The sequence below is a fragment of the Periophthalmus magnuspinnatus genome, chromosome 23 (assembly GCF_009829125.3).
Source record: "Periophthalmus magnuspinnatus isolate fPerMag1 chromosome 23, fPerMag1.2.pri, whole genome shotgun sequence".
Taxonomy (NCBI): domain Eukaryota; kingdom Metazoa; phylum Chordata; class Actinopteri; order Gobiiformes; family Gobiidae; genus Periophthalmus; species Periophthalmus magnuspinnatus.
Window position 1 is genome coordinate 18,874,572 of NC_047148.1, and position 72,089 is coordinate 18,946,660.

General features: G+C 41.0%; 1 protein-coding gene across 2 annotated transcripts; it reads left to right on the plus strand.

The window, feature by feature from the left end:
* The first annotated feature begins 34,459 nt into the window (after positions 1–34,459).
* olfm1b (olfactomedin 1b) lies at positions 34,460–51,848 on the plus strand. Of its 2 annotated transcripts, none has more exons than XM_033989945.2 (6): positions 34,460–34,897; positions 40,802–40,951; positions 41,620–41,775; positions 43,057–43,276; positions 47,924–48,030; positions 49,541–51,848. In XM_033989945.2, the coding sequence occupies exons 1-6, from the start codon at positions 34,832–34,834 to the stop codon at positions 50,213–50,215; spliced, it is 1,374 nt and encodes a 457-aa protein (XP_033845836.1). In that variant the 5' UTR covers positions 34,460–34,831; the 3' UTR covers positions 50,216–51,848. The 2 variants fall into 2 exon arrangements, with proteins under 2 accessions (XP_033845836.1, XP_033845835.1); XM_033989944.2 differs by lacking the exon at positions 34,460–34,897 and adding an exon at positions 39,316–39,748.
* Positions 51,849–72,089: the final 20,241 nt, after the last annotated feature.

The window sequence follows — 72,089 nt, forward strand, 5'->3', positions numbered from 1 at the left end:
CATTTTAGAATACTCAGAACTACAAGAATTTTAAAGGTGCTATATTACATTATATATTATGTGGTAATGCTGTTACCTCCTCAAAAACATACCTGGAGTTGTGTTTTTTTCATTCACACGTGTTTGAATAGTCCTTTATTATAAGTCTGTACATCTCCAATGCTCAAAACGCTCTGTTCCACCTTGTGATGTCATAGAGTGGTAGTTTTAGGTAGTTAACAGCTCATTTTTAGCTTTAGTTTAGTAGAGATGGGCAATTCAACGTCTGAAATCTGTGTGTTTGTGTGTAAAATATGCATGAATGAAGCAAAACACAACTCCAGGGCTGTTTGTGACAAGGAAACAACATTGTAACAGATCAGAAAATAGTGGAAAATAGGCCCTTTAAAGTCACTTTACTGTAGACACCTGTACATTTGTGGATTACCCTATGACCTGGATCAGGGGTGTCAAACTAAATTCACAGAAGGCCACATCAACAAAATGGTTAGAGATAAATGCAAACAAATGTAACCAAATGTACTGTAAAATAAATGCAACTACTTTTTAATCTCGTCAGTCAACCGTTTCTACATTTATTACTTATTCAAGTTACAAATATTGCATATGGTTTTGCATAGATATGAAAAATGGCTGTGTAACTGTGTATCTCCTGATAAACTGACATTTTAAGACAGTCATAACTTTTAATTTTCTTTATCGCGGGCCACATAAAATGACGTGGTGGGCCACATTTAGTCCACGGGCCTTGAGTTTGACACATGTGACCTGGATCATTTGGCTTAACAATAGTGGTAAAACTATATAATTACACCGAACAAACATTTTATTTCAGACTTAGTAACTTATACCGTAACTGTTTCATTAGGTGGTTATTAAGCTTGAATCATTCTTAATAAACAATTTGTTCATTATAACCTAATTCTAAGCAAATAAAGTTTCTGTTCACGCTTTATTTAGGCCAGTTAAGGTGCAGTTTTTCTTCACTTTATTCCGGACGTTGCCGTGGGCGCCACCATCGTCATTCGGGTTGTTTTATTTTGACAGAAAATAAGTTCTACGGGGACTACAGAGCCGTTTCAAAGCCTGCAGAGAGTCAGCGCAGTGTTGACTTGTTATTCACATAAACATAAAACATTTTACACAAATTAAACTACTTTATATCAGATTTTAGTGGCAAAACTTTTCTCACATCCTCCATTGAAATGAATGGGATTTCCGTTCCACCACAAAGAAAGTGCGGTTTAGTAGTATTTAGAGGCAAAAGTGGGCGGGGCTGAATAAGATGGAATACAATGGAAGTATAAAAGCTTATAAAAGATAAGCAAACAGTCGAATGCATGTGTCTTAATGCTTATTTGCAGCATTTATCCCAATATTGGCAGAGGGATGACGATGATGTCAGCACTGATACAGTCATTAGAGACACATTTTGTTTAAGATTACACGTTTTGTCACTGATTTCAGTGTAGAGTGAACATGTTCCATACACTAGCACTTTAATCTAGAGGGTAAAAGTGCTTTAATGAATAGACACCTTACAGTCCCTCTACATCTGCTATGATTCTGCACGACAATGTACAAAGTGTGAAGTGCAGACATGTCCTGTTGTGGTGCCATATTGAAAGGGAATTCAGCGGCGTCCTGGGTTTATAAAGGATTATTTGATGACTCATTCAGTGTCTGAGGCAGAAAACCTTTGTAACAGCCCCGTACCTGCAGTGGAGGTTACAGGGTTAGGCGCAAAAATATGGACTCAAGGACACAACTGCAGGTGCCCTTGGTAGTTCAGTTCATTTCCCTGTTCCCTGCCGCCATGGAATTTAGTCGTCAAAGATTAGCCAAATAAATATAGTTCATAGCTTATCGTTGCTGTTTTAACATGTAATTTGTTGACTTATTATGAATTACTGTTTGGGGGAAAGTACTAGTGCTACTATTTCAATGTCTTTGTCTATTTCTGGGTATTGCGATCTAGATTTGGCCACACATTGATGGGTTAATATTTGATGATGAAAATAGAATGTTCTGGTAAATAATGAACAGATGGTATATGGTTGTCAACAAAGCCTTGAGGCTGTGTGGTGCCCCTATTACATACATTTACACAGTACAGTGTGTGCAAACTGCGGCATGAGAAGAATACCAAGTAAAGTCGCACAATGCCACGGGCGAAGCTCACCACCGCTTGAACATCGGGATATTTTACAACACACCTCAAACGGAAAGGTCAACTTAAGCGAGCGCCAAAGTGCTGAGTAAAAAAACAGAAAACGATCCGCAGAAATGAGTTACAGGTTTAGGTAAAGTAGTGGATTTAACATGTTTTGTTTTCCTAGATGTTCTTTCTGATGGTAAAAGCAAGACTGCAAAAATATCCACTGACGAAAACTAAATTAAGCAGCAACTATAATGAAATTTATGCTCGATACTGCTAATACCTACCATATTTTCTGCACTATAAGGGGCAGGGGGTGCGACTTATACTCAGATGCAATTTATATGTGAAATATTTGTGTTTTTTTCTTCATTATTATGCATTTTTCGGCTGGTGCGACTTATACTTCGGAAAATACGGTAAGTTGGAGCGAAGAATAAGTCTTTTTGCTAACAACACATGACTACATATAAGGAGAAAAACAATAACAATGCATTTCTTGGACACAACTGAGAGTTTGATTTGTGACCAAAATGGCAAATGTTCTCACGAGCGGCAGATGGACACAGAATTCAACCCCTTTCATCCTTTTTCATCCAAATTTCATCGATATTTTCAAGTCTGAATGACATAAACAACCAAAAGCCCACATGTGCTCTTTTTTTGCACGTGTTATAGAGGATATTTCTGACTTCCTCTTCCTATTCTATGAGCAAGAGCGTGCACCTGTTGTTGCCGTAGCGGTGTTCCCCCATGTGGTTGATTAAAAGTGCTGACTTGACACTTGATCTTCTCCCGTACGAGCTCTGTTATTAGATGTTAGTGGAAATGACAGCTGCATTAGGAAGGAGCTGTGTGAGAGGAACAATAAAGACATTTCATCTTCAAATACGGGCACATCAAACGCCATGGCAACAGTATCTTTAAAGGCGCTGCAGCGGGCTTCGAGAAGCATTACGTACAGGAATCATATCCCACCCTGGCAGTTAGCATCAGTGTGTGGGCCACTTGTCATATTGGAAAGACAATTAAAATGTCAAATAATGATCAGACAGTATAGTTTTTTTTCATATTTTAGTCAATGAAAGCATGAGTTCTGTTTAATCTCTTCGCTTTTAAACGTTGTGTTAAATATTGTGCATTACAGACATTGAGATGAACTAATTTTAAGATGTCTCCACTGCAACCAGCTACTTCAGTTACTAGCAGCAGCTCTCCATGAAGCTGTGAAAAGTGTAAGTTATTTTCTAGCAGTGCAGCACTACTCCAAACTGGTATCTTGATGTACTCATGTGCCCAACTGTGGATATGGGCTGCATGGGGGATCACCAGGATGCTATGGAGATCAGGGGGGGTCTTGTGTGGACAAGAAGATATCGCCAATGTTCTGGTCTTGTGATTAAAGCCACTTCTTATCTGTAGCCCCCCTCACTAAGTAATGTGTGACCCCCAACTCTGAGAAGATCATAAAACCATCACCTAGTTCGATTTTGCCTAAAGTTTCTTAATGTGTAACACCGTGTTGATAAGAAGACCCTCCTCAGACCCTATAAAACCTGTCAACATGTACATCTCAGGCCTCTCTTTCATCGTTTCCGTAGAGTCTGTCGCTTCATTGTTAACTTTACCTCGTTAAACTCTTCTGACTTTATGTTTCAGTCTCTTCATCCTCTTTGACGCTTACACCAGAAACGAACTATTCTTACACAAGAGCAGCCGATCTTTTCAGTGACATATTCTGCCTTCCTGTAAACGGCTAAATGTGTATCCGTTTATGACCTTGTATGTATGTAAATTTCTATAAATCCACGTAGGACCAGCCTTCTATGGATAGTACCTTTCTCGGCGTGTAAGTAGAGGGAAGGCGCCGTAGTAATGTGACGCATGTTCTTACGCTCCATTCCTCGGGTAGAAAGGAAGTAACACGACCCTGGATATAAAAAGGTAAATAATAAACAGCTCTTTTAATAATGATGTAAATGAGAGTGTCACAATAGCTGTAAACCAGGAATCCCAAACTCGCGTCGCAATTGCGGCCCACGAGACGATATTTTGCGGCCCACAGGACAATATAAAAGTTTAATGTTAGTGTGGCGTTACCGTGTTGTGTTTAGAAGCTTCCTCCAAATCTGTAAACTCCAAATGCATGCGTGTGGTCGGCTGTTTGTACTCCCGTCACAAAAGATCCAACAAATAACAATGTATATCCATAAAATCCACAAGAATTGGCATGTTTCCTCATGTATGTTGTAAACAGCGATGACATTTGAGAAGATGCGGCCCAGCTTCACCCAGACTCTGCCTCCTGCGGCCCCCAGATAATTTGAGTTTGAGACCCCTGCTGTAAACTTAGAATTACACAGATAACAAAAAATAACCAAAAGAAAGCTGAGCGAGTTCAAAACTGGTGCAAGGTAAAACAGAACTAACTCAAAGTACTATAGTTTACACAATTTTACAAGCTTGAAGTTCAGCAGTGTCTAAATCACAAGCGGCATGAGGTTCGGTCTGAAATCGAGCATCCAGGAGCGGCAGGGGGAGGGTTCTTTTAAAGTGTGGCGGTCACAGATGGAAAGCCAAGATTTTCCAGGCTCTGGGACGTCGCTCCACTCACACGTAGGTCCCAGGACTCAATCACATGCCAGCTTGAGGAGCAAGGCAATTGCAGGAGACGTCCGTGGCCTCAGAGCTTGCATATGCGTAGGGATCAGCAGCAGAACAACACACACATGACAGCAGGAGGAGCTGGAGGACTTTACCTTCACTCTTCTGATATCAGATACAAACTTCTTTCAGCTCTCAGCCTGGTTTCGAATCGCTTCCTTCACAATTACAATCAACGGCAACAAAACTCAGAATCTTTATTAATGGTGACAGAACAAGCATCATAGTTACTCTAAAAACAACGTGACAAATGCTCAGATTATCGCAGTAAATAGACCAGCAACACGACGTCAAAATCCTGTCTTGTTTACTTTTTCTCAACTTTTGCACAGCTTTGTGTTCATTACTACTAAATGAAACAATAAAATCATGATGAGGAAACATTGCTGCATGGATAAAAGCCCCAAAAGATGATTTAGGATGTACAATCTTTAAAATAAACTTCAAATTAGGCCTGCCACGGGAAAATATTTTGAACAATAGGTGTGAAACTGATTTATGCCGCTGACAAAATAACTCTTAAATAGGATTAGGAACAAAAAATCTGCAATATGGTTAAAAAAAACATGAACTGCAATAAATAAACAGCAGAATGAAACACTTTAATAGTAAGTATATATCTATAATTAATGTATTCAACCTTCTAAAGCTCAACTCTTATTGTAGAACAGAAAAATAACAAGATGTTCTCCACTACTAGTACAAAGACAAAGCTCCCACAATAAAATACCGCTTTGCAAAAATGATTGTTGTGATCTGACAACACATGTGATGCCACAACTCACAAATGACACTGAAACAATATGCAATTTCATAATGATTATCCCCCGGTTCAACGCAAGCTGTCATTTTCAAGCAAAACGAAATCATTTCTATCTTGAACTCGGCAGTTTTCTGATGAATATGTGATCTTACATTTGAAAGGAATGCTTCATTAAGGTACTCACTTGTCTACAGCAGCAAGGACAGCAGTAGCGCATGGACGGCATCTGTTTTTTTTCGCAGTGAAGGACAATATGGTGTCACAAGAAGAGTCCCCCGGTGTTCAAAGTGATTTATTGCAGCTGCTGAGGCAATGTTCTTAGAAGCTGTCTAAAGAATGCACTGGCAGATATGGCATAGGACACATACCACGTGAGTTATGGTGAAATCTGTCATGTCTACTTTGTACTCAGGAGTCAACAATATGTCTCATTTGCTACGTTTGTGAGAAATTATAGCAGTTGGTTTGAGTTTTGGTTCAAACGCTCTTAAGTCGCCTTCAGGATGTAACGGACTGGATGGGATTAAATGTTTTATAATGGCAGAAATTGTGGTATTTGGGGATTTATCTGATGCCAAAACTTCTCTAGGGTCTTTGAATTGCTCCTGCCATCAGAAATTTTGGGGTTGTTTTAGATTGTTCTTTCAAATTTGAGCCTGATAGTCAAATCTGGCTTTTTAACAACTGCGTTCGCTCAGTAAGATGAAGCCATATCTGCCTCGTCCTGACCTGGAGAGTGTCATTCTTTCCTTCATTACCTGCAGATTAGACTACTGTAATTCCCCGTAAGCCCAAAATCCTGCAGCGGGCATGCTCACGGGCGATAGGAAATATGAGCACATTTCTCTTGTGCTGGCCTCTCTGCACTGGCTCCCTGTCAGCTTTAGGATTGACTTTAAGATTCTTTTGATGGTTTCTAAATGTCTCCATGGGTTGGCCCCTCCCTGTGTCTCTGAGCTTCTGTCTTTCCATGAGATGAACAGACCGGATGATTTTGGACGTTCCAGGGTATCGGCTAAAAACTAGAGAAGACCGGGCTTTAGCTGTAGCTGATCCCAGAGTCTCTTCCTCTGTGTATTAGAACAGCCCAATCTTTAAATATTTGAAAATCTTTGCTGAAAATTCATTTGTTTACACTGGCTTTTAACATGAGCCGAGCGGGACTGTTGTATTGTATTGTATTTGCATTGTTCTATTGTGTTTTTGCATGTTTTATTTGAAGAAATTGCACTTTATATTGTATTTATAGAGCACATTGGGCAGCTGTGGGGTTTTTTAAATGTGCTTTAGAAATAAATGTGACCTGACTTAACAAACCTGGTAAAGTCCAAGATTTACACTGTGTTAAAAACTTGAGAATCATTGTTTTAAGTGTGTTTTAGATCATCTTTTTCTTCTTAAAAAGTGCACTAATTATTGGATGGAGGGTAGGCTGCCGGTTTGTCTCATGTAGATGTCATTCCTTTGTCTAAATGTTCCACAGTGTGATGTTAAACTAACTTATCCTTCTCACACTGACTGAATTACAGCTGTTTTATTACTTTGAAAAACATGCATGCTTACTGTGAGCAGAGTCATCTCTCCACAGATCTGACCTGTAACTTGTCCTGATGATATTACCTGTTTTTTTATTTAAGTTTGTCTAATTTGTCCAATCTCTTAAGCAAATATCTGGTTTTGTTGTCACTTCAACCGTGCATCCACACAGCCTCGCATGTGGCTAAATCCATAAATGATAAATCAAGTAGAAGTATTTTTCTGCTTATTATCTGTGTTATCCCTCAGTCGTCCACGTCTGATCCATAGCAAAAGAAAAAATATATAAAATCTGTCAGCTGGACAAAACGCTGTAGGAGTGAAGACGTTCCGCAACTTAACCAAGCCGCTTCTTCAGTTCTGTGCCTGAGTCTTGAGCATAGTTATTCAAACCCCTAATGAGTGATTTCACACCTATTAGCATCCTCGTTAGCTATATTGTTCTCTTTGTTTGCTTTGGGTCTGAGGATGGAGTTACAGATAGGAAATAGATGATGTCTGTGGCCTCCATTCCTGTTATCAGCATGTACTTTAGCCTTTTTTTTCCCACACAGCTATTTTTCCTTTGATGCATCAAATAACCGACTGGAAGAATCCTGGAGACACCTGCGCTCTGATTGGTCATCTTCGAGGGACAATGTAAGCATATTACCGAAATGACAGTAACATATTTAAAAAGCCCCGTGCCTCTGCTTTGAGATGCCATTTGAATTTACATGATAGAACAATTGGTTGCGCCGTTACGGTAATGGAAAATCTGCAACCGCGAGTCTACCGGCAGCAATAGCATCTGACGCTATAGAGTTAACTCCCCTCTTAAACCATTTTTTTTGGCTAAGATTTGTACCTTACTATGTTCAAAGTTTAGTGGCTTTGAGATGGAGATGCACAGCAGACTGGGGTCCTGAGCTGCTCTCACGACGGTGTTGGTACATTTTCTTACGCAGTGGTTGTTTAGTTTCTCCAATGTAACTTGAATGGAATAGACCACATTGCTTTGTTTTTGGCTTAGGGTTTCTGTCTTTTGAGTGAACCAGTTTCTGTTTTAAAGTGTTTATTTTTTCTGCTTATTACACTCTCATAAATCTCATCAATCTCACGCATCTTGATTTCCCAACTCTGGAATGTTGGTTTGAAATGAAAAGCAAAAGCGTTTTACGAACATACGCATTTCCTTGTGTGATTAAAACCATAAAAATACGCCATTTGTTTGACGCAATCTTTTTTTTTAAAGCAAATTTGACTTGATTCTCTGCCATGTGTTGTTGTGTTGAATCGGGGTCTGTTTGAGATGAAAAGAGGTGCAGCGGAGCCTGTCTGACATGATGATGGAAGCAGGCAGGAGCACAGGTGTGGAGCTGGCAGAATAGTTAGAGGGAAAAAAAAAAAATCCCCCTGACAGCCTCAACTATTGTGTAACATCTCAGTAAATGTCACCACAGAAAAAGATGTAGTGCATTTTAACAATCGCGCACAGGTGATAAGTGGAGACAACATAAATGAGGTGTAAAGGTTAAAAGAATGAGCACAATATGATGCATGGTCTTCAGGGACAAAGTGGCAAACAAAGCGGATTGCCCTCGGTGAATACTAATTACATTGTGTCCCAATTTAGCCACAGTTGGGAATGGCCTACCAAACGGGAAATGACAAAAACTGAAGTAATTCCAATTTCAAAACCAAAATACGATGCATGTGCTGTTGATGTCTATTTATTTATTTACATTTTTGTATAACTGTGGTAGGAACATCATTACAACGTCCATGTATGCAGGATTTTTGGTACTCCCTCCTTTAAATCTATTGTACAGTTTAGGATCATTGTTTCTATTTTATCTATGGCTGAACTTGATTAAAGATATTCTTAGTCGACTGAAGCCATGTCCTGCCAATCAAATACTAAAGTTAAAGGAGCGTTGGGAAAAGCTCAGTGCACGTATCTCTATGTATCTGAGCCAAACTGCACAGGAGTTCATGCAAAAACAAGTATTTATGCAGACAAAAATGATGTATTTATACAAAGACAGATTAAACTTGTGAAGCCTGAGTTGTCTTTTACATATAAATACCAAAAAATATCAAATCTTCAAATAACTCACTCACTAACTTCTGCTTTCTGTTGTTGTTCTTGTACATTTACAATTAGAAAAACATTTCAAATTATTTATGATATTTGGGGACCATTCCTACTTTTCATAGGATGGACAGACTCCAAATTCAACCAACTAATTATGTAAATATAGATAACTGAATAATGTGGTGATATAAACGTGTGGGGGTGTGTGGGTGTGTGTGTGTGTGTGTGTGTGTGTGTGTGTGTTTGGTGTATCTGTAGTGATCATCTGACACAATGGCAGTATTATGACTGTTATGAATGTTACTCATTTGTTATTATGATCATCATCAGGACTTGATCATTATTACTTTATTTTTGCTATTTTTGGTTTATTTTATTTATTTATTATCATCATCCTTTTAGGGGGTGATTTGTGGGAGGGCTGAAGGTTTACATATGTTACTTTTTTGTTTATTTATGAATTTATTTTATTAATGTTTATAATGTCTGGGTCACGGGGGCAGCAGTGTAAGAAGGGATTCCCGGACTTTCTACACCCCAGACACTCCAGCTCCTCCGGTGCGACCCCAAGGCGTTCCCAGGCCAGCCAAGAGACATAGTCCCTCCAGCGTGTCCTGGGTCTTCCCCAGGGCCTCCTCCCAGTGGGACATGTACAGGTGTCCAGGAAGCATCCTGAGCAGATGCCTGAGCCACCTCAGCTGCTCTTCTTGATGTGTTGGAGCAGCGGCTCTTCTCCAAGCTCCTCCCGTGTGACCGAGCTCCTCACCCTCTGTCTAAGGGAGCGTCCAGCCACCCTGTGAAGGAACCCATTTTGGTCGCTTGTATTCGTGATCTCATCCTCTCGGTCATTACCCAGAGCTCATGACCATAGGTGAGGGTAGGAACATAGATTGACGGTAAATCAAGAGCTTCGCCTTTCGACTTAGCTCCTTCTTTACCACAACAGACTGATACAGCGACCGCATCACTGCAGACGCTGCAACGATCCACCTGTCAATCTCACGCTCCATCCTTCCCTCACTTGTGAACAAGACCCTGAGATACTTGAACTCCTCCACTTGAGGCAGAGACTCTCCATGCACCCTCCAGACCATAAAAACACCAGTAATTAAATAAATGCAAAATAGACACATTTATTTATTTATTTGATTGGAACAATACATGCTAATGAACAGACATGATACAACAAGAGTGTAAACACACTGAATTATAGCCAAAGGTGAATTTCCATCGGTTGTCCCAAGGGCAGGGGTCACAAAAGGGCCAAAATAAAAATTGGACACTACACAAGTCGGTGGCAGACACTTCACCAAAAAAGTGCACCTTTAAATAACAGAAAAGCTTTTTCTTGTTGACCCCTAAGACTACTGCACTTAAACTTACTCAATTCAAATGGGATTGGTTTCTCAGGGAGCAGAGGAGAGTGCAGCTTAATACCATGCAACACTACAGTAGTAAAACAATAAAAGTGTGCAAAAGGAGCACAAAATGTCCTTGTAAAGACACAAAACGTGAGTCATTACCTCCAAAGAAAAGCTGCAGCGCTGTGTGATCCTGCCAACATTATAAACCGAATAGCGCTCCAGATTCAATTAAGACCCCAACATTGTTTTATATGGCCGACACTATCTCATAAACATACTGCACATGCTTCCCTCCAATCTCTCCACAGCATAAACCCGAGAACAGCGGGTTATGAGTTTGTATAATTCATTCCCTCCTGTGTACACTGCGATAACTATCCCCAGGTACTACATTCAAACATTCATCTGCAAAAACAAACTTTGATTTGTGTCATAGCTCTCATACTCTGCACTCCCATCTCATCTCTCTCGCTCTCATCTGGGCGCAATCCCCCACTTCTTCTCAATGATTTCCGCGGCACCCGATGAAAAGCGCTGGCATCCACACATTAATGCCAAGTCAATGGAAAGAGGTGAAGTGATTTGCACAGGACCGGGAGAATGAGTTGCTCCGGCTGTCAGGTGCCCCCAGGGTTGCATACAGAGGAAATTGGATCTGGAGGGAATTAGAATGGGCCATGTGATGTCATTTATTACGAAGGGCCAAGCGCAGACAGGTCGCGGTATCGCTCATTATAGGCATCGGCAAACACAGCTGCCCCAAACAGGAAATGCGGCGCTCGTATGTAGGAGGCGCTAGCTAAGTGAGCAGCAGTGAGTAGGTGTGATTCAATGACTGAGCTATGATTCTGCACCTAGTAGAAAATCAACAGCCTCCATATCGTGGCCATCTTGTAGATTTATCATTTGGGGTTTTCTCAGGAGAGCCATAGCGGGGTGATGCAGAGTTCTTGTCCTTTTAACGGCGAGTAAAAGCTACATCAGTGTTTGTCTCTGTACAGAAATAGTCGTTCTCATCGCAGGCCGTCGGTTCTCCGCGTTAATGCATAATTGATAATGTTTTGCAGTGATAACGCTCACCGCCGATTGGGCAAACGTGTACACACATGCATCTTTTCGCGCACAAGCGTTTATTGAGCTGTTCCATTCCGATAGATTTGTAGCTCGCTAACAAATCTCGCAAATTATGGACAGTATTGTTGTCGGTCATAATGCGATGACCACCTGCCAGCACATCCGGGCCAGTGCGTAACGAAGCAATACGCAACTGTCTGATCTGATCGTACCCGTAGGTTTTTGCAGCACTTATTTTTGCTACATGTGCATCACCTGTCACTATCGGCTTCCGTTGGCCACGTTTGATAGATGAGCGACGACTGCGGACTGGGGTTATTCGAGGAGAGCGGGAGTTTAGGCTGTGCTCGGACCATAAGGCTATCCATAACAATTTGGCTGTTGTCAAACTGACCCAAATTCGTTAAAAATAGTATGTATTTATGTATCAGTCAATCACACATCAACAACACATTACAAGTACCATAATAGAAGTCTGAAGTCTTCCTACCTGACCCGATTCAACCCTTCATTTTAGTTTTGGTTCCAAATGTGCCTTGTAAAGCATTGAGCACGCCCATAATGTTTATCTGAGTTTGGTAGTTAACGTGCTCCATCAATAACATTATTCACTTTTAAAACTTGTGCACCCAACCGTCTGTATCCTTGTGATATCGGTTAGACTCATCTGAGCATAAAGTGGCCTTGGAGAGAGAACGAGGCCGGGAAACAGGGATGGAGCTGGGAGCCAAGTGGAAAAGCACTGGGCACCTGGTTTTCAGCTTGGACAGATGGTGGATCACTGTGGAGCCAGTGTCTGAGTGTACCCTTAGGCCATTAGCCAAATGAGACTTAACATGGACTGCTGATGAAACCCAGGACCTGAACACAGAGGCGCGGGATTAGGCAAAGGGCCAAAACAGCTGCTCGGGGCTAGTCGCACTTTCTCTCCAAGCGTAAGTGTCAAGAGAGGAGCAGTTTATCAGGATTCAAGCTCATGTAAAACTCAGCATCAAAAGCTTCATGTGATCACACTTATGAGCTTAGGATGGGAAATGGTGCAGAAGGTTTACTGAATTCATACACAGGGCTAAATATCCTGCTCTAGGCTTGATCAAATCTCTGTACACATTGAGACTAACTTTGCAAGTCGGTTTAGTGAGTGAAATGGACTAAAGAAGTAACAGTTGGGAAACAGGTGAGACACAAGCTGCTGGTTGGAAATTAAACATGAGGATCCTCCACCTGCTTGTCCATGTTTATGTTATTAGTTTGTTTTGAATGTTCCAAAGTATGGAATTAAATGTATCTATGTCCAAGGATATAAGCAGCTGATGCCACCAGCCCAAGTTCAGATTCTGAATTCAAATATTTATTGTCACAATCATAGAAAACACAGCATAGTTTTGATGTAAAGTGCAATACAAAGATCTGCGGAGATATGACCCTGATCACTGTAAGAAAGCAGGCTCAAGGTGAAAACGGCTGATTACGGAACAGATCAGGCAAAGTGGTAGCATCTCCATGGAGACAAGTAAGTGGCAAGTTACAGCCTTGTTTCCATAGGGCCAGTACAGGGTGCACAGTGCAGATCCTGAGTGTTTGCACTGCATAAAGTGACCCACACCGCCCCCTTTTAGGGATCCAAAGTGGACTGTTGGAGGTACTACCTTCCAAAGGGGTCTAGAACGCTTGGGACCTGGGACTCACGGGCGGTGGCGCTAGTCTCAGTTATTGGAAAAACTAATTCCAGTTTATCATCAGTTTTTTGCATTTATTTAATTTATCTGACCAAAATATTGCGGTATATCACAAAATCAAATCAATGTCTGGTGAGAAACAATTATTTTATGTCTATCTCTGTTTTTTGTCATCTTAATGATCATCGTTTTTCTGAGAAATGTCACGTGCGCTGCGACTGGTGTACTGCTGGTCGTCCAATGACTGTGTGGAGGTGTATCCAGTCCCAGCCCCTGTGAGCTCATTGTTGTGCCGCTGTGGATCTTTGTTGATGCTTCTGTAGCACCTTTTTTATAGCTGTCCTGTGCCTCGTGGCGGCGCAGGTCTACCTTTGAGTGTGTCTTGCTAGACCTGTGTCACGCCCAAAAGCAGCCTGGGTCATTTGTAATTGAAATGCTCCCCAGGGGGGTGCCCCCTCCCTAACAGTTCCACTTAAAGTGAACCGTGCTAGTAGAAATGAGGCACCTTTAATTCTGCTCAAAAGAAACGTTGCAGGATCTGTGCCATTTCAGATGTTTCTTGCCATTCAACAGGTTCATGTTTACACACATTTAATCGATGAGAAAAGACAACACATCACTGAGTTGCTGAGTTGAATGTCTTGCCCTATAAGTCTCTTGTCTGCAGCAGGGTTGTGATCATTAGTGATCATAGTTTGTTTGTTTGCTGGTATTAGCTGTCCCCGGCTACAACCCTTGGCTTGTTAATCCATCAACGCTGCGATCTGTCTGCAGACGTGATCCAAGATGATAACAGAGCTAATAAAAGCCTGGGGAGACAAAAGCATGCTAACACTTTATCCTCTACATCTAATCCTGTTTCTAATTAGAGACAGGCTTATTAGAAATCGGCCCATTGGCTAAAGAAATGTCAATAACCGGGCATAAGACTAATAAGAATATTTTATGTTCCTTACAACCGGCTTTCAATGTGCGTCAAAGTTTTTCCAATATATTCTACTCCCTCGAGGTAGCCATTCATTTTTGAATCATGGCTTCATTTGCGACACATTTACTTGTTCAATGTTCCCATATCATTGAAAGTTCTGAATGAAGGTCTGCATTGAAGTTGGTTTATGAACATTTCAAATCGGTCCACCTCTGTTTTATTCTCGTTTTTTGCACTTATCCTGCAATATCCTCTTGGTTTAAAGGTCGAATGCAAATCATGTTCATACGATATGGCACTATTGTATGAAAAGTTTAAGGGTATTTAAGCCTGTTGAAATACCATTTGAAAAGCCTTGTTGATTATTCCTTATGTTCCATAGACTGTATATATATCAAATGACATTGCTAACCTGCTAGCCGCTACGTTCCACATCGGACGGGGGCATTGGCGTGCTTCCGGCTCCATCGACTCTGGTGCCAATTGAAAAACTGTTGCTCGTCTCTCTGTAACTGCTGCTGTCAGGCTCGTCATTTGATCTTAAAATGTTCGCATCAACCTGCTCTACACGATTTTGATATTTTTATTTTGCTATTTTATCCGTAACTCAAGGTATGAACATTAATAACAGAAGAATCAGAAGCTGTCTTTCCCGAGCTCACTCCCGCTGGCGTTAGCAACAGATTTGATTGAGAGCGTTTCTACGGGCGGAAAGGAGCTTTACCTTCAACATCCTCGCTCTGGATTGGCTCTTTGGTTGCTATGATACGTTGATAAGCTTCATTTGTCTGGAGCCGAACGCTATGGGTGACGTCACACTCACTTAGTCCATTTCTTTATACAGTCTGTGTCATCTACATACCCCCAATATCTTCACTCAAGTTACAATCTCAGTGTAGAATTATTACAAAGATAAGAGACATTTAAATAATTTGAAGATAAAGTGTTAGTATTTTGTTCTTAAGTGTTACTATGGCTTTTTTATCATTTAAAACCCATGGATAAAGAGTACAATATGCACAGAGACCACTTGGAATACCAGGTGTCACAGTCTGTCCATATCTGTCCATCCATCCATCCATCTAGACCGCATTGAATACCAGATGTCACAGTTCGATAGATCTATCCATCCATCCATCCATCCATGTGTCCATCCATCCATGTGTCTGTCCATCCATCTGTCCATCCATCCATGTGTCCGTCTATCTATCTATCCATCCATCTATCTAGACCACTTGGAATACCAGGTGTCACAATTCGATAGATCTATCTATCTATCCATCCATCCATCCATCCATCCATCCATCCATGTGTCCGTCCATCCATCTATCCTTCTATCTGTCATCCATCCATCCGTCCATCCATGCGTCCGTCCGTCCATCCATCCATCCCTTCCTACCTCCCTCTATCTATCTATCATCCATCCCTCCATCCCTCCCTCCCATCTGTCTATCCATCCATCCCTCCATCTATCCATCTATCCATCCATCCATCCATCCCTCCGCCCCTCTATCTATCCATCCATCCATCCATCCATCCATCTATCCATCATATGTATGAGTGGTGGTCCGAGGGGCCGATGCCACAGTCTGGCAGCCTCTCTTCCGTCCCTCTGCCCCAGACCAGCTGCGACTACAATAACACTTCACCACCACGACCTTAAAGTGAATGAACAACGCACAAAACTGTAAAGCGCCCGACCTTCTGAAAAACCTTTGTACAAGACGAGCGCATTATTGTTATTATCAAGCGGGAGCGGTGTCGAAACAACCAGCGGATGAGAGACGCATTGATATGAAGCATTAATGGTTCTCTCTATCACTATAGCACATCGTGAGCCTTTGTCCATGGCGTGTACTGGAGTAAGTTATTAAAACGAACAGCGAAAAGGCCATGAAGAGGTAGTGCTGCTGTCACTCCTCTGTCCATTATCCCTGTGCCATCCCTCTATCTCTGCTCTCCTCCCCCTCGTCCTCTCCCTCGGTGGATCCCGGTTCGTCTTTTAGTCTTCTGTTATCACGCAGCTGAATTTAAATGCTCCCCTCTCTCCACCCACCGTGTATTCTCTGCATCCCGTATTCTCCTTGTTTGATTTTCTATAGACATTTCTTTTTAGCGAACTCGAGCTGGTTTCTGAGCGCGTATAGCATCACTGACAGTTATTCTCAGCTTCCTCCCATTCGATTTCTGTTCAGGTGCTCAAGAACAGTATGTGGGCTCGCCTTTGTGGGATGACTAGAGCCGAGATGATTCTTATATAAAGAAATGTTAAGTAGTCACCGTTTATTTTTGTTCTTTCTGTAGTTTTTTGGGAGGGAAACGCATAGGAAGAAATCCATTGTGGTGTATTTTTATTTTTAATTAGACTTAACTAGAGTCATAAAACTAAAATAAGCAGCTTGTGTTTACTGAAACTTACCGTCACACAGCGGAGTTACACCAACACCAATTTGCAAAAAGCACAAGTGCAACAGCCCCCTGAGTTTTTTAAGTTTACTCGCACAAGCTGCTGAAATGCTGAGGGTATGCAAAGCTGGCAAAAACAGAAAGTAAAAGAAAAACCTTTCATTTTTTTATCTATTTTCTTTTTTGCCGTCAAGGCCCAACTACAAAATGTGGAGAAATGTGTTTATGTAACCTTGACCATGAAAACAAAACACAAAAAAATTGGTTTTGAGGCCTTTTGGTTTCAAGGTGCCTGCATTGAACGTATTGTATTAAGCCTTATTTTTTATTTTATTTTTTATTTTTTTTGGATCCTCCTCTGTCACAACTGTTTTGTTTTTGTTTTCGTAATATCAAGTTTTTAATTTCAACTTTTTTTTATTATGTTCTTCATCGCTGACTTCTCTTTCTCTCTTTTTTTCCTTTTTTTCTTTGTTTTTGTTGTTTGTTGAGTCTGATTTTGTCTCAATAAACCTCGAAACAACACAAATACAATGTGATTATCAATTGTTTTCATAACTAAATGTTAAAACTGTAAAGAAACCTATATTAACATTGTCTTGTGCATTTCCAAAAATCACCTCAGTACGATCTCTCCATCAAAACCAACTCTGTTCAACTGTCACTGATTAGAGCCATTACACACTCTGCTATGGAAGTAGTGATTTCGCGAAAGATTTGACGTCAGATGCTCGGTGCCAGCACAAACACGTGTCTAGTTCAGTCTCGTTTAGACATGGAAAATTCAGAATGATTCACAAACGAAGGGGTTAGAAGCTGAATCATTCTTAATAAACTATTTGTTCATTATGAGTTAAGTCTACGCTCACACTTTGCTAAGGTTAATAATGATGTAGTTGTTATAAGGTGTTATCATAGACTGTATATATCAGGGATGCGCAAACTCTTTTCGCCGAGGGCCGTATCTTGAAAAATATTCAAAAAATATAAATTCAGATGGGTGTATTTAACATAGTTTTCACTTCATACTTTAAATAAGGTTTGAAAAGGCTTAAAATTAGGTCTGTATGACGATGCAATGTGAAGTTATTTAGGTTATATAGGTAGGATTACTCAAATTTGCCGTAAAAAGTACTGATTATGATTGGGCCGGTTCACCTGAAGGTCTGAGGGCCGATAAAAATTTGTCTGAGGGCCGAATTTCGACTCCAGAAAACTGTCGCTCCTTGTCATTTTAGTCTTAAAATGTTTGTATTAACCCGCTCTATATGATCCTGGTACTTTTATTTCTCTATTATTGTGTCCGTAACTCAAGATATGAACATTAATAAGAGTCAAATGAGCTGGCGTTAGCAACAGGTTTGATTGACAGCGTTGCTAAGAGCCCATCGTCTGCCAAACCAGAGGCGCGGGCGGGAAGGGGCGTTAACTTCCACAAATTTGCTCCAGATTGGCTCTTTGGTTGCTATGATACTCGCGTTCGCAATTCCAAATATGGAGTTTGGCTCAAAATTCATCCCGTAATGAGCTTCGTTTGACTGGAGCCGGACGCTACAGGTGACGTCACACTCACTTAGTCCACGTCTTTATATAGTCTATGGGTGTTACCAAAAAAACAAACAAAAAACGCTGCCCCTGACACCTTTATATGCCAAAGTATAGGTTTTTATTTTAAACGAGGAAAACAGTCAGCCTCAAATGAGCAGTGGTATAAACATCATAAGTTACTTTTATGGCCCCAGGAAACACCGTATAGACCCTGGTGCTTTATATACCCCGAGTTTGTTTATCTCATCATTGTCTCCTTCCTCCGCTTCCCTCCTCGCTCCGCCTGTGTGTTGCTTATGACAGATGGATATAGATGAGGAGACAGCCAGAGGCCCAGGGGGCGCTGATGTCAGGTCCATGCCCAACAATCCCAGATCACTGCAGCTTCAGCCTTCAGTCAGGAGGAAGTTTGATATGAAGAAAATATGTGAGACATCTGCGGGAATGTAATGAAATCTGTCGCAAGATACGTGTACGATATGTTTGTTAGTATGTGGGTGTGGTCCTATGTCGGAAATGAGACGACTTATTTACTTTGGTAGTTACTTTTCAGACATAATACTTTGTCTAACTTGAGTACATATGTATTTACAGTGTGACAGCTCTTCGTTTGAGTAAAAGTTTTGGTTACTCTTCCGCTCTGAGTCTACAAGTAGTGAAGTAGTGAGAGTTTTAGGTGGATAATATTAACTTATTTGCATATTTGTACATTTGTGTTGCTTGCTTTTTTCATTTTTGTGATCTATCCTTTGAAAATACCAGGTTTTGTGCAGGTTTTGTGCGCAACAGTACTTTTTCTTGAGTACTTGCTGCTCTACCCACCTCTGGATGCCATATACTTTTACTCGAGTACATGCCTTGGATGGTGGAGATGATGCACTCATAGTTCCTACTTTACTCCATTTAATCAGTTTGTAGGATGACTTTACTCAACTTAATGCATAAAACACAGACTTGACAAAAACCTATTTGTAGACAAAATTTTTGCTTGTGGAGGAAATAGCGGCTTCTGTTTTTTATTCAAAAGAGAAGTGACTCTTGTGCTCCATCTAAAGGCTGCTAATGATCCCCAGTGTGATGCAAATGAGTCATTCATGTCGGCTGCTTCCCTTCTCCAGGAATAGACCGGGAGGGAGAGCTCCACCAGAGCCATGTTTGGATGGAGTCTCTGCTCTGCATTAGTACTCATCATATTCATTTGCACATACACTAGCTGTATTCCTCTTCTGCGATGACAAATTAAACAATCTGCATGTCGCTGAAGCCTGCACACTTGTGTTCAAATGACATTAACAAATCTATGTGACAGCCTTGATGGATTTTAATGTTATGCACTGGGAACAGAGTGAGAACTGAATGCCCACGTCAAGACTGCATCATCAGAATCTGTTTGCACTGACATCAAGCTTCATCATGTCTTCACAGATTATAATCCAATCATGTGAATTCTGTTTGTTTTCTATTACTCTCGTTCAAAGTCACAAATGAACATGTCTAAGGCGAGTGTCGTTCCTCTCACAGTCACAGCGCGCAGTTTAAAGTGACACATCACAGTGCTGACGTTAATATGAATTCTTCAAGTTTTACTTTTGTCATAAAACAGCTATATCCATTCATTTTCGTCCTAGTCATGAGTCAAATTGAAGCCAGTACAACATTAGCAGCCTGTTCACACTTAAGGGTTAAACTGCAGCGAACATAATTGTCCACACAAATCTAACTGAGAGAAGAGTCTGCATACATGGACAGCCTGATATATGGAGATGCCAGTGAAGGCCCGGCACTTCCTGCTGTAAAATGAAAAATATAGGTCTTGTCATAGGGCAGTTCTGCAGGGTTAGGCTGATTTACAGTGCTCACTGCACAGCTCGCTGCTATAATAGTCAGGCAGTAGCTTTATGGAGCAGTTGTAACCATGAGCCGCCTCCAGCCAGCGCAGGGCCCGAGTATATCTTCTGGCATGCGCTATTAATGCTGAATTAACTTTTACAGAGCTTTACAGTTCCCCGCTGGGCTGTGTACTGCAGAGCGAGAGGCACTGTGCAATCAGCTGATTTAGCTCGTCAGCAAGACTTGAGATGAAAATGTCACTAGATGAAAAAGACTCAAGCACACAACATAATGGACAGGAGTAATATAGGTTTACCCTGCACCCGGCTGAGATAAACATCAGAAAGTACGACAACAACTGTGTGAAAAGAGACAATTCAGTTCAAGAATACAATTAACCTAACAACAACCTACTGTTTTTATCATATCATCATCATCATCATTATAACATTATATAGAAATAACTGTGCATCATGGCCTTTTAACTCCAAACACATGGATTTTCACATATGGATAAAGATTTTTTTGCCCTTATATGGAAAACCCACCATCGGATTTTATTTCAGTATAACATTACATACTCAGTACATTATTTATAAACTATTTCACCCAAAATGTCACTTTCTCCTTACATTTATCTCGCTTCCAAACATTTGTATATCCTCACTAAATAATTAAAGCCACACTGCAGAAAAATCTCGATGGCATTTGCTGCATAGAAAAGCACACAGGCCAAGCACAGATAGTGTATATTGTAAATAAAGAAAGAGTGATGTTGAAATGTCAAGGTCGAGCAGCTCCTCTTTGGGACTGTAGCTCGAGGATCCAGAGCAATGAGGACGCCTGTCTGTTAGTGGGCGCCTCTGGGAGTGGGGGAGGGGTGCGGATGGTGCCTCGGTGTAACTAGAGCACTGTGCGGTCGCCCTCGCTAACGCACTCTTTAGATATGAGCTCGCGCGCAGGGAGGGTCCTCACGCTCCTGTCTGCATACCGACCCTGCCGAGATGGATGCTCTCTCCGCTACACAGGTGTAATAGGATCATGGACCTCGCTGGTTGCTGCTGGTGGTGGCCCATTGATCGCTATTCCCTCGTGCTCTAATATTTAAGGAGAGGACAGCTGGAAGAGAGTGGTTTCTTATTGATTTGGCCCTCAAAGTGATCAGGCCCTAATCTCCCCTGAAACATGATGGACTAGCTTAAACGTGTCACGAGCTTTCATGTCCAGAAGCTGCTGTGAAGTGCTGCGTTCCCAAATAAGGCGGACGCAGAGCCAATAAATCCATTTTCCACTGAGGCGACTGTATATCGATTCTTGAGTTAATTGTTAAGGACTGATATTGGCGTGTTTGCACTGAAAAATGATACGCTAATGCAAAAGCTATAATGAACTGGAACAAGCTGGACTATCTGTCTGGATCTTTGCAACAAGTACAGCTAAACACAAGAGTCGCAAGAGTATTTGACCATTTAGGAGGTTGAAATATCCAAGGAAAACTAAAAACAGGTGATTCTTAATGAACAGAAAACGTATAATTTGTGTAAAATATATACTAAATCAAATATATCAAGCTGCAGTGTGAGTTTCATTATTTATTTTACTCTCTACCTCTTTGTATAATTCAAAACTGGAACCCACGCAAGTTATTCTGATCCCTATAAATACAATTTGGATTTAATTAGTCGATACATTATTAATATCGGAATATTTTATTGAAATGAAAAACATATAATTGCAGGATGTTGTTGTCTCAGTTTAAATGGCATCCAATTTAAAACCCTGAGGACTGTGCTGCCCGGAGCATCGCTAGAGCAAACAGTTCAGCAGCATCATTATCATCCAGACAAACAAACTCAAACTCATTTTGAAAAATGTACTGCAGGTGCTGCGTGTGGCGGCTGAAGCAGAAACAATGTGGGAGATTGCTTGGATATGTTTACAGTCCTATGTTATATGTATTGGTGAGACCCGTATTTGTCGCTAGCGTAAAAAAACAACACGTATTTTAGTTCACATGTGCAAGTATTAATGTTTTTATATGGGCCAAACACCCCGAGGACACAATTTGTTCACAACACTTCTGTGCATACATAAAACCTTGTTGCCAGTAGTAATAGTATGCAAAAGACTGGGCACTAATGGATATATATTTGTAAATGCTTTGAGGAAAAATGTTCTAATGTGTTTCTGTGGCAGACCCTGGATATGACCAGAAGCTAAAACGGTTTTCTTCAGTAGCCTTTCATATCTTTTAGCCCCACTGTCTCACACTAAATTTCATGCTTTTTAACTATGCTCTTTGACCATGTGTAAGATGTGCCCAGGGCTCCCAAAAAGCAGCAATATTACAAGCATAATGAACAGTAAAAAAAAGGCAGCGTAAGAATATTACAAGTGCTTATATACACTGGATTAAGATGATGAATTCTTCTGCCTGTGTATCCAAAGTAATGTTAAGCATCAAGGACCGGGGCTGACGGGGGAGAAACGCCGTATTTAAAACACGTTGACTCATAAAACATATTAAGTCACAGACCTCAGCCAAGGCCCAAATGCAAAGTGGATGCCCTTGGAGTCTTTTGTAAATGTTATCCTCCTCGTATCACATAGACCACTGGGCACGTTTACGCAACCAGAAAAACATCTAATAACTTGAATAACCAGATAACGCAATATTTAAATGCGATATCTGGCGTGTGTTTACGTACCCAAGGGAAATCGGAACATGCAAAACACTTTTTCAATCATTCAGACTCTCTCGTTAATTTTTGCGTTTGCCCTTTTTGCGTAATTTTCCTTTCCCAAACCTGCAAATGTGTGAGCAATCAGAAAATATAATCTGATTACTCACATCAGGTGTAATTGTTCACATGACCTTTCACTAATCTGATCTCCAGAAATCAAATAATGATATGATTTTTGGTGCTTACATAAACCCAGCCATGAAAAAATAATGAAAGAATAATAAAATTGATTGCATATTTACATGGTAACTCTCTCTTTCTTTTCTTTTCTTTTTTTAAAGGCCCATAGTGCAGCATAAATGAATGAACACATGACTCAAATCCATGTATCTCCTCTTTGTAAAACATCCATCGATCGCTTCAGACTCTATGGATTGTCCTAAAATCATAAATGAGGACATTTTATGATGGATTTGTCCCGCTCCACACATGGATTTCTCGCTACTTTGAATGGCGTTCCTCGCGTTTGACTCCGATGGCACTGGCAGTGGTCACTTTGAAGTCATCCCGTTCACTCAGTGTGACGTTCTCAGCAGCAAATACATCAGCGTAATCCACGGCCAGCCTTTGAAGGGCTTTGAAATGGTGTTAAACCGGCAGCTACAGTGAAAACGCATGAGCAGCATTCTGATCACAGTTAAACATAGACGGCAGCTTTCAAGAACAAATCAGGAATATTCGCCCTCATAAATCAGCCACAAGGAGAAGTTTGCCGCAGCGCACCAACTTTGAATACTAAATCACTTTTCTTGTCTACTCATCTCAAAGTTCATTTTCTTGCCGTGTGCGCTCGTCAAGCAATTTCCCCCTGTGATGTATAATTGAACAATTTATGTATGAGTGACTTACACAGTGTCAGACTTACAAATCCAATTTCCAGAGAATAATAAGTATGAGCTTTCATATACTGAAAGAGATCAACCAAATCTGCGGCGCCGATACAGGTCTTAGAGAGTCACGCGTCTCATTTGCCTAATAATCCCAATTTGCTTTGTCTGGAATGTTGCGCAATGGGGCATTAAACACATCTTGCGTTCATTCAAGATTAATAATTTCCTACTGTGATATGACCTTTACCTTGGGCTAGTGGCATCATCTGTTAGTTGAAAAAAAAATGCACTGAATAAATGTTTTTGTTGCAACTGTTTTATGAAATTTCTGTTAAAAAAAAAAAAAAAAGTAAAAAAACCCTGAAATCTGGCAATGAAAGCAGCGTGCGTGTGTTTTAAAAAGGTAAAAGAACAACAGCTGATGCACTAATGACCTAAAATGGTTGATAATAATTAATCTCAGTGCTGCATTTAATTAAAATTGTCACTAACTTTAATTATATACAGAAAAACACACACGAGTTTGTGAATTCAATGAATCTCCTCACAGATAACTCTCTCATGTTACAGTCCAGATGGATAAAGAGCCCATTGCTAACATGCAGCTGAAGCCACTCACAGTTTCTAATGTGATATTCGCTGCCATCTTTGGATAATTAGCACGACATGAATAGATGAACTGTGTAATCATCAAAGAATGCTTCTGTATCACACGCATTAGGCTCGACGACTCCTACGCCGACCCTCCACACCTCTGTCCTTACGTTTGAGACTTTGTCCTGCGTCTCCCGCTCTTCGTAAACGGCTAAATACATCATCGTCTGACCCGAGTAACATTTAGCCATAACTCTCGCGGTTAGAATGCATGACTGTGAAACCTTGGTAGCGGATCATTGACTCAAACAAAACACACTAGACAAAAACAGTGAGGTAACAAATGGCGCTCCAGCCAGTCGGAAAACCAGATGGAATATCGAGTCGTACAAACCAGCTCCGGACGCACAAATGAAATGAGTGCAGATTTGGGCCTTTTGTGACCACGATGTAACTTTTCACTGCGCGTTTATTCAGTTATACGTGTTTTTATTGAAGGAAAATACATGTTTTCTTAACCTGAGGGGGTCACGTGTCACGTCATCTGCTTGTCTCGTAGATGACAAACTGCGGGACATCACAAAAGACAAACAAAAGAGATCGCTAAAACAGAAGCTACCTATCATTTATTATGAACAATTACTATGCAGAGACTTAAGATGAAATATTTCAGTTTGATTTTATCTCAAACAGCCATTACGTTTGAGTACACACGGCACACAACTCGACTGTAAACAAATGAAATCCACTGTGTCACGATTCCAGGGCGTAACATTGTTCATAGCCGACACTTGAGAAAGGAGGTGTGAGAACGCGATGCATAGTAATTGTGGATTCAGCTTGTTGTGTTACTGTAAATGTCCGGATTAGTAAAATCGCAGTAGCAGCTTTGAGCCGGGAGTGTGTCTGTGGGCTGCCAGGTTCACAGCGTCGTGTACAATCAGCCCAGGCCTCCTACATGTTGTTTTAACAAGAATTCACACAAATCTATTTATTTTTGTATCTGATCACAAACACTGCAAAGAGATGTTATTATAAAAGAAGTGAAAGTGCAGTGAATACAGATATTAGGCCTTTTCTGAGTATTTAGTTATAATTATTTAACATTTTCTATATCGTAAACCACAATTTTGATCTAAAGTAGCACGATAATAAATAAATAATGTCCATTGACTTCAAGACTGCAAAACTGAGAATTTCACTGTGTTTTCATGACTACACGGCATGTTTGACCTTGCATACATAATAAAAGCAAAACCCAATTTCAAAATACAACTCTGAGCAAGTTAATGATGAGAACACCGTAATAACATGGTTAAAAACTCATAAAAGTAAATCTGACATGTCTCCTTTAACAGAAATCACTATGTACAGGATAATAACTGCTACATAATTACATCTCTTTGTCTCCTGGAAGCTAATAACATATTTTTTGATGAATGCGAGGAGGTCATTCTGGTCAGACATTAATATCTATTCCAGTATTTCAAACTCTACGACTTGGTGATAACAATAAAGCTGTAATGATTTTGCACTGCTAAGTAAAAACGATTGTCTAATGTGTTTGAACTCAATGTGGCATCAGTAAAAATGTCCTTGAATGATTGTCTGCACGCGTTTAAACTATAACAACATTGCATATTACACACACTCATAGGTTTGTTCTCGTGCAGTGTAATAATCAGATGTCAGGGTGGTGCACTGCAGGCTCGCCACAAAATCTGACATCTGGTGTCTGACACTTGTGTCTTTTTAAAGTTTGCTCCAAACATAATACTGCCAGAGAGGAGATAAATGACTAAACATTACGTCCCCCTTGAGACGTGATGAGAACAATGTGTGTGCAGCATTTACAACACAGTGTCCTTAAAACAAGAGTCAGAAACAACACTGAATGTGCCGGACACTTTCACTCAGTTTCATTCAGTCGTACGTGACATCAGGGTCTGGAGGTTTTCAAAGAGACTGTGAGCTGCGGAGGAATTTTCATGATTAGTTGTGGTGATATAAAAATGTTTCTTGTGGTAAACAGGAAAACCACAAAGCTCTTTTAATGGACAATATTAGGAATGCAAAATAAATCTCAATCGAATCAAAACCACAGTTTGAGGTGGTGCAATAATCAAACCACAAAGGCTGCAATTATTTAGATCACAGAATGTCCTCAGCAAAGAACCAGATATCCTTTTTATAGAAAAATCGTTTCCTGCAGGCAGATCTATGGCCATCCAAATGACATGTCACACCTGTAGGAATCCAAACTACATTTCAGTCTCACCCAAATGTTAATGCTCCTGCAGAATCCTACTCTTTAAACGTGTACGACAAAACTAATTGCAAACCTTCAACTTGAGCTTGTACGACAAAATGTAAACCTTTTTAAACCCTCCTTCAAAACGTACGTAACGTTTGACCTGACTCTTCGCGGGATGCCTCTTCACTGATCATATTGCACTATACGGGACACTCCCCTATCACCGGTGGATGGGCCCAGAGTGCTGCCTCGCCCTGCTGTTAAATCTCACTTGAATGAACTTGTCCGCGGCTGTCACTTAGTTAAAACAGGGGCGCAGCCGGAGAATGAGACCTCTCTAATGGGCGTGTGTGTAGTGGAGTCGCCCTGCAGTGAACACAGAGAGGTAAAGTGATGAAAGCAGGAGAAATGGAAGCTTGCCTCAGAGGAAAGACCTCAATTCTATTACACAGCCCAAATTTAAAATGTAGCTCTTTTACTGCCTCTTCCCCTTGTCTAGAGTATCCTTCTCCAGTCTACACACAAAAAACAAAGACTGATGCAATGTGCTTCCTGGGAAGATCAGTCAGCTTGAGCTAATGGATGACACAGCTCATGTCTGTGTGTTTAGAGACGGTAAATTGGTACCACTTCATAATAACTACACCTTAATCAACCTTAACGCGTGAACAAACACACAGTACTACGACCTGCCTGAATCAGTCTTAATAAACTATTTGTTCTTGCTAATGTCAGGGTTTTACTTAGGACGCAAAAGCAGGACATGATTGGTAAGTATTTCAACTGTTCATTGTCCACGTTAGTAATCAGGTAAATGTGCGAAGTATCAGGCTGGGGGGGGGGGGGGGTACGTATTGGGCGGGCTAGCTAGCAGTCAGGTAGGTAGACAGACAGGTAGGCAGCTTCCAAAAACAGACGTACCTAGACACAGAACAAAGCAACTGTAGTACAAAAATACTGAAACAGGTTAACTCGTCTTGTGTCGCCAAACGCAACTACTAACTGGAGGAGTATCAGCGACAAACTGGTGAGGAGTAGGTGAAAAAACAGGCGTCTTATACAGCAGGTAATGAGGGAAAGCTGTCAGATCAGGTAAGACGACACCCAGGTGGGAGGAGAGACAGACAACACAGAAAACAGAGGGGGAGAAAACAGGGAAAACAAGCAGCAGGGAGGGTCCTGACAGATAAAATGTGGTTATTATAGCACAGGGGTCGGCGAACTTTGACACACAAAGAGCAATTTGGACCTGGTTTCCACAGAAAACAAAACAAAACAAAAAACACTGGGAGCTGTAAGTACTTTTTGACATCTAAAATGAAGATAACACCGTACTGTATATATTGTTTGTTCTGTTTTATTTTTAACTTTACCCTTTGTCTAAGCACAGTCTTTAGTGTGTCGCTTATGAAATCCGTGAAGTGCTACAGAGACTTTTGCTCCTGAACTTCTGCGCAGCGTCCGCAAATCGGGGCTCTACGAAGTCACTTTCCTCTTAACGCAGGACTGTGAGCTGTTGTTTCTGAGGCGTGAGCGGTGTTTGTTTTAACATAGTTGCATAAGTGTGACGCTTTTTATTTTAATCTTTCAAGATCACAATAATCTTCCAATTTAAACTCCATCCATCCATTTTCTTCCGCTTATCCGGTGCCGGGTCGCAGGGGCAGCAGTCTAAGCAGAGACTCCCAGACTTCCCTCACCCCAGACACGTTTTCCAGCTCCTCCGGTGGGACCCCAAGGCGTTCCCAGGCCAGTGGAGAGCCCAGCTGAGATTTTTAAACTACAATTTAAAATAATAATTAATACAACTAAAACACACATCAATTAAATACTTCCCAGTATTTTCCCAAGAAACGCGGGGCCACAGTATAAGGATGAAAGAGCCGAATTCAGCTCTGGAGCCGCAGGTTGCCGACCCCTGTTATAATGTTACTTTGTCATCCAATTAGAAAAGTGACTCCCACAAAAAATGGTAGTTCCAGTGATTGAAATTACGTTTGATTAAAGTAATTAGATTTAAATAAGGGGATTAATTAATGTATCAATGGAAAATAATAGGTGAAAAAAGCTAAATGTTGATAATTAAAATGTCAGTACCCTTGGTTTTCTGCTAAAGGGTGGGCTTTCCATTGCACCCGCTCCCACTAGAGTCTGTTACAATGGATAAACCGCTCGACTCTTTCCAAAGATGAGAAACTGTGTGATTTCAGAGTGTGAAAGAACTGTGACAAAGACCCGTGCACCTTATTGTCCTCATCAACAAACACAAGTCATAAACTCATATTTGTATGCAATCACTCAAACTAACTGCTCTGTTTTATGTGCCTTCTCCGACAACACATTTTCCTCCCCTCCACTGCACCTGTGATAAAGACATTTGGCCCATCTGAATACAAATAAGGCTTCCCCCAATTTGCATTTTAAGTCCAATGAGCAGAAAATAAATCTCGTCGAACAATATCTCCGCTGCATAAAATCCCGCTTCGTTCTTTCGCATCTTTCGCAGAGGATTGGGCCACACCTGCACATCCCCAAACGCCTCCTCTGTTGACTCTGACCACTCTTTGGTTGTCGTTCCTTTCATCAGCTCTGCGCTCACCCGGCTGCCTTTATGTATTTTAATGAGTAGACAATGGGCAAATACACTCTGTGTCCTGACTCCCCAAGCGCGGCAGGCAAACTTGTCAGTGTAATTGGATCTTTATTTTAGCTGAAAATATGTGGGGAGTTTGAAATAATTATCGAGTGGACCTGGGTAAAAGTGTGCAACGTGAGAGGTGAGAGGAGTGGACAAAATATGCAAGTGAGTGAGCAGAATATTGGATTTTGATGTGCTTCTTTGAGATAATGCAGTGTTTGTACTAAATGAGTCATCCTGAAGTACGTAAAAAATGTAATTTAATATGTAAAGTATGTTTAATTAGTAGAGTGTTCAACAATTTTACAATTTTTTTATGAGGACTACGCATAGACTCTATAAAGAAGTGGACTAAGCAAGTGTGACGTCAAATGAAGCTCATCGAGGCTAGCAGTTATAGTGGCGAATTTGGAGCCATATTTGGAATTTCCGACCGCGAGTATCATAGCAACCAAAGAGCCAATCACGAGCGAAGCTGTTGAAGGTAGCGCCCCTTCCACTTGACAACGCTGTGAAGCACCTGCCCCCTGCTAAATCAGCGATGGGGGCGCTTAGCAAGGCTGTCAATCAAACCTGTCCTCACAGAAAGCAGGCCGCTGATTTATCTGTTATTAATGTTATTTATGGACATAATAGCGAAATAAAAAAACACCACGATCACGTAGAGCAGGTTAGTACGAACAAATGACGAGTCTGACAGCAGGATTTACAGAGAGAGTCAATGGAGCCGGAAGCAAAGCCGTGATCACTTCTATTTCGAATGCGGCAGCTAGCAGGTTAGCTACGTCCATTTATATAAAAAGTCTATGCGACGACAGCATCTGCACACAACTGATCACTTGTGCAAAAAAAAGGTACAACACTGGCTCAGGTATTTGAGTAGCTGTCTTTTCTTTTCTTGAAACTGGTGGTTTAAATCCAACTAGTTTATCCTGGCGTTGTGTCTTTGGGCTAGACTCCTCCCCCTTTCTTGGTTTGAAAAGGCCAGTGTTACGTAATAGTAATTGTGCCCAGATAGGAATCAACAGAAAACTACTATCAAAACTATAGACCGATTTAATCAAGTAATGATACTAGAGGCGATTACGTAGAAAGTTAATTAGTTAGTATCCAAATTGGTATCTCCAAAACAATAAGAACAAAATTTATGTTAAAACTTTGTCATAAAGGTTGACGGAGCGACCAAAGATACAGACTCAGGAAACAGTTCTACAGAGTTTATTTGCATATACGTGAATGTAAATGAAGGTAGACAGAGCGGACAGTTGGGAGCAGTCGTCTTGGAGCAGGTCGTGGGTCGCAGGGTCAGAGGCTGGGGTGTTCGTACCAGTCGTGGAGAGCTGGGTCGGAGACAGAGGAGCACAGTGACTCCACGATCGCAGCGGATACACGGACAAAAAAAACGGAGCATGACATGAAGAAAAAACGGAGTGTTGGGTCCTCAGTCCTTTTCTACTCACAGGTGGAGGCTTGATTCCTTGATTAGAAGGAGGTGTGTGGAGGTGGTGCCAGAGTCTCCGCCCATCTCCAGGCTCAAACACAGAAGGGAGGGAAAACAGCACAGGACACACAAAAAACCCCAAATCCTGTCAGACTTATACTACAAATGAGACATAGAAACAATATTAATCATTCATGGGACATTTTATTTAATCGTGATAATTGCTGACAAAGATAATCGTCGCTACATCACCAGAAAGTGCAGAACAAACCGATGATCTCTTCTAGCTCACTGCTGTCTTCACTTATAACAAAGTACCATCCTATAACAGCTTTAAATATGGAACCTATTCATAATAATAAAACATCTCACATCTGTAACATCTTTAAATTGTCAGTAACTTAAATAATTATCATGATATAACCTTTAACCGTGATAATTTTGGCCGTGATAATCCTGTCACTCAATTTCAGTACGGTCCCGCGGCCACTTTACACCTTCATGGGCTATATTTTAACATTAAACTTTCATTAACTACCACCCACAGCACATCGAAAGCCCACAGCACATCGAAAGCCCACAGCACATCGAAAGCCCGCATTGCCTCGGATAACACAACATTTCATCATCTTACAAGCGAATGGTCAGCTCTTATGTCGGTGTCTTCTGTCGCTTCAAACCTTAACAGACAGAATGTCCCAGAGTCAGAGGCGTGCGTCCCCTGCTGTCCCGTGAGTGGGCGAACCCTGGTACACGAGGGAGGAGCTTTCCCACATCAACAAATGTCCCTCCTGTTTCCAGAACACTCCCACGATCATACTCTACATCCAACTCTATGACAAATCCACTTCTTACGTGAAAAACCTCCACGCTGTTTTGCATTCTGATTGCGTCTGGCGTGGAGAGCGGTTATGTCTGACCTTGCTCTGTGCACTGTTGCGGCGTGATGGCGAAATGCAGTCCTCACCATCACCAAGGTGATTTAGACAGCCTGTGGAAAGAGAGTGCATTTCAGCCCACAGTCTCTCCACAGGAATGAGACAGAGCGTGAAAGAGCCATGTGACCACACAGTTAAGACACCTTTGTTGAGTGGAACAATGGACAGACTACCACCACAGAGCAACAAGTGTTCACAAAGAAGCTAGAACTGAAAGCAGGGTTACTTTTCTTTTCTGGTAGTGATTCTTGTATCTGGTCGACTCGGTGGACATGTTACGGCTGAATATTCCACAGTGGATATGAATATTTTCTATAATCTATTGCAAAAACGTACAGCTCTGACCTTTGACTTCGCTCCATCCAGACAAACAAACAAACTGTGGAACATTTTAGGCAAAGGAACAACAATGCAGAGTGTGTTTATTTTGTCTTTAATGTGTATTTGTTATTATTAATAGTATTGTTAACAAAAAATGGGGAGGGGAATGTAATCGGATTGAAACTTGTAGAGCTGCAGTTGACATTGATGCTTGAATAAAAAATTTCATCACAAAAAAGACAATAAAGAGTGAACTTTTAACGACGCAATACACTATCATTTATTTTACTTAGCTCAAATGCTACATAACATACATTTCCTGCTCAAAAAAAGGTCACGCACTCTAATATTTCATTGCACCGGACCTGACTCGTACCTATAGGCTTAGTTAAACCCAGGTCGCGCAACTTTTTTTTGCGTCCAGCCCGTGTTTTTTTCACATTTGCGCCATATAACTACCTTTTAAATTACACAAACTCAGCATCTAGTGTATGTTAAGCAGAATTACCAAAGCATAAAAGGTCAGTCCATTAGCCATCCGAGCTTGAAAGCATGTTCTTAAGATGAAGACTCTTAAAAGCCAATTTACTGCGAGAGTATTGTTTTATCTCTGCGCTTGGTCATCCGCTCTAATAAAAGCTACGCAAATTATGTAGAAGAACAAATGTAAACTTATTATTGTTTGGGATTATAAAGCTGGATCGTTTCCCCCTCTCACTTGTCAGCTTCTTTCAGTGCGTTTCCTGTCATTTTTGAGATATTCTACCAAAGACCCATCCCGCATCAGCACCATGGACAGCTCCGTGTGTGTGTTTATGTGAACGTCTCTATTTTTGGCAGTAAATTCACTACTTCCACCCATCACTTTACTTCTCAAACTCTTTAACTCTCCCCCCAATTCTTTCTAATCTCCCCCATCAACACCTAAGCAACCAAAACATCTCAATATCCTCTTCCAACCTCGACAGATGAATCACCCTCATTCTTTCTAATTACATTTCCGCAGCAGAACCAACTCGCTGCCCTCGTTCATATTACATCCTCAGCGCCTTTCTCTGTATTATTCCTGGATAAAACACTAAATTAATCACGTTACATCCAAGTGTAAGTGTGTTTCTCCAAAGAGTATTGATGCGTGTTACGGGTGGGCCGGTTACTATTGGCGCGTCCTTATCTGCGTATCGATAAGTGATCAGTGGGACAAGGGCACGGCACGGCGTTTTCTATAGGGCAGGGGACCGCACGTTGGATTTTGGGTGACGGCCAAATGAGTTTAAATTGTGTCCTCAGTGAAATGGAAGTAAAGGTTTAGGAAAGTGAGATCATTTTGTTGGGGAGTGTTGTGGTTTTCTTGACCTTAAATCTTTATTTGTATCGTTTGGATCTAACCTTCGTAATACCATCTGTCGTTATGTATGGGTGTATCTCTCGGGTCAGGATATATATATGTAAATACAGTATTACATTGGAGATTTAACCTGTAACAAAGTAGCAAAGTATGAATATGCAGGGCTCATTGTACAAATTGTTTTCCAAATGCATTCTTTTAAAAACTCAAGACTTGCTAGCTTTTGCCAATTTGAATACCAGCAAAAAAAACTTACTTTGGTACTTTGATCGGACTTCGGTGAAAAAATATTTTGTCGTCCACTGCGTATGAAACACTCAGCGCTCACTATCCACTTTTCTTTTCTTCTATAAGCTAATTTTTGCAGAAGGGCGGATGAGAGAGTAAAAGAGTAATACAAGGTTGATGTAGTTGAAGCGCGGCATAATTTGGTCACGTTTGACGGGCCGGATTAATAAGATCAACGTGCCGTTTGTAGCCCCCGGGCCGTAGTTTGCCCACCCCTGGTCTAGCGGCGTCCGACCACTTTGACTAGACTAAACGGGTATGATTGTTTTGATGGTGTAAATACGCTGGATGTATTTACACTTCTCTGTTGATTTTGTTTATTTTATAGTTTTAAGGTTTTTACTATTAGAAATTCCACTGTAAATCAAGGCGTTTACCATGATTTACAATGATTTATTTAAGGCACACTATGTAACTTTTCTAGGGGAGAATTCGCAGTGTTGCTTTATCTGGAAACGTCCACAGTATGGCCTTAAACTACAACTACAATCAAATCTGTGGAGGGGCAAGCCCACTCAGAGCAGGAAGTCATGGTTTTCCACGTTATTTTTGAGTTATTTTTAAGTTATTTTTAAGAAATAATTACAAGATAGACACATTTTGGATGATACTATAGTGAGAAGTAGCACATAATAACACAATTTCGAAGTAAACAGCATTTAATCATGATGAGCTTTTGGTCTTATCTTAACTCCGCCCCAGTGCCTTGACAGATTTTTAGCATGCTTTTTAAAATCATTCATTAAATTTTAACTTTGTGTATGTCTGTGTTCATTGTAAAATAAAGCAAATTAAAAATAACCCAAGAATGAACCATAACTACAACCATTTTATTGTTCATTTATGGTCAGTTATGTTTTAAAAGGAGGATTTGAATCTATATAAATGCTTTGGTGAATATAAGGAGGGGGGAAAAAAGGAAAAAAATGCATTTCCCCTATAGATGTCCATACATTTGAATGCCCCTCTCCTGCTATGTCACTTCCGCTTCAGCACCATGGAAAGCGCCGTCACTGCTCTTTTCATATTGGGCTGGCACACGGCTGCTCGTGGCGGGGAGCTAAACTTTTGGCAGTAGCCCCACGGAAGCGCGATCGCCTTGTATATACACAGAGCGTGCGGGGCATCAGCACAGCCCGATGCAAAGCGCGGCACGTCGCTGCGACTGAAACCTCCGCGGCGCACCACACGACAGAAAGGGAGAGGCAACGGGAGCGAGGCAGCCTGCATGAAATGAATATGCACAGAGACGATTCCAACGGACACCGCTTACCGAGGGACAACGCGTAATAAAAGCATAAAACAACGCGTAAGAGACGTGCGCTAGAGGCGAAAGGAGGACCGCTGCTCAAAGGGGGGACGCCGAAGGGACTCGACCTGCATGTAAGAGCCACACTGGAGGCAAGAGATGCAGCCAGCGAGCAAGCTCCTCACTCTCGTTTTCCTCATCTTCGTGGGCACAGAACTCACCCAAGTAGGTCCTTGTTTATTTCATGGTTTTGTTTTTTTTTCTCGTTTTTTTTTTTCCTTCTGAGGCCACGGCAAAGACGCACCAGTGACAGGCTTAATTGGCTGTGTATCCCGTGTAAGATTATGTTGTTACCTCGTCTAAAGAGCCCTCTTAACCAGATTACCAGGCAGGGATTACATGATGGGAATACGTAGTGCTGAACGGGCGAGGAGAGACCCGCGCAGCTCCAGCGTGTGCTCTGTTACCACCGAGATACACAGACTATAAGATAATGTAAGAAAACAGACTGTCACTCCAAATATGTTCATGTAACCTATATATTTTCAAAACATCATTACTCCACACCCCATATCACCCCATATTTAACAGACATTGACTTTTTATTTGGCACTCCAGCTGTAATAAGTAGTCCAAACAATAAGATATGTCCAAAACAATAATTAATCCGAATGCACAATTGAACAGAACAATAACGACTTCCTGTTACTAAAGCTCGAGTAGCAAAGGCTGTTGCATTAAGCTGCTGGCTGTGTAAGCCCCCACCACGAGCTCAGGGGAGCAAGGACTAGATGTATTTATTGCTATAAGGCCTGCCGCTGTATAGGCTTCAGGAGTTTGATGATTTAATTGACCTTGCTTGAACAAACAGTCATATTTCTCTTGTTGCGCCGTGTTCCCTGTGAATCCAATAGTTGCTGGTAATTGGGAACTGAGAAAATCAAACGTGCCACCAAGGTTTCTATCAATCAATTAATGTGTGTTCTCTTTGCGTTGGGGGGGCGCACACTGCAGACACACCGTGCAATAGAAGTAAACAGAGCATGTCCTGTATGTGTGTTAGAGCATTACGTTGACAGAAATACAGTCGTCATTGATTTCCGATAATTTATGGCTGTGTATGTGTATGCGGCGTTCATTCAAATAGCAACAAATTCACGTGGCACGCTTCCCACCCCCCCTCGGTTCTTGTATGTCTCGGGCAGCGCTGTACTGCTGCAGCACTCATAATATGAACTGGACAGAGCCAAGTGGACAGAAATGCTGACACAATCGAACAATGAGGCTATTTGCCACTGATTGATGCGAGCTATCATTCAGAGTGCAGGGGAGAAGAGGCGGGACGTGTCTGAGAGATGTGGCCCCTCGTATGACAGTGCGTTTGGGTGTCAGCACGGGTCAGGGTCCTCCCATACGTTGACACTGTGCACATCTGACAGCCTCTCAGTGTGTGTCATGCACTTGAAGGTAAGTCGATATTAGACCTGAGCTTCCCTGTTCACTTCTATACAATCGTACTGGAACGTCTGAGCATGAAACATAGCGCTTATACGGATATATTGTAAAAAAAACTGAATGTACAATCTTTAATCTGTCAAACAAAATGTCACGTGTCCCTTAAAAACACCTTTTTTTTCTTAATTTCTCAGTTTAGCCTTTGTCTTGCTTTAGACCTGATCTAATCTGTGCTTTTGTGGGAACATTGAACACGTTTACCATGATTTACAATGATCTATTTAAGGCACACTGTGTAACTTTTCTAGGGGAGAGTTCGCAGTGTTGCTTTGTCTGGAAACATCCACGGTATGGCCTTAAACTACAACTACAATCAGATCTGTGGAGGGGCAAGCCCGCTCAGAGTAGCAATGAGTAGTAATGCATGGTTTTCCAAGTTATTTTTGAGTTATTTTGAAGCAATAATTACAAGATGGATACATTTTGGATGATATTATAGTGAGACGTAGCACATAATAACACAATTTTGAAGTTAACAGCATTTAATCGTGATGAGCTCTTGGCCTTATACTGCAAGCTCAGCCCCGGCGCCTTGGCAGATACGTTTTTAGCACGCTTTTTTATACTAATCCTTTAATTTTAACGCCGTACATCTGTGTCCATCCTAAAATAATCAAATAACGAACCATAACTGCACAACTCTTGTATTATAACAGCTGCATAAATCCTGTAGCACTCCTGTAGTTTGTAGCAGCACGAAGTCGACACGTTGTTTTATTTTGTTTCCGTAACATCTGGCTTCTGCCCACTGATTAGTAGCCTGATAACCGCTTTAATCACATTCATTCACCTCAGTCCTCGTACAGGGAAGAATAGTAAGTAGCCTGAATGGCATCTGCTCCCTCCCAGAGCCTCCCCTATGGCTGAGGGCCCGTATCTTGGAGCAGCACCTCCCAGCTAACACCTGATCGGACAGATGGTATACTGCCATAGAAGCCCCTTTGACACCACAAACACAACCTACATACCATTGCTCATAATAATATAGCTTAGTTACCAATTAGTGTGGAGCACCTGGTACGTCTAAGCACTGTGCACTAATCACACAAGATGCATAAACAACAAGGAAATAATTATCTAGTTTTAGTGCGTCTCTAATTCTGGCCTGCGCTGAAAATTCAAGGTTATAACAAAAGGAACGTTTGGAGTTTTTGAATGTACATGAACAAGAAAATGGGGAGAATCAATCTGGTTTTATGGGAGAATGTGAGCCGGAGTAAGAGCTGAATTGCAATATGCGTGGTGTGATTGGCAGCCGGGCTTGGAGCTATTTATTATTCAGTATGGGCTGGTTGAGCAGCGGAGCAATGAGAAAGAGAGCAGAAGAGAAGTAGGTGGTGGAGAGAGACGCTACAATTGTGAGGTGGCAGGAGGGAAATGTGATTTTATTACCACTACCATGAAGCCTTTGGTTGTAAACCTGCTTGTCGCAAAGATTATTATGTTGTGTGTGTCTTTTACTTGTTGCACTCTGACTACGATACTGAAACTTTCCACTAGGAGTCACATGTATTTGCTCTGTGCTGGTCCTAAGCTTGGATAACTGTGTTTTGTGACTCATGCGGTGGGATCTGTGGCAAAAGTCAAAAAAGGAAGTGAAGTGAAGAATTCTTTCTGATTGTTGGTTTGTTAATGATTAATTATTATATTTATGCATTTCTTTTGTTCAAGAGGGTTCCTTTCATCTATTCATACTCAGCCCAAACAAAAATATATAAATATCTTACATTATAATAACTCTTTTTGTTTAAACTTTTAAGCAGTTAATGGCAATAGTTTCATGTATTTGTTGTTGCAAATACAATGCTGTCAGAAAAAAATTTATAAATAAAATAAATAAATAAATAAATAAATAAAGAGGCAGCCTTGATGGGTAGTCAAAGTTTTTAAGAAATTAATTATTGTTTTAATTGGTGAATAGGCTAGTGTGTTTATTTATTATTATTATTATTATTGGCAATTAATTAATTAATTTGATTTTTATTATTATTATTATTATTTTGTATTTATTTTTTTCCAGTAGAATAATTAAGAAAAATTACAACAACCCTTATAAATATATGTTAGATAAATGAGTACACATAAAAGTATTGTATCATACAGTGGTCAAAAGCAGGGGTAGGGTTGTAGGCTTTGCTCTGTAGGACCCTGCCCCTCTTTGCCTGTTCCCTTTCCCTCATCCATCCTCCTGCGCTCTCTCCAGAAGGTCGAGACGTGGGAGTGACAGAGGCTGCACATATCTAAAGGCAGTATCTAAAGGCAGGGCGCAGCAGGCGCATGGAGCTGCAGACTCTCCTCTGAATCCTTAAAGCTTTATGTTCTCATGTGGTGTGATTTATCCAGCGTTAAAAGAGGCATTACTCTGACACAGTGTGGTTCTAGACACGTTAACATAACACATCCATTTCCAAAGAGAATGTATTATGTTAAAACATTTTGGCACAACTGATCCAAACTTAAATCCCACCTTCACGCGTCTCAGTCTTTGTGTGAGTCTTCATTAGGCTGTTGGAAAAGGTCATGTTAATTAGAGCATTTATTAAGACGTGGCTCAGCATTGGCTCGTTTGCTGCTTTCACCACAGAGACAGAATTAAAGAACCAGGTCCGTTTAGAAAATAGCACTTCTCAGCAACACCGCGTTTGGCTGCATGATGGCGCCAGAGCCACGCGGATGAAGGCGCGCGGAACAAGCTCGAGGTTCTTCTCTGCTTCTCCATGAACCACTACTGCGACTTCTATAATTAGAACATTGTGTAATATTACAATGCAGGTTTGTAGCGGGGATAAAATGGGCTCTGGGGGATTATTGACGTCTGCGCTACAGATTCATAAAGTCACGCACGAGGAAGGGTCATGTTGTCTGGGACATTTGCGCGGGATGAGGTGTAGGGGTCATTGGAACATGTCCAGCACCTACAAAGCTGACATCACTGACTGTAGCAGAATAGATAGATGGACAGGGATGCAGAAAACGACTTTGTGGCACCTCCTCTTCTCTGCTCTCATCCACTCGGAGCAGCCGGCGCGCGCTCAGTCAGTGGCACTTAATGAGAACGCGCTCTGAGGCAGGAGGCGGACCAACGAGCGTCGGGCGTGAACAAAATAGTAACTGAGAGCAGAGGAGGAGACAGTGCGCGGGACAAGCAGGCAGAGAGAGGAGATACAAGCGCCAAGTGTGCAGCTCTCACCCACTTGGATCATCATCGTTTCATTTCGGTCGCCCTCGTGCCTCCCCGTTGTGGAAATGTCCAAAAAGAAGACATCGGACCCGGAACCCCGGGTGAAACGTCCTGGTGCTACGGGCAACCTGACTCGCATCCGACTGGCTCTTATCGCGGGGGAGAGTGCAAAATGAAAACGGCCTAAAACAAGAAGAAAAGCTGGGTAAAAGTCCGAGCAGAGTGTCAACATGACGGTGCCGCTGCTCAAAATTGGCGTCGTGCTCAGCACCATGGCGATGATCACCAACTGGATGTCGCAGACCCTCCCCTCGCTGGTGGGGCTCAACACCACGAAGCTGACGGCGGCGCAGGGGGGATATCCAGACCGGAGCACGGGTGTAAGTGCAGCACACGAGCAGGGGACAGCTGGAATAGCCCTAGACTATGACATTTTTCACCAGATAATCATGGAACAAAAATTGGGAATGAAATTTCTATTGTGTTGATCCAGTGGGCAAAATGGGAAAAAATGTGTTTTAAAGTTGTTTCAAACGCCCGTGGGCTAATAGTCTACTAAGGTTTAATCATTTAAGGACTTGTAGAGTAAAATGTGTATGTTCTGCGCCCAAGTACCCTCCCCTTTGCCTTTCTGTGAATGAGAGGCGTTCAAAGCCCCGCTGCTTTTCAGAGGATCGTGTGAAGAGTCCCTTTGTTTCACTGCCGCTGTTCGGGATGAGCCATACGCGCCCTGTCAGCACAGACCATCCACAGTCAGGAGGCTTTTTACTACAGGATAGAGAAAGGTCGAACATGTTTTCCAGGAGTGTCTGCGTAATTGCTTTTTTTAGATTTGGTCTTAGCTTGTCACTAATTGAATCATTCAGTCTCTTCTCTGATTGTTCCTTTTCCTCTTAAGTACAATAGGCTCCGTAGAATCAGCACAGATGCTATCTTTTTGCAGCCGTCAGTCATTCTCTCTCCAGTTCTTCTCATCTTTGAGTTATGAAGTGGACTGGTTTACTGCAGGAGAAAAACTCACATTGACGCCACCTACGGCACACTTTCCTCCGTGCCCCCCCTCACAGCCACCTATTATATATGTATAACTCTGCACTGGTTGCTATTTGCCTCGGTTGGTTGTAAAATATCCAGACTGATGGTGCAGGAGGGTGGAGCCTTGTAGCTGGTGGCGTCCAGATGGTGATGAATGCAGCACCAGCTTTGGAATTAAGCTGGCACTGTGCACTTTATGTGCAAATAAATCAAGCGCGTGTCCTTGGCAGTGTCTCATTGACCTAAAACATCTATTGGATAAAGCTTTGGCCGTTGGTTATTGTTATAAAGGTGTTACCTTTGTGTATTTAAATGTTGTCTCTGTCATTTGTCATACACTTTTGCTTCACTCCTTTAGAAGCAGCATTCATCCTTTGTATCTCCTGTTTCTGTTGTAGGTCTTGCCAGCCAACCCAGAGGAATCATGGCAGGTGTACAGTTCAGCCCAGGATAGCGAGGGAAGGTGTGTCTGCACCGTGGTGGCACCCCAGCAGTCCATGTGTTCTCGGGATGCCCGCACCAAACAACTGAGGCAGCTTTTAGAGAAGGTAATTACAGTTTAACTCCACACTGCTCTCATCCTCAGCATCAAAGTCATCCACTGTACCCACCTCTCCGTCTGTCTGCTCACACACTCATACTCTGTGGTCCCAGCATCACCTCTCTGCCCGCTGGACAAGAATAGGAATCATGCTCTAATGAGCTCCCTGGAAACCTAAGAGGCATCATGGGAGTCAGACGAACATTCATGTACTGTACATGTACAAGGCACACGTCTAATGATGTAACCCCACTCAATCCCCACTGTGTGAGCTCAGCCCAGACCTGATTACAAGAAAACAATGGTGGGATATAAAGTCTTATGAACAATATAACAATATTTATGCGTGACAATGATTTAGCAACGCTATTGATGAGCAAAAATCATGGTTAATACTGGTTTATAACAGTCGTGAGAAACCAAATGTCTTAACAGTGTGTGTGCTACACTTGCACCATGTGTGTGAGGCCCCTGACTAGTTGGCTTCAGTTCAGATTATGTGACTCACTGCATGAAGCCAAAACAACATATTGAAAATCTGTTGCATTTTCATTGCAACTTCTTTTCCATACAAAGCCAAATATTATGTAATAATAATAATAATAATAATAATAATGAAAACAATTTCCATTATTACACATTTTAACCAGTTATGTGTCTTGTTTAACTGTTCAGGTGCAGAACATGACACAGTCCATCCAGGTATTGGACCAGCGGACTCAGAGAGACCTGCAGTACGTGGAGAAGATGGAGGTACAGCTGCGGGGGCTGGAGACCAAGTTCAGACAGGTGGAAGAGAACCACAAGCAGAACATTGCCAAGCAATACAAGGTACGAGTGTCACCGCCTCACCATTCTGTGTCTTTGTCTGTAAAACACCCATAGTGCAAGACAAGAACCCTTATTCTAATGTCACTGTAAGCATATCTCTACATACAGTAAATGACCTATATGAGGTATAATAGCTTAACCTTTCAATTTAATACATTGCAGATTTTAAACATTACATAACAAATTGTGCATAATGGCGCAATAGAAACCAGATGCTATTGAGAAACTTGCCTACTCAGTGTCACTAATTTTAACTCACATGTCTCTTTGATAGAAAAGTAAAGTCTTAACAAACTTGTTTATCTATCCTCATCCATGTGCCATATTGCATGCAAGCCCAGACCACCATCCAGTCTTCATCTCCTCAGCATGTAACACACTGTCAACACTTTTCTGTCACATTATACAATATTTGTGTGTGTGCGTTTGTCTTTTAGATAGGATAGTAAGCTCCAGCCCCTGTCAACAGTCTGTCGTTTTCTTGCTTGCAGGGCTAACTTTAAGAAATGTAAAGAGAGAGAGCCACAGGAAAGAAGAGGCAGGTCTATTCCAGATTCCCCTGAACTGGGCCACAGTACTGAGAGCATTTTGGGCGACAAACAGATTTTAATTTTACCTTAAGCACCATTCAAAACCAGGAAAAACCCTTACCCTTTGTCCTAAACCCACCTACCACTGATCTTTTCCTGCATGATACTGCTAATCAAAGTTTTCCATTCAAGCTATTTTTAAAACGTAACAAATTATTATTATTATTATTACTATTATTATTATTATTATTACTATTATTATTATTATTATTATTATTATTATATTACAATCGATGTTATCCATTTTATTTTTGTTTCGCTTTTGTCTATGCATATTTGGTTCCTCCACAATATAAAAGTCTTTAGACGTACAATTCGAGAACACTTTGTTGTCTGTGACATGTAAAAGCATGTATCCCTTACTACAATGTTGCATTTTAAACAATGATGACCAATAAAGAGCTTTCCCAATTGTTGTTGGTGTACCGAGGTGCTTGCTTCTTAAAATCGACTGGTCACTTGCCAGGGTGGAGCCAACCTCTGCTTGTCCAGCCGCTGTGGTTTGTTTTTATGCTCATACACCTGCACAGTACATAGCACAAAAGACAACAGCATACATTACTTATATGGGCTCACAGGTGCAGAGCTAGGGAAGAGATAGAGTAGCCAGGCTAAGACAGGTATTTTTTATTTTTTTTTATTTTTTTCTTTTGCACATGACACTCAACCGGGCTTATTCTAATCCTTTCAGGCCATAAAAGCGAAAATGGAGGAGCTTAGACCGTTGATACCAGTGTTGGAGGAGTACAAAGCCGATGCCAAATTGGTATTGCAGTTTAAGGAGGAGGTCCAGAACTTGACGTCAGTGCTAAGTGAACTTCAGCAGGAGATGGGGGCCTATGACTACGAGGAGCTGCACAACAGAGTGTCAAATCTTGAGGGGAGACTCCGTGCATGCATGGAAAAATTAGGTAGGCGCAAGAAAGTCTACACACTTTTTTCCCCAACACGCCACCGACTTTCCAATGTGTTATGACAGGATGAAATGTCAGGCACACAGGACATCACAAGGACACGTGCACTTTTACATCATGTGTTATTTACACTTCAAACATGGGGTGGAAAATGTACTTGATGAATGACCAAATACTAATGTTCCGGTTTCAGTGGATACACAGTCATTGGGGGATTCATGTTTTAACCAAATTAAGGGTACAGCTTTATAATAACTAAACTTTAATTAGCATAAACCAAGACATAATGAACAATGAACAGCTAGTTTATTTAGAATGACTCAAGATTAGTAACTAGGGGGTTAAGATTTAGGGTATTAAGTAGCTGAATCAATCTATTTGTTCATTATGATGAAACTTATGACAAGTTTTTGTTCATGAAAGTCGAATTATTACCAAAACACTATCACCGCAACTTATTATTGAATCAAAATGTTGCATAAACCGATGGAATGTTCACTCCACTCTCTGTTCACATCAGTTCCAAGCCTTGACAGCACGATTTTAAGTTATACACATGTCAAATAATGTGAAAAGAGGGTCAAGAGGGTAAAATGGATCTTGTGGTGATGCCAAACGAGAGAAACCAACGACTATAGGGGGAGTAACATGATCTGCAAACAGGACACATTAGATTGGGTTGTTGTCCTCATGCTGCAGGTTCCCATCATGCTCAACTCTTTTGCTTTTAGCCCCTGTGTTCTGTCTTCACACCTCTGTCACAGCCCACAGTGCTAATAGATGCACACCCACAGAAACACACTCACACTTTGTACTTGCATATCACGGGTATATTGTGTCCCAGTTTCCAATTCTTTGTGGAACACACAAGAATGAAATTATGAAAAATTATTTCACAGTCTCTTCAAACATTGGCAAAGACAATGCAGAGAAAGAAGTACGACAGTTGTGTGGTTCAGTACACACATTTCAGTATCAAAATTCCATGATTTTACTGCAGTGTGGTCGGTCAAGCCACTACCAACCCAAATCTCTAATCTTGTATCCATAACAAATTAGTTTCAGGTCTAAACTTAGCTACTTAGCTTATCTTAGATCATTTAGATGTGTATTATTTAAAAGTATGTTTGTAGGTGTGAATAAGTATGTGAATAAGTAAAGAATACTTACTGCGTTCACTTTGAGGACTGGTAATATCGATGTTACTACCATCTAGAGTATTACCATAACTACTGCTGTGCCTGTTCACCTCCGCCCCAGGGTCAAACTAATGAAAACATTTACAACTGTCTGGTTAATACCTTAAGACCTAAGTAAAGTTCCTCCCCCCATATGTGTAATCTTTTCAGTCCAGTCATTAATAGACAGGCTGAGGCTTGTGTCAAAAACCACCAGATCACTAGTGACAGGATCTCCTGGTCTCCCTCCTCTCAGCGTGCATATTTGAGAAAGTGAGAGAAACAAAATGGAGGTGAGGTCACGCAGAGAGGGACTGCCTCAGAAAACACAACACAGGGTGGCTCCTTTCATCTCCACACAGTTCCAATGCGCCTACGCTACGCTAGTCTTCCCTCATACTAGTAAGATTAAACAGGTGAAGGTCACTTGCCAAATCTGCTCTGTCGAGGTAACAACAAGAAAAATGAGAGTGTGATCCAGACAGAAGGGTCACACGCTGAAAGTGATAGAGGAGGGTGATGGGGAAAACAAGAGTGTGATCGAGTGGAGGGTACTAGGGAGGAAGAGTATCCAGGGCCCTACAAGACCCTTCAGGATGTTTTATGCTGTAGATCGTAACAGCAGACACAGGACACAGTTAGCCATCCGCCAGGGGAACATGGCAGCTAGCATGGCAATAATCAACTCAAAATATGAACTGAAAAAGATAATTTAGATAATAAATGTGAGGTTACAGCATGGTGGTTTGAATCTATAGCTTTAAGCATGCTGAAACTACATTATAATTTAATGGCAGGTACTTGTCTCTGCCTATTTCTGGATATTTAAGATTATAGAAGCGGTAATATTACTTAAAAATCAATAACAACCACAAAAAAACTACTTAAAATAGAAGAAATGCAGCCAGTGTGAGCTTCTTCAGCCAGCAGTTTTCCGAAGGATTCCTTCAGGGAAGAGCACATTTTCACAGTGCTTACTTTTAGGTTTACAGCCTTACATTTATCTTGATCATATAAGTCAAACAACTATTGAAAAAGCATTAGAGTTTAAAGTCCAGACTAATGCTATTTGCTCATGTCAGCTCCACTCCCATTAGCTTTTCCCTTTCAGACTCCTGTTCTCTGCATGCAGTCAAAAAGCAGGCCAAACAGGGATTAGATCATGTGTGTATCTCCAGACGGACGATCCATCAGAGGCTGCCCTGCAAACAGCCGCTGCCCTCTAAAGACACAGGCCTGATTAGGGAAAAGAAATAAATAAATCAATGGCCATTGTATTAGTGCTATGGCTAATCCCACAGAGAGCTTACATAAGAGACCAGGTCCTAGTAGGACTAGACAGGGGTCATGTGTGTCTGTGAGGCTCCAAAACATACAGTACAATTATTAGGACTGAGATGAAACAGTTCAATATGTCAGACTGTTTCAGCACCGTGGATAGCGCCCAGTTACAGTAGGGTTCACATTAAGTCGGCGTGTCGTTCAATAAATGCAGGATGGAACTATATTTTTGAGAGGCTCAGTATTTATTGCTTGTACCTGTTCCTTGTACTAGTGGAGAACTACATGCTACACAATTATTAGAAGAGTGAAGGTCGAGTAAACTGAAACAATACTAACTGGAGCCTATTTCAGCACCAGGGGCAGAGCAATTTATCGTTGAACAAATGAAAGCTGGAACAATATTTTTGAACCTTTTCTTCGGATTTGGATTGGGATGAGATTAGCATTTGAGTTGTAGAGATCCAAAGTAGTAACCTCTATGAGTCATTATAGATTGTTTTTTGTTTTTTTTTTTGTTTTTACAATTTACATTACTAAGAGTTGCATGAAATATTATTGTTTAAAATTCTACTTTGATAAAATTTGTCATTGTGTTAGGCCAGGTTCACAAACAATACCCACTGACTCTTGCATTCGCTGTAAAGACTCGTTGAGAGACATGTCTAGAACATGTCTTACACTGCAATTAGTTGTCAACTTTACACAGAAAACAAAGTACAAGATCTGTGACAATGTCAGGACTACGATATTTACAAAGGGCATGGATACAGCAACGGAGACAGGCGGAAAGATGCATTTTAGCAAGGGTTAATGAATGAGACGCTTGACAAAAAGGATTGCTAATGAAAACACAAAATGAGCCATAGCCAGCCCCACTTGTGAGATTAGCATATCAGAACGACTCATTAGATTCACAGAGCAATATTAAGTCATCAGGACACTCTAATTGACCTTTATGGTGCTGCTCCCGGTCTCTGACAAAAATGTGTCTAACAAATCTCCATTTAAAACTTCTGATTCAATTCTTGTCAGCCTTTATTAGCAAGAATAGACCAGATCTGCACCACAAGGGAGCAGCAACCAAGCACTAGTTTTGTCAAATTCCTATTAACACCTCAATCAACACTCATTAACACTGCAGCAGCGGCAGCGGCAAACGCACAGAGGCGGTCTCTTCTCTGCTCCTTCACGCTCCCACCTTGTCACACTGAGGAGTAAAACAGTCATTAGCATGTGTGAACTGAATAATAAGCACCTCATGTCCGTGGATGCAAGCGAGACGGACATTTACACTGCCACGTCCTTCAGGGCTATTTATTCCCTGTCAACAGCTGAATCATTCTCTGCATTGGTCTAAAGTAATGGGTTTCATATTGGGGTAAAGGTACATAACAAGTGTTTTTATGTGGTTTAAGATGTGTTCACTTGATGACATAATATTCTTGAATACGTCTGTGGTTTAAAATTGAGCAGGAGGGCAGGTTTTCTGTGGTAGATTTTGCTGTTTAACTGTAAAACTGCACATTTATTGATCTGATTTATGGTCAGTATCTTTTTAATTACCAGGTCTATCCGCATGAAACAAAAACTGCCACAAAGTTCATCAACAAAAGTTTAGTTTCGTTTCATAATCGCTTTATAAAGTGGTGGTATTCAGCTGCAAAGACATGATTGCTGGGGGTCTACACAAAAAATTAATAATAATAATAAAAAATCACATGACAAGTCTGTGGAGCAAATCTATAACAATCGTGATATGGGTTAACATTTGTGGACAAAAAGTAACACTGCCATAGAGTTAAATCTATAGGTTGATGGATATCTAGCACAGTTACCATAGCAACTAACAACATAAAACTAAATGTTATATAATTTGAATGTGCAAAAGTGTTAAAAATGTCACTTATAAACAGGAAACCGATGAAAAGCTCTAACCCTCTAACTAAAATTGTGAAAACATCAAATTCTAAAAAGTGAATTCAGCCTAATCTGTTTTGGTTTAATTATTTAAAATGTGAACAGTTCCACAGATGGCTTTACACAGATGGCCAACTTAAAAACTTCTGTACAGATTTATTTGCTTTCCATGTTGCTTAGACCTGATTTAGACCTGGTTTAGACCCGGTGTAAGGGCCAAACGGGCTTTGTACTGGATGCTTCCTTGTCACTACTTGTTTTGCAGCATGTGGCAAACTGACGGGCATCAGCGAGCCCATCACAATCAAGACGTCTGGATCCAGGTTCGGCTCCTGGATGACAGATCCTCTGGCCCCTGAAGGAGACACACGGGTATGTAAATAGTGTTTTATTACATGTACACTGTGAACTAGAAAGTGCACTTAAGTAATGTACAAGCTTTGTTTTCCGTAAGACAATGCTGTTCAAATCAGGACCATGGACAGCGACTGGGTAGACCATTTAAAGAATCAAAGAATAAACACCAACCAAATGAACTCTACAAGAAAAATAAAACCTTTGAGACACAAGTACAGACCTTCAGTCCATCTTCTGGCAATGTTCCCTTTTCCAGCTACTACTTTATTCTATCAGGATATCTACTTAACACTATTACAAGGACCCTTCGAGTTAACAGCTGGAGACAACCTTGATCATAGGTTAAGGTCAGCTCTGACTGTGAAATGTAATAGTCTCTGGCCTTTATCCTCATCATCTGATTTCCCTAAGCAGAACGGGGCCTCACTAATAGGTAATGGGCTCTGCTTCTGTCAGTCAAATGAGATTCTAAATACTGTACTGTGTTTTAAAGGGAAGAAAGCACAAGAGGATTTATGGTGCAATAGAAACAGTTGAACGCATAAATATAATGGAGAAGTAATGAACCAGCAAGACAATTAAAGGCACACCATAGCTGTGGAGATCCAGTGTACTTTTGAAGCCAATTGTCATGACAAGTGCAGCCTGTGAACGTTTGAAATACTCAATAAAGTAAAGGTGAACCGCTGACTAAGAATAGATTTAGCATATTGTAAGGGCAACCTTCTTTGTAAAAAGCAACCTATTTTAAAACTGTGGATAAAAGAAGTGCTGAATTATCAAAGAGGCGCAGTGAATGTAACTGACAGGGGCAGAAGGCCTGCTCCACGGCTTTTCATCTGCGGGCTTCCTCTGCTCAGTTCTTTGCAGAGTCCACAGAGAGCTCTATGTTGATGTGAAGGATTCCACACAAAGGCAGGTGCAGCCTTCAGGTGTCAGAGTCTCACTACAGCAGAGCAGTATTTTAGCCCTCGGAGAAAGGGGGATAGGGGTGGTGTGCCCACCTCCGTGGGGGCTGGAGGAAGTCGGGTCCAGGCAGCTGAGACAGGCTTTTATGTGGAATGATGGGCATTATCCCCGCGGGGCAGAGCTCGCCCCATCCCGCAGCTGTCATGCTGACTGTTTGTATTCAGAGTCTGCAGGACTCTAGCTTCCTACATCAAGTCTTGGCTCAAACCTAATTGGAATGCTTGCTGAGAGAATGATTTGATTTATTCTGTTTGTGATCTGCATGTAATATGCACAGATCTTCAAAGGCCTACATTGGGATGACTATTGCAATTCTTTTCTAGCTCGTTACCAGAGTAGCAGGACATTTGCCCTAAAAAAATGCAAGGTTGATCCGAGCAACAGGAAAAGCAAAGTGTTGCTGTGTTCTTCTATGTTTTTAGTGGCCAAAGGGCATGAATAAAGGGTCAGTGTCTTAAATCTGTAAACTTCATTAGACTAAAGTATGAATCATTTTAGAAGTATTCAATAGGTTTTCTAATTATTCAAATGTTCTAATCTTTTTGTTGTTATTTAGGTGTGGTACATGGACGGTTACCATAACAACCGCTTTGTGCGAGAGTACAAGTCGATGCATGACTTCATGACGTCAGACAATTACACGTCCCATCGTCTGCCTCACCCCTGGTCTGGGACGGGTCAGGTGGTCTACAACGGCTCCATCTACTTCAACAAGTTCCAGAGCCACTTCATCATCAAGTTCGACCTGCGCACCTCCTCCATCAGCAAGTCCCGGCAGCTGGATCAGGCCGGATACAACAACGCATATCACTACGCCTGGGGGGGCCACTCGGACATAGACCTCATGGTTGACGAGGGCGGGCTCTGGGCCGTCTACGCCACCAATCAGAACGCAGGAAACATTGTGATAAGTAAGCTGAACCCCAACACGTTGCAGATCATCAAAACGTGGACCACGAACCACCCCAAACGGAGCGCCGGAGAGTCTTTTATGATCTGTGGAACGCTTTATGTCACAAATGGCTACTCAGGAGGAACAAAGGTGTACTACGCCTACTCCACCAACTCCTCCACTTACGAGTATATTGACATTGCATTCCAGAATAAGTACTCACATATATCCATGTTGGACTACAACCCGCGGGATCGAGCTCTCTACGCCTGGAACAATGGCCACCAGGTGCTCTATAACGTTACACTGTTCCACGTGATTCGCTCAGAAGAACTGTAACCTCAAAGCAAACTGCCCACAAAGAAGAAGTACATGTCGTCTATGGAGATCTAATATATCCAAGATTATATCAAAACAAAAATACTATTGGCAGATTTTATATGTGGAAAAAAACTCAGAGATTGCAACGTGAATGCAAAGTAGGTTGAATGTGCATATACAAAAGAGCCAAAGGGTTTCATTCCAAAATATGGAGTTGTTATTTATGAAAAGAGATGTACGAACTCAGAAAACACTCATGATTGTCAAACACCTTTGTAAATAAAACTATTATAAAGTTTACTGTAATTCATACTTAACATTTTCTAATAGCTGCCATCTTTTTTGTGGAGATTTTGTTTTTTTTATTTTGGAATGAAACTCTTTTTACTGTTTGCCACATAGAATATGATTGTAAAAGTAGACAAATATATGTATAAAGATTTAAAAACACATGCCAAAAAGATCAATCAAGCATATATATAGTAAAAAATCATGCCTTTTTTATACACGGGAATATAGACCTCCATGCAGCTGCAGTCTCGCCAGATCACCTCCCAGTTGGACATTTGGTCAGTGGGGATCTAGTAAACAAGAACTGTTGTTATGAACTGTTTGGTTCCCTATGGCTTATGGACATATAGACAAATGGGAGATTAGTCTGGTGTGAGGACTGGCAAACCCAAAAGGAAATAAGTCTGTCATATCATTTTTTTTAAATCAAAACCGTAGCAAATACTAAAGTCTGTAGAGAACACAGCAACAATAAGAACATACGCTAAAGACCTGAAGGCACTGACTGTTGCGCTGTTGTTTCCCGAGAATTTCCTGTGTTAGTGACATACGTGTGAACAAGGCTTTCTTTGCATGAGTGTTTTCTATCACTCTAGTCTGCTCTTGAATGTCTTTTGATGTACAATATTAGAACAACAGAAAGTGGGACTCAACTGGATTATAAAGAAAAAACAGGAGCATGTCAGTGAATTACGATATTGCAAATGTGCTGCAACGTCGGCAACGGGGGCACCGCTCCGTCCTGATTATTAGACGTTAATAGTTCACTGCTGCGAAAAACGTATTACTTTGTGACCTTTGCGACACTCGGCGGCCGACGTAAACCCCAGAACGCAGCTCTGTTTATACACACAAACTAATCCACACGTGTTTCAGTTTCACTTAAACCTCATAAAGTCAAAGAGATTCATGTGATATTTTAATGAACTGACATGCTCTGATTTATTCCAGGCTTAAGGGTTGGATAAATACTTTTATATCTGAATTAATTTTTGTCTTTTTTATTGTTTGTGCATCACTGTAACATGTTGGCACCAGTTTGGCCTCTATATTTGTTAGTCTGTACCGAGTGGGAGGAATCTAGATACAATTTCTTTTGAAAACAATGCCACAGAAAGTACAAAGAAATCCGCCCTTCGAAATCAAATTGTTCTACGTTCCTTTCACCTCAAACACCTGTACGAGGGTTATAGTTTGTTTAGTCCAGTCAGCCCATCATGTCTCCACTCATTGCTAGTGAAGGATGCTGTTATATGTATACCCTTGCAGAGATCAAATGCTTTTCACTCTTTTTGCGCTTTGCTGGACATGTGTTGTATCTGAGATGAGATAGTTAATGATTCGTGTCAATAAAAACAAAACAAACCTAATTCTGGAAGTGGTGCCTCGCGCTAGAAGACGCCAGGAGCTCTGCGAACACTTAATACTGACTATTTTCAGCCTTTCTAAAAATTAAACAGAGGAATTAATAAGGATTTAAGAAGTGCTCGGAAAAACCAAAGACGGGATGATCGTGTGAACTCGGGCGGAACAGATGGTCGGAGGGATTGGGCATATCTTGGGCCTATTTAGCAACGTTATGTGCGTTTCCCTTTTGCTCTCTCCGGCGACCTCCTTCAACCTCCGGGCGATTGCGGATCATGCGGGCTAACCTCACGCCGAAACACACCGATAAACGTCTGCGCCGTCAGCTCCGCGAGGAAGTAACTAGTAAATAATGGAAATTGAATCCGTTGTCGGGTGTGTAGCTCACAATTACGGTTATACTATTTCTCTGACAGATCGTTTTTCAAAAGCGAGATACTTTGCGGCGTTGAGAAATACAAAACAAAAGGGAAAGGAAGAAATATTGATTTGTTGATAGCTCCACTATTAGGTCAGTATCACCAAACTCAGCAGGAGTCTCCGCACGGGGTCGACAGTTCGTATAAAACTACACAGTATTTTCAGTTTTTTTTTACTCCTAATTAACAGGTCTGACAGGTCCTACTGGCTCTTATTAGTTGGGGATTCATTTAATATGTAAAAAAAAACTGTCATAAGCGATTCTTTTGAGCTTTTTTTGTACCCTTTTCCCTGTCCACTACTACTGTCCACTCCTCCACACATGCTCTTTCTTTCTTTCTTTTCATCCCCCTCTTACAGTGCTCTATCTTTTCCCACTCTTTGTGGCTCCCACCAGCTCACAGGCTCTTAGTCCTCTGATGTTTCAATCGATGAATAAATGATTGCTTCTATTTTCACTCTCCCAGCACTTGGCCAACACATGCTGCGTTGCTCCCCCAGAAATAGTTTGCCAGCGTAGGATTTGGGAAAGACAGACTGACTGACAGAACAAAACAGGGTAAAAAAAAGAGAAAAAAAAAACAGGTTTGGTTTAAAGCTCTTGCTGTGTATGCTACAATGAGCTGTCAGTCAGAGGGGAAGACATTTGCATTTTATTTTAGATTTACGTATCAGGGGAACACGCTTGAGTCTCGGTACACAGCGGAAACATGTTTATTTCATCCTGACAGTTACATGGCATTTCATCACTGCTCGAGTTGCCTCATTTAAACATGTACGTGCGTAGTTCAAGGGCCACGTATAGCAAATTATCACGTGCATAGAATCGCCCTCTAAATGTTAGCAGCACGTATAGCGACGCTTGTGGGAATAGCGGACAGACGCAGCGAGAGGGTTGACCTTGCCCACCAGCTGTAAGGAGCATCATCCCCCCAAGGACAAAAATACTTACCAGTAATAAGAAATGATCTATAGGATGAAATCTTTATGATACTGTGAAAAACGAAAGTGCAGATTTATTGTTTAAATTAATTTGTGTGGAAAAAAATGTGAACGGGCCTCTCGAGAGCTGATGTCTGAAAATTACCTCTGCAATGGGGTTTGGTTAATAGCTATTTTTATGGCATTTTCCAGAAAGGTCAGTAATCGGTCAAAGGAGACATTATTAGTTGCTTGAATTCAAACAGAAAAAAAGTTTTAGGGTGTTTTTTTTTGCAGTTGACGGTGCTTGTTGTCAATTCTGCACAAGGACAGCTGTATTTTTGGAGGGTTGTTATTGTCGTGTGTCCTTTCCCGTCCAATCAGGCTGCAGGGTTGTTGAAGACAGAGCTGCAAAAGGGCGTCAAAAGGATGTGGAAGCACCTTTAAATCGCCGTTATTTATTCATGAGCACGTAATATACCACTAAGAAAGACCAAGTTTAGAGTAAAACAGTAAAATGCGAACAGTTTTGCCATTGTGAGGAATAATTTTTCATGCAATAAGATCTAAAAACATAAGTTATTGTCTTGAAAAATGTTAAAAAGTCATGTTAGTTTAACCGCATGCACAAAACGCCATGTAAGTTAATGAGAGAAGAACAAAAAATACAACTACTACTACCACTACTGCTGTATATATTGTACAATTATGAAGTGGCAAATATAAAGTGACACTGAGTTAGTACCAGGTTACTAAAGTTGAAGTACGCATGTCAAGTTTAACTGTTAGTCATGACCCTTTTTCCACGCCGGTTTGAAAACATCTGCCGAGCCCTGTCCAGTCCGTTTCGCAGCTGTCTATTGCAACATTTTAACATTTAGCTGCTGGTGAATCTGCTAATACTCAAACTTTATGCTAATGTGAGTAGTCTGCATTCTGTGCCCATTACTTGGATGTGGTGTTAGTATGCAAGTCTCAATGGAGAAAGGAATAAATGGTCGTTCATTCTCGCCCAGTCAGATCAGAAGCTCCTTTGTTGCATTTAAATACAAAATATCTATTACAAGTCCCCTGCCTCGACGTTTACTCTCGCTGGTAGCTATCTGTTTTTACATTCAGCTGCTAATACTAAAGTCTTTTAAACTTTTCGATTTCATTTGACTCACGTTGGTGGGTTGGTTAATTACAGGATTTTGCCAAACAACCTCGAATTTCCCTGTCCATTCATAACCATTCGATCGCATCCTTCGACCCAACTTCAAGTAACGCCACGGTCACTTTACCTTATTTAGCATTCATCACCGTCGTAAGGACCTAAGCAGAAATAAACTGAAGGTCTTACGCTCCCATCGCTGAAAGCAACCTCACAGATAAAACTATTACAAGCCTGGGGTGCGCTAGAATAACAGCCAATAATAAATCAATAGCACTATAAGGGATAGGGCTCGGAGAGAAAAACAACAGTGATGAAACGCAATTGATTTAATTACAGGCCAATAAAACTGCAAAGTTAGAATAAGTCCGTTGTCCTTTTAGCGATTCTCTGTGCAGTGGTTTCATTAAGATTGTGTCCTTGTCAGCAATTCACACACCTGCACTGCTCTAACAAAATGTCTCCTTAATTAGCATTTCCTTTAATGCGCCGGGTTACACACACTGGCGTTCCCACATGTGCGTACAGCAGTGGCTCAGTTTTATAGTTCTGAGCAGCATCTGTGTACTCATTTGCATATAGTTGTTCTATTGCAATTTTAATGTCTTTATACATTGGAGACTAACCTACTCAATTGCGGATTTTATGTTTCTCTAACTGGTGAATCAGTCAAAACTATTTGCTCCGAGGTAGAGGGGGTAAACACAAAGGGATAAATTATGGTACAGGATTAGGAAGTATGCATGAAAGCCAGGATGCATCTTAGATTAGAATTTGAAAGAAAACTCGACTAATCTAACAGTTTTACGCTGAATTAAGTTTGCAATCTAAGTTCTTTCCAATCAGAGTGGACAAAGCAGTGCCCTTATACACTGCCTGGCCAAAAAAAAGTCGTCACCTGGATTTAACTAAGCAAATAGGTACGAGCCTCCTGCAGTTGGTCAGTGTTACAAACTGTTTCCTAGGGAGAAAGGAAGTAACGCAAGATAGTTTTAAGTCCAAAGTTCACAAAACGTTCAATATTCAAAGTCAGTAAGGTGACAGGGGGCGGGTCCTTTTAAACTGGAGCGGCCACAGGTGGAGGGCGACGATTGGACGGGCCTTTGATTGTCCCTCCAATCACACGTAGAGCGGGGCTGTCAATCAACTGCGCACCAGGAGAGGCCGAGAGAGAGAAAGAAACAGAGAAAGAGAGAGACAAAAGGTAGGAGGAGCTAGAGGCCAGGTCTAGGTGCAGCAACAGTCTGTGCTCAAACTGAGGTCAGCTGACACCTGAATATACTGAATGACCAGGTTATTCCATCAACGAGCGTATTCCAAGATGACAATTCCAGGATTCATCGGGCTCAGATCGTGAAAGAGTGGTTCAGGGAGCATGAGACATAATTTTCACACACAGAGTCCAGACCTTAACCCCATTGAGAATCTTTGGGATGTGCTGGAGAAGCTTTGTGCAGCGGTCAGACTCTACCAGCATCAATGCAACATCTGGGTGAAAAATGAATGCGACACTGGGTGGAAATAAATCTTGTGACATTGCAGAACGAAATATTAGAGTGTGTGACCTTTTTTTTGCTGGCGACTTCTTCTTTTTTGGCCAGGGAGTGTATGTGTTTGTTGGTATGGAGAGGAGCAGACACGTGCATTGTCACTTGGGCTGTAGCTTGTATGATTTTGTGTAATAAAGTACAACTACATGACTTAAAATGTACTCTTTTATAAGTACAAGGACACATTTACAAATCTACTACATGAAAACTCCACTCAGTTGCAGTACGGTGATTCGTAACTCTGCAAATCGCAACCGTAACTTAATATTCTGCTTTATTACAACACACAGATCTTCCACATACTCATACTCATACATATTTCTTTGCTTTTCCATATGTAAACAAAAGCCTGTGAACAGCGTAACCTTGTGTGTTTGGTGGCGGCCCTGACAGTTGAGGCGCATGGTCTGCTCTGGTGAATATGGATGAGTTTGCAGAGGATCAGGCCTTTTGTACAGGGCTTTTCAGTATCTCTGCTGTACGTGCGCGTGCGTGTGTGTGTGTGTGAGTCTGTGTGCGTCTGTGTACGTGTGTGTGTGTGCGCTCGTGCTCCTCTGCATGTGCTTCTGCGTGTCTAACGAGCTGTGGTGACAAAATACGTGCCATCTGTGCTCACGGGAGATTTCACACTCTTGTTCATGTTTGAGTTTGGCCAGCTTCCTCCTCACCAGGGACATTGGCCAATCATCACAGAGAGAGAGGTGCAGATCAGAGCGGTACCTCCATATTTTTCAATATCTCTTTTCGACTATCTTTTATGCCTCTGTTTTGTCAATTTGAGCGCTCAGATTTGTCATTATGTTTGTTCAATTACGCTAGTCACACTATCTGATTTTTAATGCTGCTCATCAGAGTGACTAAATTGGCTGTGGAGATAAGCAAAGTTTTTTTTTGTTTTTTTTTTTTAAATGAATTTAACAACATTTTAAACTATAAAGGATAATAGACTTTTTAAGCTTAGAGAATGGACTGCAGTGGAGGTAGCAGCAGACTGTGCAATAGCGAGTTAAAGCTGCACCATGTAACTTTTCTGATGTATCGTTGGGCCAGTTAATACGCAGCAATAATGTACCTACCACGACTCTGCAGATGACACTCAGATCTATGTCTCACTGCAGCAGGTGAATATGGACCAGTAGATTCACTCTGTCACTGCGTCCAACAGATCATTGTGTGGATGCAAAACAACTTTTATCCAACTAAACTCAGACTGAAGTCACAGACTTTGGACAACAGAAACAAAGAGAAAAAGTCAGCAGTCACCTCCAGTATCTGTCTCTGTAAAACCTTCAAATCAGGCGAGAAATCTAGGGGTAATAATGGACTCAGACTTGAACTTTAACAGCCACATCAAATCAATAACATCTGCAGCTTTTTTACCATCTAAAAAACATTGGAAAAATCAAAGATAAACTGTCAAAATCAGACTTGGAGAGACTTATCCATGCATTTGTCTCCAGTAGGTTAGACGACTGTAACGTCCTGCTCACTGGCCTCTCCAAATGAACCTTAAGACAGAACAGTACATCCAGAACACTGCTGCTCAGGTCCTGACTAGAACCAGGAAGTACAAACACATGTGTCCTGTGGCTCAGGTCTCTGGCTCTTGTGGCTCAGAGAATAGACTTTAAAGCAGATCTGCTTGTGAACAAGTCTCTCCATGGACCAGCACCAAAGAACATCTCCAACATGAGCCATATGAACCATCTCACACACTGAGGACTTCAGGGACCGGCCTCCTGCTGGTGCCCAGAGTCAGGACTAAACATGGAGAATCAGTGTTTCAGTTTTATGCAGCTAAAACCTGGAACATTCTTCCTGAAGATGTGAGAGAGGCCTCTACTTTGACAATGTTTAAATCCAGACTCAAAACAGTTCTGTTTAGCTGTGCATATGACTGAAAGGTTTTTACTCTGCACTCTTCTGTGTTAATGTTATTTTTATGATGATTATTTGTGATTATTTATGTTTGATTTGTGTAATTTTAATGTCTTTCTTATTTGGTAAAGCATTTTGAATTATCTTGTGTACAAATTGTGCTATACAAATAAACGTCCCTTGCCTATCTACGGAGATGTTATTGCAATGCCTCGAAAGTTCCACAGTATGGACCTGAAGAAGCGGATTGGACGAGCAACTCCTGCAACTTTCTGTCCCGCTGACCGATCTGAATTTGTCTTTTACTACCCGGTATGCTCCACAGTATGGCATTAAACATATCTATAAACAATTACAGGTGTTTTCACAGCTAAAACATACCAGTACTTAGTTTATATTATATTAAACCTACTTTATATTGCTTTGCCTAGAATGTTCCCCACTGTGACATTAATCTCCGTGATGTTATTGATTTACAAAAGCAGTTTGTCATACCTCAGATGAATGTATCATTACATCACATAGTGTTTGTTGAGGTGTTGATGTTTGCACTGCCATAATTTTATTAGATAAGCTGAACCGCTGAAAAATGAATTATTCAGCGGTTCACTTGGAAGGAAACCAAAAGCTCAAATCAAAATGATGACTGAAAAATCATTTTTAAAAGTCGCAGAGCAATATCTTGTGCGCTGATAAGCTTGATTTCAAATGTACCTGCTGACCTCGCTTTCATTTGCAAAGATACAGCAGCAGATGTTTTGTTTTTTTTCTTTCTTTTTGCTGACTATCACATCTCTTACCTGTGGAGAATTTCATTGAAACAGTGAAGCTTTTTGTCTTTTGTTTGATTCTTCGCCGTCAGGATCCTGCACAAAAAGAAATGACATCTGCAGTGAGTGAGAAAGTGAAAGTGCTGAAGCCTGGACTGCAAGTTTGTAACATTATGACATTTTAGTTCTCACAATATGCTCTCTGATAATACTAATACCCATGCTATTTTTGTGATGTTTATTGTAAATCTTAAGTTTAACAGGATATAATATGTAAAAACACTTTAACTGTTTTATAATGCTGCATCATTAGCTTCCTCATAGTTGATTTTGTATTGATTCATGCCTTTCTGAGTAGTATTTGAAGCTTCAGCGCTAAAAAAATGTCTGTTTTGACCTACCCCCTACCTCTGTCCACTGCTCTGTACATAGTTGTGAGTCTAGGTCAAACACACAGGTCTAAACAAAGTCATATCACCATTTTCCAGCAGTGAAAACACGGAAATGAAAATCTGCTGCTTGCTGCTTATTTGAGATAGAGCCAGCAGTTCTGCAGTTTTGAACATGAAGTTAATGGATTTCTACTGATAAGCTGTTTCAGATTAATGTCGCAAAGTGTAAAATGATAATCTACATTCTATTTCAATACTAAATACTTGAAAAAGCCCCTCAAAAACTCAAGTATTTTCTAAACGTAGAGAGAAAGTGTGTTGAAAACATGATACAATAGTACGGCTTATGTGTATTCCTCTCTTCATCCCATTCTCAAACTTGCGCAAAAAGATGTCAATGGTTAGACAGACTTTAATACCATCAGGACCCCCTAACATCGCATGCCTATAGCTTTTGTCAAACGCTTTCAATTTGTAAAGTGATTCAGTGCCGTGCCCATCCATTTAAGTGAGCAGCCTTTGTGCCGGGGAGCCCTGTCAGCTCTGTCTGATTACTCTGTCTCACCTGACACCTCAACACGGGCCATGAGAACAGTATTAGATGTAACCAGATCAATACCTGGCACCAATTTGGCTCCTCTGCACTCCAGACACATAATTATGTCTTCAACCTCTGCTGCCACACTCCCCTGTCCCTGGCTTTCTGCGGCCTCTCCCAGCTCCCCCTCACTCAATCATTATCATTTTAGCCTCCCTGTCCATGGATCTTCCTCTATTCAGGGCGTGGTAATCAACAATGCAAATTATAAGTGACAGCGAGCGCGGATTCCATCACAGTGAGAGCGAGCGAGAAGTGGCTGGCCTGAGATCTACAGCACAGTTGAGGGAGAGATTGAACTCCCCAGAAGTGTGGCATTTCATCTGAGCTGCCGGTGGGGGGGCTGTCATCTATGAATCATTATAAACTCCCGATATTAATCTGAGACTGGTGACAAACATCAGTCCTCATTCCGACCTGATGATACATGATGCAAGGGAAATTAACCGTGTTTTACTGCAATTAATATTTGCAGAGTCTGGGATTAAGATTGGTGTAATAAACTAGAAGAGAGACTACGTTTATGACGACTATATAAAACGAGCATCAGGTGTAACGTTATGACCTCTTGCTTAATACAGCCCTATAAGAAATAACATACAAAATGGAGAGCGACAGTGTTCAGAAGTCAGCAGTTGCTCAACCTACTGGAAAAAATGCTACGTGTTGGACTGGTCAGCCTCTCTATGTGTCACCTTGCTTATTGCCACCGCTTTTGACAGATGACAACCGCACAATGGGAAAACCAGAGCACGTTTTAAAGATCCGTTTGAGACAGGAAAACCAGTGGAGACGTCAAAATGTGTTTTTAGCAACTACCAGAAAGTTTACAGGTGTTTAATGTCCTCTTGGAATTAGGGATGAGCCAATAAACTATAGAATTGATTATTGTGATGAAAAGAGTAGGTGATAGTTCTTGGTACAATTTGTATACTTACATACTTACAACGCTCATGTGTCAAACTCAAGGCCCCCGAGCCAAATATGGCCCACGACATCATTTTATATGGCCCGTGACAAGGTAAATTAAAAGGTCTGACTGTCTTAAAATATCAGTTTATCCGGAAATATACATTCACCCAGCCATTTTTTCATATCTATGCAAATTCTTATGCGATATTTGTAACTTGAAGTAATAAATGTCAAGTAATAAATACAGAAACGGGTAATTAACAAGATTAAAAAGTAGCTACACTTTTTTATATTGCATTTGGTTACATTTAGTTACATTTATACTGTCTTACACTTACATCTGGCCCTTTAGGAGCAACCATTTTGCTCTCAAAGGGCTGTGAAAATGAGTTTGGCCATAATGGTGATTAATATCCATAACAACAATAATACAATTGTTGTGATCTTATTGATAATTATTTTGGCTATGACAATTGTGACCCAAAATTACAGTAGTCCCAGGATTATTTGCAATACTCTGAACTGCACTGGACAATTACACATTTCATTCAAACCCATATCAATACAACAACGATATCTGAATCCATAAAAACAAAACAAAAAATGGATATTATTACTGATAAATGGACAAACCAACTTAACTGTACACATGTGTTTATACAGTGGAATCGTGATGACTTTGACCCCTGCAGACCTCCAAACAGTATCTGCTGCTGGCCCCTATGGCTCCCCCCGCGCCCCCCCAGCTGCCCCCAGGTGCACCGAGGCAGAGCGCAGGATGGAGCGGAGCAGTGCGGCGCTGTGACAGTGACATCCATCGCATGCAATGAATAATCAATGAACACCATCTGGCCCAGACAACAGGGGAGCGCTGCATCGAGCGTTTACTCCGCCATGACTTCCTCTTTCTGAGTCCCACTGTCTCTCACCTGAGGTCTGCGCCATTTTCCCACGTCTTCATCTGTCAAGCTGCTAACTTCATTTCTGTGCATACCCGTACCCCTCCCCGCTCCCATGCAGTTCACGTGACAGCATAGTCATGGTATATTTCATTCCCGTTCCGCCGTACCATTCCCAGGCAACTAATAAGATGACCTGTTGCCCTTTAAAAGACACAAGCTTTAATGATTTATAGTTGGAGAATAGCTTATTAGAGCGGTGTAAGTCTGGAGGTATGTGGGTCACATTTTCTTAAGCGCGTGCTATTAAAAAGTGTTTCCCATAGGTCTAGTATGTGTTAGATATTGTACTTCACTTCTCACCCAGCAGGTTTAATAAAGTCGAACCTCAAGTGACACATCGAGCATATCAAGGCGGAGTTCTGTCTTAGACTTAATCTTACCTCGACTAAATAAAAAAAAAAACATGAATATAGGCAACATGCTTCTTACAAACAGCTATTATTATTGTTATTATTATTATCATTATTAGTATTATTATTATTGTTATTATTATTATCATTATTAGTATTATTATTATTGTTATTATTAGTATTATTATCATTATCATCATCATTATTATTGTTATTATTAGTATTATTATCATTATCATCATTATTATTATTATCATCATCATTATTATTCGTATTATTATTATTACTATTATTATTATTATTACTATCATTATTATCATTATTATTATTATTATCATTATCATTATTATTATTACTATCATTATTATCATTATTATCATTATTATTACTATCATTATTATCATTATTATTATTATCATTATCATTATTATTATTACTATCATTATTATCATTATTATCATTATTATTACTATCATTATTATTATTATTATTATCATTAGTATTATTATTATTACTATCATTATTATTATTATTATTATCAGCTGATGTTTTGCATATTTGCACTGTAACTACACTGGAGCGGCAGAACGTCACACTCATTGTTCAGTCACCACTAACTTTGTGTAGTTGTGTTGTTATATAAGACACTTGACACGGGCAAAGTTAATATTTGTGTTTTTATGATTGGTTGTGATTGTGCGGTGATGGCCGCAGTAGACTCCAGTGGCCGTAGCAGCTTATTAAGATCTTGTCGGGTCTCAGAAGTTAAGCAGGACTGGACCTGGTTAGTACTCAGATGGGAGACAGTGGAGTGAGGGCGGCAAAAACTGACATTGTGTCCTTAGGCAAAGCACTTCGCCCGCATTGCCTAGTATGAATGTGTTGTGTGTGATTGTTGGTGGTAGTTGGAGGGGCCGGAGGGGCCGATGGTGCCGCCTCACTTCCATCAGTCTGTCCTAGAGCAGCTGTGGCTACGATAGACGCTTACCACGGCTGAATATGGAGTGAACGATAACACACGGTAAAGAAGCGTCTCCAGTGTCCAAAAAAGTTTTATTTAAATCCCACGCATCAGATTATCCGACGTTATTGTTAGTCGAGTCCAGCGCCGCCGTTGCTCCAGATGAAGGTCAGAGTGAATCAAATGAGAATCAATAAATCATCTCTACAATATTAATCCAATGCACTATTATGACCAGAAGCGAGAGTCTTAGCATTTTTTAGACAAAAGCAGGAAGGAGTATTAGCAATGAAAACACAAGAAATGCACAAATCACTAGAAACTGGTTTGACAAAGAGGTAAAAAACAAGTCGCTGAGCAAATGTTACTGGCCAAAGAAACAAAACTCAACCAAAGTTAAAGAGAAAACATTTTAGCTCCAATGCCTTGAAAAGACTTTAGCCCACCGTGGTCTCGGGCACAACTTGATGCAGACCACGCTCGGATTTGTCCCACCTCTGAAAGAAACGACCCCTTTGTCGGGCGTGTCACAGAGATTGATTGCTTTACAAAAGTTCAAGTGCTGAAGTTTGTTTTTGCAATGCCAAAAGTCAACAATTAAAACTACTTTTATTTGCAGAGAAACTGTTGAGGAAAGAAAATATCCAACATTTTGTACAAGTGCAGCGTGTCCCTCTAATAAAAGCATGTACACATTTGTGCTCCAGTCAGTACAGTACACAGTACAGTACAGTGCAGTACACTAAAGTACAGTACAGTACACACATGAGTCATACAGAGTTTGCTGTAAAAGTGGTTTTATTTTGTGCAGAAGTGGAGCTTTGATCCTTCGACAGGGTTAAATATTCAATCTCAGTGTTGACCCTTTGACATTTTCAAACTCAGATAAAAGAGAATCATCTGGTCAAATATCAATATACAAATTGAGTGAGCTCTACTACTACTACTACTGCTACTACCGCTACTGCTACTACCGCTACTGCTACTACTTCTATCCCTACTACTACTACCACTACCACCACTACTACCACTCTTAAAACTACTACCACCACCACTACTACTACTATCCCTACTACTACTACCACCACCACTACCACTACTTCTATCCCTACTACTACTACTACCACTACCACCACTACTACCACTCCTACAACTACTACCACTACTATCCCTACTACTACTACTACCACTACTTCTATCCCTACTACTACCACTCCTACAACTACTACCACCACCACTTCTACCACTACTACCACCACCACTACTACAACTACAACTACTACCACCACCACTACTACTACTACCACTACCACTACTACCACTACTACTACGACTACAACCTTGTGTACGAATTGTGCTATACAAATAAACTCGCCTTGCCTACAACCACTACTACTACCATTACTACTACCATCGCTACCACCACCACTACCACTACTACTATTACTACTACCCCCACTATTACTACTACCAGCACCACTACCACTACTATTACCACTACAACTGCTCTTCCTAGTGCATGTCATAACTTTATAAACAGGTATATTCTGTGTCTAAATAGATCAGTGGCTGCTGCGTGTACATGGCCCCGCCCCGTGGTCGTTCTGTGTGTTCTATCAGGGGAACTTAAAGAGATACATTCTGTGTGTGATCAGTATGTGTAGAGTTTCAAAGATCAAGCTGTTTGTAGATAATAGATTTGCCCCTGTGTGTTTTTAACAGCAGCAATAGAAGCCGGTATTTTGTCAAGTGCCAGGTACGCTCCCAGAGAGACCAGCCTGAGCCTTTCATTAATTTGTTGAATGAAACAACAACATTCAATATTAATTTCCCTGCTGCCTGGTGAAGATAACAATAGAAAAGACAAATAAACACAAAAACTTCTGAAATGTTCTCTGGGGTTTGACCTGTAGGAGCGTTTCTATAAACAGGAACGTGCATACTCTGAAAAACTGTGGGTTTATTGTTTGTTTCATAAAAATGTCAAAAAGTGATAACATCAAAGGCTCGCTGGCTTTGTGGGAAGTGAAAAGAGCATTTCATCATGGCTGTCACAGATAAGTATTTTCACACTTTTGCATTTGGGTGTAGTTTATATTTCCTTAAACGAGAAGTTATGCAGGAGACTCATTTGTCAGGGATGAAAATGAACAATTAAATTATACTTTACAGACTACGTGCCCTATATTTTATCTAATTACCTCAACGTCAGCTTATATATTAGACATGGCACTTCGTTTCTTCTTATTTACTATCAACACCCCCTTCTGTGATCCTGGGGGACTCCTGCATACGCCAGGACTCCCACAACCCCATGAAGTGGAGGTGGGTGGACTGTTTTGCCCCAATGTTTTCACTGGACAGTCCCACTGAGCTGCGCCTTCGCTGGCCCGGGACCACTGCCACGCACAGATCTGGCTCTCGGGCCCCGGATGGCACTCGTTCACACGCTAAATATGGCTGGACGACAGGAGAAGGCGAGCAGTCCTTTGTGTTTAGCTAATCCCAAGCGTCCCATTGGTCTGAAATGATTTCAGCTTGTGCCTCTTGGCTTCGGGCGGAGCAGGGAGAGATTCCAGCTCCTGCACCATCTGATTGCTGCTTTCTTTGGAACAGAGGGACCGAGTGCAAACGTTCTAACAGAGAGAGATAACAGTGTAAATGAATGTACAGTAGTGATGTTTTTTCTTGATCTGATTATATAGACCAGTGAGTTTTGTATTAGAACGAATAGAAAATGTTCTGCTATGAGGAATTTTACCATTAGTTTTGCTTCATCGCAGCTTGAACAGATTTATAGATTTTTTTTCTGCGCAGATAAACAAAAAATAGCTTATCTCCATGAAAATCCATATATTTTTTTTACTTCACCTTTCGTGGTCTTCTTGTTTCGCAGATTTTTTTTCATGCGTCCTGATTGGCTAAGGGACTGTAGACCATTATTAATTAATTAATCACTCTCCTCCGTGCCGTGTCTCTTGTAAAGTACAGAATACGTTCAGCTTGGCAAATTTACGTAAATGTTGGATCGACACAACAGCGGAGCGACGTCAGGACAAAGACGCACGGTCAAAAAAAACTGAAATACCCGTGAGTCACTATTAATTAATTAAACAAGAGAGAAATGTGAGAAAATGTTAACGCCTGTACGAGAAAAGTGTATAAAGTGTGTGGTGAGGGGTTTTACAGCTGCAAAACATATAGAATAATTGTAAAAATAAAGCTGATATTTAATGGATTTCGCTTATTGTGGATTATTTTTAGAACGTGACCCCCGTGATAAACGAGGGAACACTGTACTGTGAAAATGTACAGTACAATACTATGACAGAATACTACCTGCATTACAACGTACTATATTATCCGGAGTATAAGTCGCACCAGCCATAGTGTAAATACGTGAAAAGGGATTTAAACAGCTTTATGTTTGTACACCATTTACTCCCTGTATATACATTTACTTCTATTGTGCACTTTAAAGTACTTAGATGTAGTTCTTTGATTTTAGGAAAGCATTTGTATCCTGAATTCACCCGGTTTTTACTTTAGCAACGCACACTGCTATTAGCCTTTAAATGACACCTCTAGGACTATTAACATAACACTTTTTAACTTCAGAAATTCTAAAAACGTAGGTAATAATTGTAAAAAAATAGCTGATACTTCGCAGATTTCGCCTATTGTGGGTTATTTTTAAAACGTAACCCCCACGATAAACCACTGCGTAGATATTTCGGTATCACCCTGCCCATCACTAAATACACATAACATTCCAGTTAGCTGTTCGTTACCTGAAAGCATGTTTTTTATTTATTTTTTGCTTCATTACTTTACTCTTAAACCTGGTGTTGAATACTGTGTGTTACAACATTGAGGTGAACTTGTTTCTCTGTAAGAACGCGGAACATGCTTATTGTGAGAATGAACACTGGCACTGGAATCTGCTACTTTAGTAACACGGTACGGGTATTCATCTTTCGGTTGATAAAAGGTCTCGTAATACATCTTTTTAGTGACTGCGAGCATCTGTCAGCGACGTTTTTACCTCTCTGTGAACAGCTAACTATACATCCATTTATGACCTTGTACGGACAGTATCTTTATAGGACCAGCCTTCTATATAAAGTACCTTTCTTGGGGTATAAGTACTGGACGGCTCCTTTGTACGGACACACCAGCGTACACTCTCAACACAAACGTACACAGAACCTCACATGCATTACAATACCCATAATGCACTCCAAATGTATGCTTCGTTACATTGATCATATTATACGAAAAAATATATCTTGATGTGAATATTCTTGAGTTCTGTCAGGTTCTATTCCTGAAGTAATCGAAATAATAATGCCTTAATGTGCTTTACAGGCTCGTCCAAGCATCTCAAAGCGCTAAAGTGTCTGACGAACACCAATCGATCACGCACACAACACTTTCAGACTAGGCAAGAGTGTCGTGTGTCTTGCCTAAGGACACAGCAACAGAACTTGGTCCGAAGTTCCCAATTATAAAATGCGCTGGGACTAGTACTCTCAAAAGTACGCTGAATTCCAAAAGTTATAAAGGGTTTTTAAAATAATAACTACACCAAAACGGCCTTCAAGAATCTATTTATAATCCAAAGAGACCTGACTTTGTCCTTGGTTTATTTTGGACACATCTGATGCCATTTTAACTCCCCTGCCACAGTCTCTTTCAGCCGGAGCACTTTTATCCTGCTTAATTAAGGAGAGTGTGGGACACCCCCTACTGCTGCGGGCCCACAGCTGCCACCACATGACCTCTGATGGTACAGGCACAACGGATGGGTGCACCCGACTGCCGGCTTTTAATTAGCTGGGTGGCACAGGAAGTCAGCTTTTTATCTTCATAAACTAAACATTTAAATTCAAGGTTAGAACCTCTGTGTTATTGTGAAATTGCAACCCGTGCTGAAGGTAATCAACGGGAAGAAATACAGAGGTCAACGCGCACTAGAGGAAAGAAAAAACAGATAATCAATTAATTAAGTATTTTTGAGTATTTAGTTTGTTTTGTGAGAATTTTCCTTGTAATTTATTTATGAAGAGTCTTAAACACCTCGATATGCTGCTGTGAGTCCTATAGTATATTTATCACACCACTTAAATATTATGTGTGAAAGTTGAGTGTAGTATTCAGCATTTTCTGATCTTCACAGGTTTAACATTGTCTTTTCCTGTTAGATCTGAGTTCTGTCTTTGACACTGGATCACGGGATCTTCTTACAGAGACTGGAAGACTGGGTGGGCATCTCTGGTACGGCGCTAAATTGGTTCAAGTCCTATGTAGAAACAGGGAGTACTTAGTTGAAATTGGAAAATGTGTCTCAGATAAAATGTCCCTGAGTTGTGGGGTGCCCCAGGGGTCAATCCTGGGACCGTTGTTGTTCAATCTCTACATGCTGCTGTTAGGCCAGTTAATACGCAACAATAATGTGTCCTCCCACAACTCTGCAGATGACACTCAGATCTATGTTTCACTGGCAGCAGGTGAATATGGACCAGTGGATTCACTAATAATATAATAATAAACTGAGTAATAATGAACTGAGACTTGAACTTTAACAGCCACATCAAATAAATAACATCTGCAGCTTTTTACCATCTAAAAAACATTGTAAAAATCAAAGATATACTGTCAAAACCAGAGTTGAAGAGACTTATCCATGCTTTTGTCTCCAGGAGGTTAGACGACTGTAACATCCTGCTCACTGGCCTCTCCAAACGAGCCTTAACACAGCTGCAGTACATTCATAACACTGCTGCTCAGGTCCTGACTAGAACCAGGAAGTACAAACACATAAGTCCTGTGCTCAGGTCTCTGCACTGGCTTCCTGTAGCTCAAAGAATAGACTTTAAAGCAGCTCTATTTGTGTATAAGCCTCTCCATGGTCTAGGTCCAAAGTATATCTCTGACATGTTAGCGCCATATGAACCATCTCACACTGAGGACTTCAGGGACCGGCCTCCTGCTGGTGCCCAGAGTCAGGCTCAAAACAGTTCTGTTTAGTTGTGAATATGCCTGAAATGTGTGATTTAAATGTCTTTCTTATTCTGTAAAGCACTTTGAATTACCTTGTGTACGAATTGTGCTATACAAATAAACTGGCCTTGCCTAACGACACAATCACAATTTCCACAACCAACAAACTGCATTCTGTTAAAAGACACGTGTTTTTGGGGGCTTCATGCAGCCGTGCCACCTTGAAAACGCCCTCTCTTGTCAAATCTCGGACGCGTAAGCAGACGTGGGCCTGGTTACGGGATGGGAGACCGCAGGGAACATCACGTGGATATACTGTTGTGTCCATAGGCAAGACACTCAACCCACTTTGCCATGTATGAGTGTAGTGGGGAGGAGCTGATGCTGCAGATTAACAGCCTCCCTTCCATCCATCTACCCCTGGGCAGCTATGGTTAAATTATTAGCTTTCTACTGCCAAGTGTTTAGCGAATGAATTATGCAATGTACAGCTTTGAGTGTCCACATTCAAATGCATTATTCAGAAGAAAGTACAGACAGAGTTTTAAATTTTTACAGCTCTAAATGAGATTTGTTTTGTGCCGCACATTCAAACACAGAGAGACTGACATGGAGGTAGACAAACAGACTGCAGTAGATCTGGATTAACATTAGTGCTACACAGATGCACGAAGAATCTGTGATACTTCCTCTGGCGGTGCTGCATTCTCTGACCCCAGCAGCCCACTCTGCAATGTGTGGGCAATTTAAACTGGAGTCAGTCGGTACAAGCTGGAAACTTTCCAATATGATGTAATGCAGTGGGCTCTAACGACACGCGGGCTAGATTTAGGAGAGGGTATGCACGTTATCTGAAACTTGACCACATCTAAGCAATGTTGAGGAAAAAGGACCATCTTATTACAAATTTTAAAACAATCCAATGCTTAATTTCTTAATTTCTTCCTTTGAGAACCAGTTTTTCTGCTCCAAACAACTTGACCACGTCTTAATAAAAGAGTAATGTGAAGCCGCAGCCAAGGCCTCTGTAGAACCGGAGGCAGGAAATTGCCAGCAGCAGTTTATGGCTTTCAATTAGATGAATCACCTTTGGACCTGTAGCACTGTGAAAACCCTGTCTTTAATTTGATTTAAGATCAAAGTCCGGGATAATGTTTTAGCTTCAGTATAATGTGTAGCAGCTTTAAGCAATGAACCTCTGAACAATCAGACTTTTGTACAAATAAAACTCAGATCATTTGATGTTTTCTTTGTCTTTTGGTTCAAAGAAATCTGAAAATGAAAGGCTACGTTTCTCTTTTTATGGCAGCAGTACTTGCAGAGCTTGTGGGCTACTTGTATAATATGCAAACATCTCCTTACACAACAGCACGTCCACAGGATGATCACACCAAAGCCTCACTGGTCCTTTAGTCTCTTGAGATGGTTCTCGTCTCTACAGATTCTACTGCAGTATCCGAGGATATACAGCCAGGAATCTATATGGGCCAAATCATAAAAGTATGTTTAAGAGCGAGCAAAACAAATACAAGTTGTTTTAGAGCAGGGACGTCAAAATCATTTTCACAGAGGGCCACATCAACAAAATGGCTGCTCTCAAAGGGCCAGATATAACTTTAAGACAGAATAAATGTAACTAAATGTAATGTAAAATAAATGCAATCTTATTTTTAATCTCGTCAGTTAATCGTTTCTATATTTATTACTTATTCAAATTACAGATATTGTATATGGATTTACATAGATATGGAAAAAAATGGCTGGCCGTTTAATTTACCTTGTCGCGGGTCACATAAAATGACATGGTGCGGCGCATTTGGCCCACGGGCCTTGAGTTTGACATGTGTTTTAGAGGGTCCACTGTGTAAACATGTTTTCTGGGGGAGCGTCTGACATGTTATTGCTTTGCCTGGCATGTTCCTTAGTGTGGTATTGAACTTTTTGCGGTATTTTGCGTTCATTCAATTGTTTTTATTTGTTAAAAGTACTTCGCCTGATGCTTTTCACCTGCTTGTTTCCATGGAGATATTTTTTATGCCATACTGTGAAGCACTCCAGGCAAAACCATAACATCTCCATGGAGAATTTGAGTCTGTCCCCATAAAATATCGTGCTGTTTTCACTTCACTGTATGCTTAAAATACCACTGGTCTGTGTTCTTCTCTTTTTTTGGTCCATTTCATGTACATGGGGCTCGCTATAAACCAAAAAAAAATTAAAGAAAATTAAAAAGGGTCAGTTAAATATATAAAATCCGCTCAGAACGCTTAGAAATGTTTAGGAAATGCCATAGGGCCATAACGTCCTGGTCCAGTCCCGATTATCCAAAGCCAACTCCTCTCCACATATTTTCCTCTCATTAATAAATGTGCTCAACTCTTCCTCCAATCATCCGACATCCATTTCCCCGCACAAAAGCCGTTCAGATGGACTATTTACAGAGCTGATGAGAGATGGCCTCTATGTTAATGCATTCGCCGGACCTCACTGCTGAGAAGGTTTGATGATTGATTACAAAGTGAGGTCAGCACACCCAATCTCATTTGTTTGTGGAGTTTCAATTTCATGGACACATTTATCTGCACCTCAGCTGGGACTGGGGTGGGCTGGGGGGAGTTGGAGGAGGGGCGCGTAAAGCCGTTTCATCCTCTCTTTATCTTCTCATATCTCAGAGTGTCATAGTGTAGTGCTTTGGCTGTGGGGGGTTCATGTGTTCTGCAGTGAAGTGGTTTCTTCTAGGTACACACAATGCCAGTTTGAGTTTCTTTTTGATTTATTTGACGCCAATACTGAGAAATTTGCTGGATCTTCCAAGTCGATATCTTGTATTGGACGAATAAAATGATGTAAAAAGAGTATTCCCTGGTCTCATAAGTCTCATAATATTGAACTTTTATCTACACAAAGCTGTTCTGTAGTTACTAGAAGCATAAATAACAACTACATAACGCATTTGCATCACTTTTGTCTTATTTTATTTTCGAATTTGGATTAAAAACTGGTTTGTGTGATGAGATAAAGCTATAGATGATGCATTCGTTCACATAATGTCAGCTCAAATGACTCAAACAAACAACTTCCTTTTCCCATGTCGGCCTTTTACTTTAGTTTTTTACCAGAGCCAATAACTAACAGTACTTCCAATCTAATTTTGTAAAAACAAAGCACTTAACTTAATCTACCAATGTACCAAAACCAATCTGCTTTATGTTTCTTCTTTACCAAAGCATTGGGGAAAAAATAGGCTGCAGTAAAGTTCAACAAAAGCCATACTTATGTTTTGGTTTATTGCATTATAAGAAGGCTTTATGCAGTGCGGCCTTTAGAGCTCGGTAAACAGCTTATAGCCCCACTATACGGCCTTGA

Excerpts from the sequence above, each read along its gene's own strand:
- olfm1b (XM_033989944.2), top strand. The coding sequence starts at position 39,599 with ATGACGGTGCCGCTGCTCAAAATTGGCGTCGTGCTCAGCACCATGGCG. Across the intron at positions 39,749-40,801 it reads ATCCAGACCGGAGCACGGGT|GTCTTGCCAGCCAACCCAGA; the intron begins GTAAGTGCAGCA and ends TTTCTGTTGTAG. Across the intron at positions 43,277-47,923 it reads TGCATGCATGGAAAAATTAG|CATGTGGCAAACTGACGGGC; the intron begins GTAGGCGCAAGA and ends CTTGTTTTGCAG.